The sequence below is a fragment of the Pleurodeles waltl genome, chromosome 11 (assembly GCF_031143425.1).
Source record: "Pleurodeles waltl isolate 20211129_DDA chromosome 11, aPleWal1.hap1.20221129, whole genome shotgun sequence".
Lineage (NCBI taxonomy): Eukaryota > Metazoa > Chordata > Amphibia > Caudata > Salamandridae > Pleurodeles > Pleurodeles waltl.
In genome coordinates this window covers 576,716,472-576,788,560 of record NC_090450.1, presented here as the reverse complement: position 1 = coordinate 576,788,560, position 72,089 = coordinate 576,716,472, and positions in this window count along the sequence as shown.

The window sequence follows — 72,089 nt, the reverse complement described above, 5'->3', positions numbered from 1 at the left end:
AGGGGGCTTTGTGCCCGGAGTGCTTCATTTTGCCAAGGACAGAGGTAGTGGATGCCTTTCTCCACTGGTTCTGGAGGGGGATTTGTGCCCAGAGTGCTTCATCATGCCAAGGACTGAGGTAGTGGATGAGATTCTCCACTGGTTCAGAAGGGGGCTTTGTGCCCAGAGTGCTTCATTCTGCCAAGGACAGAGGTAGTGGATGAGATTCTCCACTGGTTCTGGAGGGGGCTTTGTGCCCAGAGTGCTTCATCCTGCCAAGGACAGAGGTAGTGGATGAGATTCTCCACTGGTTCTGGAGGGGGATTTGTGCCCCGAGTGCTTCATCCTGCCAAGGACAGAGGTAGTGGATGAGATTCTCCACTGGTTCTGGAGGGGGCTTTGTGCCCAGAGGGCTTCATCCTGCCAAGGACTGAGGTAGTGGATGAGATTCTCCACTGGTTCTGGAGTGGGCCTTGTGCCCAGAGTGCTTCATCCTGCTCGTGGCGGCCTCAGTAGCGTCGGAGCTTTCGGCGTTCATTGGCCTGCGGTGCTGGTGGTGGCGGTGTCCTTGGCAGCGGTGCTGGTGGCAGCGGTGTCCTTGGCAGCGGTGCTGGTGGCGGTGGTGTCCTGTGAAGCGGTGCTGGTGGTGGCTGTGTCCTTGGCAGTGGTGCTGGTGGCGGCGGTGTCCTTGGCAGCGGTGCTGGTGGCTGCAGTGTGCTTGCCAGCAGTGCTGGTGGTCGCGGTGTCCTTGGCAGCGGTGCTGGTGGCAGAGGTGTCCTTGTAAAAATGTAAATTTTGCACTTGTATAGCGCACTACTCACCCGTTAGGGTCTCAAGGCGCTGTACTCATACCGCTATGGAACCCCTCCTGGCTTTTCCCTGTGAGGTGCCCACTCCTGGGCACCCCCAGGGTGAAGCCAAGCATCCAAGCGCGGTTGGGGCCGTTGTGGAGATTAAGCAAGCTATTGCCCAGAGTTGCACCCATTAATTAGATTAAGCACCGAGGCGAGAATTATCTGGTCCAAGGGAATTGAGCCCAAGACCTGCCGAAGCAGGACTTGAACCCTGGTCTTGAACCAGATCTCTGCTTCAGGGTCTGCCGCTCTAACCATTGTGCCACACTTCTCCACTTGGCAGCGGTGCTGGTGGTGGCGGTGTCCTGTGAAGCGGTGCTGGTGGCGGCGGTGTAATTGGCAGCGGTGCTGGTGGCGGCGGTGTCCTTGGCAGCGGTGCTGGTGGCGGTCTTGTCCGCCGTGCAGGTTTGCGGCAACTTGCCTTTCTTTCTGTGCCCCTTCCCCACCTTGGATAGTGGCTCAGCTGTCTTACCACTACCAACTGCACTCCTGGGAGAGCCTTTGGTGGCAGGTGTTTTGCCTTTCTCCCTCCGGGCAGTGGCCAAGCTTTTATGGTTCTGAGGTGGGGGACTGTCCGTGGTCTGGCTCCTTGGCACAGTAGCTGCACTGCTGCTTGGCGCACTTCAGAAGCCGGTTACTGCTGGCATCACTGTTCCTGCTGATGTGGTGGCTGAGGTGCTGGGTTGGGACCTGGAAAGGTGGGTCCTAGGGGACTGAAGGGGTGGGGGAGGTGAGGGGAAGAGGTCAAGGTTGGACAGGAAAAGTTTTTTGGACACACTGGGACGGGTAGATGGAGGGGGTTTGGGAGTGGAGGAAGAGGTAGTGGTTGTAGGAGGTGTACGTTTGCTGACTTTGGGTGAATGTGCATGGGCTGGAGGCTGTCGTGAGGTGGATGGCTGTTGGGTGGGTGTGTGGCTGCGTTTGTGTACCTTGGGAGGTGGGCTCACAGACACACTGGGAGAGGACACAGGGGATGTGTGAATGGTAGTGGGGGTGGTGAGTGCACGTGAGCGGTGTGTGGTGATGGGTATGCTGGTGATGGACGTAGTGGATGAAGATGTAGTGCATGCAGGTGTGAGTGGAGACGAGACAGGGAGGGAAGAGGGAGACGAGGAGGAGGGGGACACAGTGGAGGCAGTGGAGGTTGGTATGTGTGCATGGGTATGATGCTTGTGTGAGAGCCTGTGGGATGTGTGGTGCTTATGTGTGCCAGAGCTTCCCTTGTGTGTTGAGGTGTGTGCATGCTGGTCTGAGGGTGTGCTTGGGATAGGCTGAGGTACAGGTGTTTGGGTCTGGGTGGAGGAAGTTGGAGGGGGGAGGCTGGACACAGGGAGAATGGCTACCATCAGTGCTGAGGCCAGAGTCTGAAATGCTCGCTGTTGGGCTGCCTGACCAGAATGAATGCCCTCCAGGTATGCATTGGTCTTTTGCAACTGCCTCTCTACACCCTGGATGGCATTCAGAATGGTAGACTGCCCAACAGTGAGGGATCTGAGGAGGTCAATGGCATCCTCACTGAGGGCAGCAGGGCTGACAGGGGCAAGGGCTGAGGTGCCTTGGGCGAAGGAGATGCCCACCCTCCTGGATGAGCGGCCACGGGCTGGGAGGGCGGTGCTGGTAGGGGGGGTGGCAGCTGTACCTGTAGATGCGGGGGGCACAGAGGGGCCCACCACCGCAAGGGAGCTCCCATCAGAGGAGGAGTCCGTGTCGCTGGTTTCAGCTCCTGTCCCCGCCGTGGAGCTCCCCTCGCCCTCCGTTGCACTGGTGGCTTCAGACTCTGTTGTGTCGCCCTCCAGGGCCATGTGGGATGCAGCTCCCTCCTGCTCCGGTGCCACTGCTCCTCCGCCTGATGATGCTAATGCACACAAGAACAGGGAGACCACAAAAAGGGGGGGAGGAGACAGAAGAAAAACATGTTCAGTGCATGCAATACTGCTACTGTTGGTGGACACTACAGACACAGAAGCCCCCTGCACTACGCTGTGCACTTTGAGTTCCCTAATTAATCACAGGGACATGGGTTACAAGGCCTATGCCCGATTGCTGCACACATGGAAGTCACAGGAGCCTGACTAGGTGGAGTTGGCTCTGAACACAGGTGGGGTGGGGTGCCACATGGCCTGCCTTTTCGAAGGGACCTTGCCTACTAAACTCGCCCAGCCCACCTCCCCCACCCAGACACCTCAAATGAATGCTGAATCAGCTGAATGAGAGTGTACTCAACCCCTTGTGCCCTCAAGCGCCCATCCAACTCCAGATACGCCACCGCCAGGATCCGAAACATCAGGGGGGTCATGGTGCGACGGGCACCCCTTCCACGTTGGGAGGCCATCCCCAGCTGGGCCTCTGCCGTCTTCTTGCTCCAGCGGCGAATGTCTTCCCATCTTTTACGGCAGTGGGTGCTCCATCTTTGGTGGACCCCCAGGGTCCAGACTTCCTTGGCGATGGCACGCCAAATATCCTTCTTCTGGTGGGCGCTGATCCACAGGAATAGTACAGGGGAAAAGGAGAAGATATAACCGTCCGCACCGTCATAGTCATTGGCCCGCATCCCTACCTTTGCCATGACGCACATCCACTCACCGTCGTTTCATGCACGCCTCATTCTCCCCCCCATCTTCCATCCACAACACTCCACACAGGCATTGCCCATACAGCATGCTCACAGTGTACTTACCTGTTTGTCTGGAGGACCGTAGAGTAGCGTGTACTGGGGTAGGACCCCATCCACTAGTTTCTCCAACTCCTCTGTGCTGAAGGCAGGGGCCCTTTCCCCAGACACATGAGCCATTGTCTCTTCCAGACTGAGGTCACAGCAGCACTTGCAGTGTAGGTCCTCTCCTGTCGAAGATCAGGTATCAAGTGAGTGAACAGAGAGAAAATGGCGGTCACGTCATAGGGTCCAATGTTAACCAATGCAGGATTGCGCTGCGGTCTTTGACCGCCTACCGCAACGGTGTACAACACCAGACCAGTTACCTCATATCCCCTTATCCCACATTACAGGTCAGGCAGCCGCCATTTCAGGGGGCCACATGGCATTAATTTTAAATGCGTCACACATATCTAGGCCTTGCATACACACTAAGACAGGCACACAGCAGATTTTTAAAATTGTGGAATAAAGTTGTGTTTTCATACCTCAGTGTTGGCTGACTCTCTGCTCGCCGTTCTCCTCCATAGAGCACGTCTGCTGGGGCAGGTGTGGAGATGGCGGCATCCTCCGGTGTACAGACCGCTGGTGGACCTGTTGACAATGGAAGAGCGACATGCAATTGTCACCTACAGACTGGACCGTACCACAATCCATGAACTGTGTGCCCAGTTGGAGCCAGACCTGATGTCAGCTATCCGCCATCCCACAGGAATCCCACCTCTAGTGCAGGTCCTGTCAGTACTCCATTTCCTGGCAAGTGGGTCTTTTCAGACGACAGTGGCCATAGCATCAGGGATGTCCCAGCCTATGTTCTCCAACGTGTTGTCCAGAGTGTTGCCTGCCCTGCTGAAACACATGCGCAGCTACATCGTTTTCCCTCAGGTGGAGGATTTGCCTACAGTGAAAGGTGACTTCTATGCCCTGGGACATATCCCCAACATAATAGGTGCCATTGATGGGACACATGTGGCCTTGGTACCCCCCCACCGCAGGAGTGAACAGGTGTACAGAAACCAGAAGAGTTACCATTCTATGAATGTGCAGATGGTGTGTTTGGCTGACCAGTACATCTCCCATGTGAATGCCAAGTTTCCTGACTCAGTGCATGACGCTTACATTCTGAGGAATAGAACCCTCCCTTATGTGATGGGGCAACTCCAGAGGCACACTTGTGTGGCTATTAGGTGAGGACATGGACCCTATACAGTGTGAATAGGTGTCTGCGTCTGGGGATGTCCCTAAGAGTTAGTGTGTGTCTAACAGATTTCCCTCGACATTTGCAGGTGACTCTGGTTATCCCAACCTGTCATGGCTACTGACCCCAGTGAGGAATCCCAGGACAAGGGCAGAGGAACGCTACAATGAGGCCCATGGGCAAACTAGGAAAGTTATAGAGAGGACCTTCGGCCTCCTGAAGGCCAGGTTCCGGTGCCTCCATATGACAGGTGTGCCATATCATCGTGGCCTGCTGTATGCTTCACAACTTGGCTTTGCGACGACAGGTGCCTTTTCTGCAGGAGGATGGTCCAGATGGAGGTCTTGTCGCAGCTGTGGAGCCTGTGGACAGTGAAGACGAGGAAGCAGAAGAAGAGGATATCGACAACAGAAACACTGTGATTCATCAATACTTCCAGTGAGACACAAGTAAGAAGACATCACTGCCTGCTACATCTGATACCCTTGTTCTACCTCTCATCTGTCTGTCACTTTCACCCAGTGTATGGACCCTGAGTTGTCACTTTCCCTTTCAATTTCACAGATGTGGGTCCCACTGTGTGACATCTGCTTTGTTTCCTCATGGACTAGAGCTGTGTGACATAGGTATGTTGACAATACAATGGATATAGCATTTTTCCACAGTTATTGCAAATACACATTTTCGAAAGCACAGACTGACTCCATATAGTTTTGTGATTTACGGGTGTTTATTTAAGTGCTAAATAGTGGAGGGTGTTGTAAAATGGACAGGGGTGATGGTGGAGGAATGTCCATGGCAGAGACCAGTTTATTAGTCTCACAGGTGCATTGTCCAAAGGGGCATAGGACGTGGAGCTGGGGCAGTTAATAGATGGACAGGGTGACAAAGTGGGACAAAAGGATGACAATCAGGGTGGCCTCATTACTTGGCGGGGGTCTTGGCATTGTTCTCTGTCTTTGTCCTGGATCTCTGGGACCGTTTGTGGGGTGGTTCTCCATCTGCAGGGGGTGGGGTGCTGGTGTCGTGGTCCTCTGGCGGTGCCTCCTGTCCACTAGCGCCGGCGGAGGTGGTGGGCAGTTCATCGTCCAGGCTAGTGTCAGGGGCCCCTTGTTGTGCCACAGTGTCCCTCCTGGTGTTGACGAGTTCCTTCAGCAACCCTACAATGGTGCCCAGGGTGGTATTGATGGATTTGAGGTCCTCCCTGAACCCCAAATACTGTTCCTCCTGCAGCCGCTGGGTCTCCTGAAACTTGGCCAGTACCGTTGCCATCGTCTACTGGGAATGGTGGTAGGCTCCCATGATGTTGGAGAGGGCCTCGTGGAGAGTGGGTTCCCTGGGCCTGTCCTCCCCCTGTCGCACAGCAGCCCTCCCAGTTCCCCTGTGTTCCTGGTCCTCTGTCCACTGAACTGTGTGCCCACTGCCACTGCCCCAGGTCCCTCGTGTTGTTTGGGTGGTGGGTTAGCCTGGGTTCCCTGTAGTGGTGGACACACTGCTGCTTGACATGTCCTGGGGACAGAGGTATGGGCCCGCTGGGTGGGTGCTGTGCTGGTGTTTCCAGAGGGGGGAGGCTCTGTTGTGGCTTGTGCCAGTGTGAGGGGAACCGACTGTCCCGAGGTCCCAGATGGGCCGGGCTGGTCATCTAGATCCTGTTGGACAGAGCTGCTGTCATCACTGTGGGCCTGTTCTGTGTGTGGAGTGGACATGTCTGGAACCTCCTGTCCGGTGACGTTGGGTAGGGGTCCTGCAGGGGTGTAAAGGCATGATTATTGCATCTGTGTGTGCCATGGTGTGCAATGGGTGGGTGACCCTGTACCCCAGTGCTTGCATTCTTGTGTAGGACCTTGCGTGCTAAATGTTTAGGGGTGTGTGTGTGGGTATGTGCAGTGGTCATGCATTGGTGATGGGTGTCCATGCTTTGTTGTTGCATGTAGGGCTTGGTGTTGGGATGTGTGGTTTGTGATAGTGGGACATCTGTGAGGAGTTGGAGTGATGGGGTTGAGAGCGAGGGTGGGGGTATGTGATAGCATGCAGGTAGGGTGGGGGATGAAGTAGTTAAAGATTTGCCTTACCAGAGTCCATTCCTCCAGCTACTCCTGCGAGGCCCTCAGGATGCAGTATAGCCAAGACCTGCTCCTCCCATGTTGTTAGTTCTGGGGGAGGAGGTGGGGGCCCGCCACCAGTACTCTGAACCGCGATGTGGTGTCTTGAGACCACGGAACGCACCTTCCCCCGTAGGTCGTTCCACCTCTTCCTGATGTCATCCCGTGTTCTTGGGTGTTGTCCCACTACGTTGACCCTGTCCACAATTCAATTTGGAATTGTCCAATGTGGTTGTGTTTTGTAAATGTGTGTGTATTTTGAGCGTGGCGGTGTGTACCGCCAATGGAATACCGCGGTTGAAAGACCGCCGTGTGGATTCGTGGGTCATGATAGTGTGGACGTACTCCTGTTGGCGTGACGGTGGATGTTTTGTTATCGCCAGTTTATCACTGACCTTTGGTGTGGTGGACTTCTGTGGGTGTCTGGATTTTGGCAGTGGGTCGTAATAGCTGTGGCAGAATTCCGCGGCGGTGTGTTGGCGGTCTTCTGCATGGCGGTAAGCAGCATTTACCGCCAATGTTGTAATGACCCCCATAATTTTTACAATTTGTACTGTAATGGTTTAAACAGTATGACACAGTATTAAGTGTCTATATGAAAATCAGAAAAGTTTGAATTCCATTTACTTGTCACTCCAACACCACAAGGCAGACGAGGGAGCATCCTATAAATGTGTCTGTGAACAATATTAGGTATGATATTGTGAAAAAAGAGAGAAGTGGTGAACCCCCAGAAATTATTTGTCATATTTTAAGAGGATCTATAAAGATGAGATGACTAGATACGTATATGGACGCATATGAAGTGCGTCTCAAAAAAGTATCTCTTACATAGAGAAAATAGTCTATGTGTGTTTAGCAATTCTCCCAAGTAAAGTGACAGCGGAAACCAGATATCAATATCATGCATTAGAATGTAAAGAATACCAGAATCAAAGAAGCTTGTTAGAGTTGTGAGCATGGCAGCAATTAGAATACAATATGGTAAATAGTATGTGTAGGACACCAGAGTCAAGGAAGCTGGACAAAGTTATAGGCATGGCTCATATAAGTCAAAATTGACAAATTTTGTATAGCACAATATGATGAAGAGAGACATTGTAACACTTTAGGAAGATGTATATGGCAGTAACATAATAGTTGATAAAATATGTATACAGAACGATGTGTACAAAACCACAAAACAATCCAGTGTATATGTCCTGTATCTCTTATATATGGGAAGACAAAGTGAATAGTCTATGAGCAATATAGCATATCTACAACATTGAATTATAAATAGGCTCAAGATGTTAAGATGTTAAGAATGTGTGTATTGGCCATGCATAGGCAGAGAAAGAGCAATGCCCTTGTATATCATATTGTACAAACATTTTTTTAACAATACCAACACAATGTATTAGTCATGATTACACAACAGCATATACAGATGAAATTACTCCAAAAATACATGTAGTTCTCTATCCGTGTTCAGTCCTTTATCCACAGTCTGTAATTTGATAATCCATCTAGCTTCACATTTCCTAAATTCCTTTCTTCTGTCGCCTCCTCTAGGATGACTGACAATCTGCGTAATACCATGGAACTTGATATTTGAGACCTCTGTATCTTTATGTGTAGATTTGTAGTGTACTGCTATGGGGTAGTTTATATTGTTGTTTCTAATAGCGCTTATGTGCTCTTGCACCCGTTCTTTAAATGGTCAGATAGTGCTGCTGTCGTATATTTTTTCACATGCACAGATGAAACAGTAAACAGTGAATTTGGAATTACAGTTAATGAATTGCTTTATATGGTGAACTTCCTTTGTATTGCATCAAGTGCAAATAGGCAGGTGATGCATCCTCAACATTTAAAAAAAACATGGGTCTAGTAGGCAGCCACATCCTAGGTTTGTCATGTGTGATGGGAGCAACATAACTGGGACAAATTCTCTCTATCAGAGTAGTCCCCCTGCTGTGAGTGATAGAAGGATCCTTCTTGAGTACCCTACTAAGATTGGCATCCAATAGTAGCAGGTGCCAGTGACGTTTAAGAATGTGATATACCGCTGGGCTTGCTGGGCTGAATTTGGTAATCATAGAGAATCATACATCATTGTTTCTGGTTTGTTTTTTAGGAGTCAGAAGAGTCTTACGCTCTTTAGATACAATACGCTTTTTAGCTAGAGAGATTACCTGTTTTGAGTATCCTCTATTTTCGACGTGTTGCTCCAAATGGTCCAATTCCTGAAAAAATATCTTGTCACTACAGTTACGTCTGGTTCTAATTATTTCTCCATATGGGATTGCATTAATTTGCGCACTTGGGTGTGCACTCTGTGCTTGTAGAATAGAGGTGCATGTGGTCGGTTTTCTATACATTTTAGACATTACTTGTTGTCTGTCATGTATAAGATAACATTCAAAAATTCTAACTTGTTAGGGCCCACATGGTGTGTAAATTGAATATTATAGCTGTTTTTGTTCAGATGATGAATAAGAGTGTCCAAGTCTGAGTGTGTATGAGCCCAGATGATTGGTATGTTGTCTATATATCTTCCCCATATAGGATGTGCTGCAAGATGGCTGGTGGGCAGTCTGTCCATAAATGGTGTTTGTCAAAGTGTCCCATGTAAAGGTTGGCAAACGAAGGTAAACATTTCGCCCCCATAGCAACACCTTGTGCTTATCTATACAAACTGCCATCATGTAGAAAAACATTATTCTCCAAAACCAGTCTTGTAAAATCTATCAGCATGTTGGTATGCTCATAAAGGGTTGCATCTCTATAGGAAAGTGTAGCTGTCAGTGCACCTAAACCTTTTTCTAGTGGAATGGATGTGTATAATGAGTTGACATCAAATGTGACAAACTTACAGTCCTCAGTCCAATCTAGGTCCTCTAGTTGACATAGTAGGTTCCTACTGTCTTGAATGTAAGAGGGAAAGTTACGTACCAAAGGTTGTAAAAATGTATCTATATATTCAGAAATGTGTTCGGTGGGTGTACCAATACCAGATATGATAGGTCTCCCTGGAGGGAAAGTAATTGTCTTATGCACCTTAGGGAGTATGAAAATGCAGGGTGCTCGTGGGACAGTAATGTACATATACCTGTATTCCTGGTCTGAAATGAGGCAACGTTCTCTCAAGTAGGAGAGTTTTTTCCTATCAAATGTGTGATCTCTACCAGTGGGTTGCCAGAAAGATGTACATATGCTTCTCCATCCATGAGTTGTTTATTAATTTCTGCAATATAGTCTGATCTATTCATCACAACCACATTGACCCCTTTATCCGCCTCCTGATCACACTACTTTTGTTTGCAGTCAATGTCTTCACTGCTAGCTGTTCACCCTGCTAAGGTTGTCTCTATATATTTTCTTGTAATACTTCTGTTTATCCACCAAGCGGTATAAGTCTGTGGTAACCGCTTTATAAAAGACATCTTTGTGATTGTCAGGAGAGAGAGTTGTAATGAAGGAAGATTTGGGTTTAAGACCACTGTCCATTTCTAAGTTGGGCTGAATATCTAGATGTTCCAAAATGCCCTGTTTAGTGGGTGGGGATGAATTCCCATTGTCAAGAGATAAGACTAGATGAATGTCCTGTACATCCTTGATAGTTCTATTGCATTTTACATCTAAAGAATTGTTGCTGATGTATGGGCCCGGTTTGTCCATACAGTGTTTCTGTAACTTAAGACGACATATACGTTTGAGGAGATCAGTATGTATCCCTGTGTAGTCTCGTCTGGAAGTAGGACAGAAACCTAGGCCCTTGCTTAATACATTTATTTCATCAGTTGAAAGCACAACAGAAGAAAGATTTATCACTTCTTCAGTGTCCGTGTTACTTGTGGAGGTAATATTAGCAATAGGGGATGTCATGGAACTTGCACTCATGTCCTCTGGTTGTGGGAGGCAGATCTTGTGACCATTCCCTCCTTTTTGTTTGTTTCTGCTACTCTCGACTCCCCTCCTAGTTTTGTGGTGTTTCTGTTGGATTTGTTGTAATTTTGCCGTGTCCCTTTTCTGTATCTCTCCAATTCTTCTAAAAATGAGGAGCAGGTACCTCCAGTGCTGTAGTTAAGTTGGAGGATCCTTCATCAGCTAGATCGGTCACCCCACAAGAAATACTAGACACATCTGTCACACTATTAGAAGCAGACGTGTTGACATTATATCTTTTTGAGATTGCAGAATGAGCATTAATTCTAATATCATCAAATTTATGGGAGAAAGTGAAAATATGGCCATTATCATTCCTCCTGAATTTTTTAATTTTTTTTCTTTTATGTAGAGTTGGTGTGCACGGAGTACCTCCTTGAGAATGTTATAATTCTTTTATGTTGCTTCTGGGAGATTTAGGTTTCTAATTTCCTATTCTAAGACAGCAATTTCTGATGGTAATTTATCTCTCTTCCTCTCAGCATGTCCGATGAGAATGTTGATCATGCCGACCGAGGATGATGCAATTAAGTGTTCCCATTCACCCGAAAAATCTGGGTCTAAGTCATCAAATGACGGGAAAATAATTACACGGAGTCCATGAGGAACTTGTTTTAATTCTAAATATCTTTTCAAGGTGGTCTCATTCAACCATCTGGAGAGTTCCTGTTTCTTAAGATGTTCAAGTCTAATACATTTTTGTTTAAGACCCTCCTCTGTGTGTCCAATGTTGCTATCCATAGTCAGTGTAGTCTTTAGAGAAAATAGATCTGCCGCCAGTACATCCCTGTTGTCCTCAAAGGATGCCGTGTCGTGTACAGTTGTAAAGACCAAGTATAGATTCGTAGTACATCTGATGAACCAAAGGACCGGGAGTGCAAGTTCCCGCATCATACAATGCAAACATAAGCAGAAAAAAGGGTAATAATGGTAAATTAACTGCACTACCTATGTGTGTCCAACAGTAATATAAGTAAAGTTTTATTTTGTGGTAAAATCACTATAAATGGTGATCGAATGATGATGGTGAATGGCCTTATCCCTTACTACCCTAAGGCACGAACATGTATTCAACAGGATACATGGCATATAAATACCAAAGTCAAGCCACAACACAAACTTAGGCCCTCATTATGAACGCAGCGATGTTAACCGCTGTGTTCAGGCTGGCGGTCATTTAATTGAACGCCGCCGCCCCTGGGACCCTACCGGCCGCATAAAGAACATTCTGCTGGGCCAGTGGGTGGAAACATTGTTTCTGCCTGCCGGCTCAGCAGAATGCCTGGCCGGGACATTGCTGGTGGCTCCACATGGAGCCGCCGTCAATGCCTCTGTGCAGCGGGTGCACCGCACCGATTTACGGGCAGTGGCCTGCGCAATGGGGCACTGCACAGGGGTCCCTGCACTGCCCATGCTAAGTGCATGGGCAGTGCAGGGGCCCCTAGGGGGGCCCCAGACCACCTCTTCTGCCAGCCTTTCCATGGCGGGGGAACCCGCCAGGGAAAGGCTGGCGGCTGTAGCGATCATTATTCGAGGGGCAGCAGCGCTGCCCTGTCAGATGATGATTCCTTCCACCATCAGGCTGCCTGTCCGAGGCAGCCTGGTGGTGGAGGAGGGCCGTCTGTCGTGGCCCTCCCTGTGTTGATGATATGGTGGTTCAGACCGCCATGCCGGTGGCAGACTTTTCCGCCGTCACCGGCATAGCGGTCTGAACCGCCATCTTTATAATGAGGGCCTTAGTCCCAAAAAGTATTCTTTGTATCCATTCGAAGTTCCAGAAGTTCCAGACCAGTCCTTAATGGAAGATAAGTTCTTCTTTATTGAGCACTTGTAATACCAAGAAATCACTTATGCAAAACAGTCCTTGGTTGACAATTTCCTCCTCAACAGACAACACGTGTTTCATCACTACTGTGACTTTTTCAAGGCTGTGAAGTACAAAGATGGACAAATAATCAAGATGAAATTGTATTGTTTGATTAAGGACATGGCATCAAACCATGACTAAAGCCCTGTGAGAAGAGTAAAGAAAAGTACCTGCACCGTATATGAACAAGTGGAAGAATGATGAACAGTGCCTGTTAAAATCACTTTAGAAAGTGTCTGAGATGCACACCCTGCTTTTGCTGAATAAAAAGGAGAAAGGCATAGAGCCCAATCTTTTGCCAAGACACTAATGCTGGGCTCATCCCTACTCTTGGTTTCTGCTAAGTCTACCCAAGATATCGCAAATCACAGCTAAGATCTCATCCGCTGTGATGGCAGCATCTAGGATGAATCTTTGGGATTGTGTAAGACAAGGAAGAGGGAAATCTGGTAGATGGGGTGAACAACCTCCTGAGGAGGCCCAGGATGCTGGGCATATAATTATTCATAGTACTCTGAGGTGGCCCATTCCCAGGCTGCCTTTGGGTGTTGAAAAAATGAGTGCAAGATCTATGGATAGCCTTAAGGTGCACTGAAAAGAACAGCATATACTGGAGGGATATACCCCAAAGCTTTTGTTTGATGGCATTGAATGATTGAGTAGGTTTAGTGTAATCCAGGAAGATCATTATGTGACCTGATTGGGAATAGAGCTTGCTTTGTGCGTGGGCCTACTTGAAGATAAAATTGCGGTCTCTAAAGTTCAGCACCTTGGCAATAATGGGTCTTAGTGATGCCCCAGGAGGGGGTTTCTGTACGAAGGACCGGTGTGCACGTTCAATCACAAACCATGGTGACAGGGACCACTCTGGAACCCAGGCTCTAATCGAGGATTCGATGAAGGTTTCGAGAGGGGGTAGGGAAGGGTCTCAGCACCCTCTGGAAAGCCCACCAGCCTCAGGTCACTGCATCTAGAGTGATTTTCTGCATCTTCTGCCCAGACCCCCAGATTGCGCACTGTGGATCTTAGTTTACCGACCTTCACTTTAAGGTCTGATGTATCGTCCTTCATGGTGGAAACTCGACCCTCACCTCAGCGACCCTTCCAGCCATGTTGTAGAGATCCTTATGGAGAAGCCTCATATCAGACCCAACTTTACCAATCGCGGACTCAAGATCTTTCCAAGAGGTCTGAATGGCCTGCAGAATTTGGGCCACACACGTGACCACCTGTGATTTTGGGCTTTGGTATCAGTGGCTGGGTGTATGGTTACATCAGTAGAACTAGTAGTAAATTTGTCAATTTGGATTGTGTACCCACATACAGGGTTGTTATTCTGAGAAGGCACAAATCCTGAATTCTGAACATGATTAGCTGAGTTAAGACAATATTCCCTTTTCCAGTGCCCAACTGGTTACAAAAATGACAAGGGGTTGTCTTCTTCAAGCTATTAACATTCATCACTGTACTAGGGTAAATTGGGACTCCCCGACCTCTACACTGAATTGCATTTGGTCCCAGTGGATACACTCCTTGCATAGCACCAACATTCCCTACAAATTGTTGAATCTGACTATTCCTCTGAGCAGCTTTCATCTGAGCAACCATCAGCTTTTCCCTCAATGTCTTCTGCTTCATCTCAAGTTCATCAATGCAATACTTTGCATGCCTCAAGGTCTCATCAACGGATTTATTCTGCCAACACATCAAGTGTTTCTGAATCATCATACTAATCTCAAGTCTCTGTCTTGTCACAAACCTTGACACAAAATGTACCATATCCTTGGGTTCAAGCATCTCCATACCACTATACTGCTTGAATACCTGCAACAAACCTCTTAGTAAGCATGAATTAATTGTTTGGGTTCTTTAAATCAAATCATGTTTATAAAGCACAGCTACTCACCCATAAGGTTCTCAAGGCGCTGAGGAGGTTTATTCTCTGAACTTCAGTTGAAGAGCCAGGTTTTAAGATCCTTCCTGAACTGATGCAGCGATGGTGGCTGCCTGAGGTGCAGGGGCAGGGTGTTTAGCTATTTGCCATGAGGAAAGCAAGGGATCTTCCACAAGCTGAGGTCTTCTATATGCGGGTACAGTGGCTAGTGCTTGTTGAGCGGAACGGAGAGGTCCGGTGAGGTAGTAGAAGGTGATGCCGTGTTGAGGTAGTTTAGTTTAGTTTAGTTTATAGATTTGTAGAGCGCATGGCTACCCGGGGGCATCCCAGCGCTAAAGTACACCATGAATGTCGGAAGAGCCAGGGGAAGCAGATTAACTGGGAAAGAGAATGGTTTTCAACTTCCTCCTAAAGAGAAGTTCAGAGGATTCCTGACGGCATTCAAAGGGCAGGGCATTCCAGAGCCGAGCAGCCCTGATGGAGAACGAATTACCTCCCCATGATCTCTTGACCGAAGGGATGTAAACCTGTCGAGAAGAACAAGATCTAAGAGGTCTAAGGGGCGAGGAAAGAAAGATCCGTTTTCTAAGGGAAAGGGAACTCTTATTGTGTAAGGCTCTGTGAACAAGACACAGAGCTTTAAACTGAATGCGCTGCTTAATCGGGAGCCAATGAAGAGCTGCAAGTGCTGGTTTAAGATGCCTTGGGGTATTCATGAGAAGTCTAGCTGCTGCGTTCTGCGTAACCTGCAGCCTCTTTATTAAATAATCTGGAGAACTAAGATATAGAGAGTTCCCGTAGTCCAGGTGGGAGAGAACTAGGGCTTGTACAATAATTCTTCTGGCAGGGAATGGCAGAAGTTCAGAAGGTAGGCGGGTCCTAGGTCGTAGAGGGCCTTCTGTGCATGTATGAGGAGTTTGAAGGTAATACTTTTCTCGACAGGGAGCCAGTGGAGGTTTCTTAGGTAACTGGAGATGTGTTCATGGCAGGGTATGTCCAGGATGAGTGATCCTATCAATTTTAATCCAATCTATATCTTGGGACTACACCTTTGACTTCAGAAATGTCACGACCATGCTGAGACTTTTTCATCACCAACGGCACTTCGTCACCAGACTTCTTGGTGGTTCTGCTTCAGGCCATTGAACAGATACTTTACATTCCACCCAGAGTATTCAAATTGACCCACAACACCTGCAACATTTTCACACACCTCTCTACTTGTTTGAACCATTCTACTGGATTTTTTCTAAATTTTGGAAAGTCATTAGTGAATGATGCAAGATCACTTCTATTCCAAGGCACATGTACATAACTTCTACCAGGCATTTCTCTTCAAGGGGAAATTTGTTGCACCCACCTCACCTTCTACAGGAGGTCGTTCCCTTGTGGGTTTCTTTGGATCTTTCTTCCTCACCCATCAAGCTTCCCAGTTGTACAACACATTCCATTTCCGAATGTTTTGAATTAAATCTTTAATTTGTGTTTTCATCCCTGCGATTCTTACACGGTTAGATCCTCTCCCTTAAAACATGCACAATAACGCCTCTATAAAGCTTAGGTCTTGTTCAAGTCTACCTCAAACCTCTGAGCTAACTCGTTTGCAATAAACTTGTCCTGCATGTCTGGTAATGTCTTTATACTTAAACACAAACTCATTTTCATGATAAGTTCATTTCAAGATTCCTGCTAATCATCTCTTCTAGTTTTAATTTTAATTTCACCACATCTACTAAATTCTCTCTCGCCGGTGACTGAATTGTTCCCTGACTCAACTCTGTAGTCACACTTTCTCTTGAATGGGTATCAGTATTAAACGTTTTCGCCCACCCATCGATTTTCTTGACACTAAAATTCTGTGTTACTACAGGAATTTTAAACATTTTTTCATCTCCCTGAGCTCCGCTACTAAGATTTAAAAGCAGGACCGATATGGATGTTCCAATAGTTGGCCTTCTTTGATATGTACCTATAGAACTACATCCTGAAATGTTTAAAGGTGAATCTGTACTGGCCACACATGGAGAACTTGTGTGCATCAGAACTAAAGGAACAAACTCTCTAGCATTAGTACTCCCTGCATCTTTATGTGATCCACCTACTGTACCTGGGTCAGCCAAAGTATATAATTTGTCTTTCCTGGGCCTTCAGGTCTGTACGTGGGCATTACATGAGCAATACTAACTGGGACATTAAGAGCATCAGCAGTGTCTGGGGCAAAATCAGCTGGAGCATGAATTCTTGAACCCTCTCCCATTGGTTCATAATTTACGTTCACAGAAGTTACCCCCATAAGATCAGGAGTCACATTTACCAGGGCAGAAGCAAAGGCAACCCTTCCACTACCACCTGTGCCATTTCCACCCTCCTCCGAGCCCCTTTGCATGGGGGTGGACATTCTGACAATAACACATCTAAAAGGCTGTCTTCAGAATCACTGTCACTGACTTCTCTCATATCGCCTGGTTCCTTTCGCTTTCTCTCTTTTTGTTTCTTGTCTCTTTTCTTTTCCTTTGGTCCCTCAAATGTTTCACTCATCAAAGTTGGATACAATCTAACTCCCTCTATCATGTCAGTCCTTCATCTTTTCTGTTCAGCCTCCTATATAGCATCCACATAGGTGTGCAATGCTCTTCAAGCTCTACTTTGATATTTCCCTTTCTGTCTAGCATGAGTAGCACATTCCCAAGCATTACATGTCTCATACTATGCAGGTGTAGGGGGTGGGTTCATCTTGTACAACACTTTCCTCAAGTTTTCAGTAATTCTGAAACTGAATGTTCCATATTGTGGAAACCTCAATGCACCTTTGTTTTCCATGATCGTGTGCCATTGACTAAGGAAAATACATGTATGGAGTCCTACGTTTCTTGCCATGTAATGACCTGGAGTATTTTCAGGAGATGCCTCTTTTCCCTACCTACTTGGTATAAGCATGTCTCCCCTAAACAAGTCTCATACAACCTTAAAGCATTTCACTTTTCCCAATCAAGTATCAATAATCACACTAAAAATATGTTTTGAGTCAGTAAGCAATGCCACATTCACAATCCTTATTCGTAAATAACATCCAACCGCAGCTCAACCCCTTATGATGTCCACTGCCAATAGCAGCAGTGCACCACACCAACTGACCTGTACCGGAGCGGTACACTGTGATGTCAATGTTGCTCATCCCAACAGTTCACCCTCCTTCACAATCTGCATGCATGCATTCTCAACATCATACACATATAGCAAATTACAATAAAATAACCCTTTTGTGCTCCACTAAAGAATCAACAGTTACCAGTCACACAAGAGTGTCAAACACTTCGAATGAAACCTCGACCTGCGGGGTATCATCCAGATTGGTATAGGTTCCGCCTGCACATTAATATCCACTATACCAATCACCTCACATTCAGACAAAAATAAAGTCCCTGTCTCAATTGTGCCATCGACGTCACCTCACGACAAGCACCACCAAATTTAGCAGACAGTCACAACATGGTGTCTTCTACACCTTTTAATACTATACAAGGATCTTAGGTCATGTTGGACCAGGTAACAACTTCATCTTCTGTTTACTAAACACCACACTCACACAACACTAAAAACATATCTGCAAAACACCATCCAAATTCACAAACATTGCAAACTAAACATGAACCACTGCAGTGTGCGACCCTATTGATACTCACTCTTCCACTGCTGATACGACTCTTACCTGAATCTCCAAAACTCTGAAGATCCTCCAAAGTCTGGACATGGGCACTAGGGGCTGGGCTCTGGGGACTAACTGATCTAGAATAAAGGGCTGTAGATCTCCTTACTTTGGGATCCTAACCATTCTACTCTGCTACCATCTAAGAACACATTTGGCCCATTTTCAATATTCTCTCTGGTTCTGATAAATCTTTTTAGGAGTTCTGATAAGGAAGGAGAATCAAATCAGCACTTTTTAATCAATTACGTTTTTGTGACCCATTTGGTCACAAAGTAAATCTCAGAGGCAGAAGTTCAAATTCATAGGTTTATTACAAATTCAAGGCCAGACTTATGTAAATGAGTCTCAGAAACATACTATGTAAGTGCAGAATCAGCAAAGGTGAAGTAAAACGTCTAATCAGATTAAATCATAAAAGCATAAGGCATACAAGTATTTCTGTTGCACGACTACAAAAGATAAGGAACAACACTTGGTGATCAGAATCCATTAAAAAAAAAAAAAAATTTTATTACAATTGTAACAAGTATTAAGTAAATACATACACCATTGCATTTCCACATTTAAGGCTCTGGATATTCATTACAGTATATCGTCGCCAATGTCTTGGTTCCACACCCTCCCGGATCCTCCCACACTCTCATGAGATGTTCATCCCATCTCTAGAAACAGCAGACTCAGTGCTCAACCCAATTGGGGCTGTGCAGGGGGATCCCCGATAAATATTTCATTTGTCCCATACCTCCTCCCTTTTTTCTCGGGCAACTCCGACCTTTGTACACCAGCGTTTCAGCTACCATACACCAAGAAATGTCTCTTTTCCAGTCCTCCAACAGTGGCATTGTCGCCGAAGCCCACTGACCGGCTACGTTGCTCTTAGCAATGATGATTCAGAGAGTCATCCAGCTCTGGTCCACGCGACTCAAATCAGTGCTCTCTCACACATTGAGAAGACACCACTTAGCGGAGCACTGCTGGTCACAACCACATACGGCATTCATACATGTCACCACAGAATCCCAGAAAGTTTGGATCCTAGGACAGTCCATATGACATGGAAAAAAAAATCCTCATTGCCACATTCTCTGCGAAAATTTACATCAGATCTTTTTCCCATTTTAAAAAGCACAGTACAGGAGAAGTATACCCTATGGAGTATCTTTAATTGTAATAGTCTAAATCTTGCCCTAATGGCAACTTCTCCTGGGGAGGCTAGCGCCTCTGGCCACTAGTCATCAGGCATGCCACCCAAGACCGCATCTCAGCGATTACGTAGGCGGAGGAGTGGATCAGGCCGGGTGTTAATTAATTTTTGATGAGTGAGGGATATTGCTTTGCAGTTCATATGCTCATCTAGCAATCTGTCCTCAAGTGGCAACGAGTCAGGGAAGTTTTACACTCAGGGAATCACCAATCGTGAGACATGTCATAATTGTAAGTAGCAGAAAGTCTCTATAGTCAACAGATCATATTTCTTCTGAAACTCAGAAAATTGTATTACTGCTTCCCGGTCCCAGACACCCTCGCCCCTTGAGAGCCTTATGAGGTCCCATGTATCAAAGCCAGTCTGTTTCCCCAGAGTGCCTAACCTTCCGGACTCCATAGCGGTGTTGCTTGGGTGATTTTACCTCTCCAGCCCAAGTGCTGTGTGCCACAGTTGTATTGTTAGTGTAGTGGGTCCACCAAGAGTCTGGTTTTTGTATCAGTGTAGAGGGCTTGTAAGTATGCCCCCGGATGTAGAACATAGCGGTACATACGGTAGGCCGGCTCATCTATTGGGCTATGGACTCATTGATTGATAATTACAAGCTGCGCCACCCAATCGTACAATTGTATATCAGCCCAAGCTATCCTACTATCATACCAATCCCTGGTTAATTTACGCAGAGCTATCTGCAGAAGCCCACCATCCCAAAGTAGCTTCCTAGCTTTGTTCTTAACAGAAACCAGATTTTGATCTTCCTGTCTAATCATTTGAAAACTAATTGAATCTAAATATCCTAATTAAGCCATGTGAAAACTGAAGGATTTCTCTTGAAATACAAGAGATGAATAATAGTAAAAAAAGTGTCAGCATAATAGCGGCCTGAGGAGAAGTTCTGCAAGAGAGATGTGCATAGCATGAAGCCAATCAGCCAAAGTAAGAATAGATAGATCTTTAACCCTTTAATTCTCAAAGGAATCCGCTCTAGTCAAAGGGTAGAAAGGATCTGCCTCACCTAACTAAATGAACACCACTTTAAACCTTGCAGAACCTTCAAGAATCCATTTCATCATCTCCAGTAGTTTTACATCTTCTGTGCACAGTTGGAATTTGCAGCACCCACCAGACTTTCATCCCATGAACCAAACATCATGACGACTTTGGGTACCACCCTGGCTGAGATGCTCACAAAGGAGTACTTCCTTTCTATTTTTAGTGCTCCTTGACCTTGCCAACATATCCTCCTGTACTCCTTTATCTCATGCCTTTCATTAGCTGTACACATATACAGATGTGCCTGCAATAAAGAATAATGCATTGCGAGCAAAACTCCATGTTGAAGGTTAAACAAAGAAAAATGTTTCAGGCCTTCATTACCACAGGCCCAATACATAGATTATAAATGCATACATGGATTATATTTCAGTGGATTAATGTCATTGTAAAAACAGTTATATAATTTTCCTACATTTCTACTGATGAGTGTACCTTGTATCATATGATTTTGATGCACCACGTAACATTAATACATCAGAACACACATTACATATGTCATTGGTTATATTTTAGGTCCCTTCTCCAGCGCATAATGGCACATCCAAGTTATGCTTTCTCATGCCTAGCAGTTCTTATGTAAGAAGAGTGTTGGATGAGTCTTTGCAAGCGGGATCAAACCCAAAAATCTCACTGGCACCCTCTGTAATAATAATCATGATAACAACACAGCCACAAGAAAGGGCAAGAAACATTGAAAACTGGACCTGGGCTCTAGGAAAATCTAGCCCAGAGTCTAAGGACAGGGTCCAGATCAAACTCAAATGTCTGTGGAAATGGTGACACAAAAGTCAAATAAAAGGAAGCTATAAAAAGCAGGAACGGGATGGAGCAAAGTACACATGGTAAGAAACATGAATCCAAGACTAAGAATCCTCATACCAACACGAGCACGACAGGGAGTGTGCAGACAAAATTAGAACCATATAAACTGAGGTGCAGGGAGTCAGCAAGAAAAGGGAACATAAACAGGGAAGGCCAACTAGTAAGGCAGGGAATAGGGAGCAGGAAAACAGAGGGAAACGAAGGTACAAAGAAAATCAAGGAATAAGTTTAGAATCGGAGCAGCTAGACAAACACTGAGATAGGTGGGGCTTCAGCAGAAATAGGTGTTGCAAGCTGCTGCACATTGGCCTTCCAGGGAAGAAATAGCTGGCAAAATGGGAGAAGTGCACAGATGCAGAGAATGAGCTCGACGTAAGTCATCAAAGAGGTGCAGGGAATCAGGAAACCACCCCTCAAAAGATGGCTAAACAGGAACCGGGAGAGGGGTGCACTGTGGAAGCCAACAGGCACTAGGAGGGGAATCAGAGGTGCGGAATGGAGTTGAGTGTGTGACAAGCCAGGGAAGCAGGTTTGAATTAATCAGTGGATCTGTAGAAGTCAGAAATCATAATTCAAGCCTGAGCACCACCAACAAGACATGATAGGCCTGGTAACAGGAAGGACTACACGTCCTACAGTGCACCAGAATCTTAAAGGGAAAGCAGGACTATGATACAATGCAGATCGAGGATTGCTGTGTGTTAGAGAGTGTACTAGTACAGTAAAGTTTAAAAGCAAGACCTCGTAGATCCTACATGAGCCCCAACTAGTTGCCGAATGATGGAATCCTGGCACAAGATTTAGAAATTAAAAATGTGATATACTTGTTTCTGATTTGGATTGGTATAAAGTCTTTAGTCATGTTATATGTTGCTGTCCAGCCTAATTAAACACAAGACATTTTTAGTTCCAGCCTTCTTCTGCTTAAAAATACAGATCTGTAAAGTCACAATTAGTAATAGTCCATGTGACATTTTGCTAAGTGGTTTTGTGAAATGTGTGATCTCTCTGTGAAAACCCATCAACAAAGCACACGATGTAAGCCAGGAGTACATATTTTACCATCTTTCACATGATTAAGTTATAGGAATTCTAAAGTTTTTATAAATTAAGTTAAAAACGTATCACCCACTAATTAAAATTATGTTCAGATTTTAACCAATTTTAAGAGATGCCATATTGTTTTAATTTATCATAATTGTATGTAGCTTTTGCATTTTGAATGGTTTTAATTCTCAATAAACATATTCATTCAGTCTTATCCTAGCAAAAGGATGTTACCAATTGTGATTTACATCAGACCTTTGTCCATAGAGGTCCATATATAAAACCCAATACATACAAATAATTATATAAACACTTATAAACATGCTAAGACCATAATCCCCATCGAACAATATCTAAACACGTAAAAAGCCATCATTATTTCCGCTGTAACCTTAAAACAAATTCCCTTCAGGAACCATCAGTGCACATTACACCAAAGGGAAAATAAATGGTGCATAATAGGTCAGGTGCCCATTACAAAAACGTCTATAACTTCCCCATCTACCATAGCTGTCTAAACACTATGGCCCTCATTCCAACCCTGGCAGCGGAAGCACCGCCAACAGGCTGGCGGTGCTTCCTGGGCTATTCTGACCGCGGCGGTAAAGCCGCGGTCAGAAAAGGGGAACCGGCGGTTTCCCGCCGGTTTTCCCCTGGCCCAGGGAATCCTCCATGGCGGCGCTGCTTGCAGCGCCGCCATGGGGATTCCGACCCCCTTCCCGCCACCCTGTTTCTGGCGGTTTTCACCGCCAGAACCAGGATGGCGGGAATGGGTGTCGTGGGGCCCCTGGGGGCCCCTGCACTGCCCATGCCAGTGGCATTGGCAGTGCAGGGGCCCCCTAACAGGGCCCCATTAGGATTTTCACTGTCTGCTTTGCAGACAGTGAAAATCGCGACGGGTGCTACTGCACCCGTCGCACCCCTGCAACTCCGCCGGCTCCATTCGGAGCCGGCTTCATTGTTGCAGGGTCTTTCCCGCTGGGCCGGCGGGCGCCCTTTTGGCGGTCGCCCGCCGGCCCAGCGGGAAAGTCGAAATGACCCCGCGGTCTTTAGACCACGGAGCGGTCTTTCGACGGGGGAACTTGCGGCCCGTCAAAGTTGGAATGACCCCCTATGGGCCTGATTACAACTTTGGAGGAGGTGTTAATCCGTCCCAAATGTGGCGGATATACCACCAGCCGTATTACGAGTTCCATAGGATATAATGGACTCGTAATACGGCTGGTAGTATATCCGTCACTTTACTGTCACTTTTAGGACGGATTAACACCTCCTCCAAAGTTGTAATCAGGCCCTATATGTAGACAAACCACTAAAATTACATTAATATAATTTTTAAAAGCCCATAAAAAAGAAAAAACATTTGTAACACAACATTTCATTGCGGGGAGAGTAAAGTGACTTCAAAAAATCAGAAGAGGAGGAATGAGACGATTGTTTACAAATCGGCCTCAACTTGATCCTTCGATGCTGCCAGAGTGCTGGACAAACAAATAAAACATGCTTAAACCCCTGAAGACCATTATTGCATAAACTACATACTAGGGAAGTACCATACCATTTCGCCAAGAGAGGATTCAAAGGGACCATGCCATTCTTTAGAGAAAAACAAAAACGACATACCCCGTGAGGCAAATTCCAGAAAATGTAGGGCTGTGCTATCCTAATTGTGCAGGAAAGAACAGCCACTTCGAAATTCTTCTTTAAAGAGGAAACCTCCCTATCAGCGCAAAACTCAACGCCCAAGTCGTTTGTCTTAGGCAAACTTTCAATTCTTGGATAGATAGGAATGAATCAGAGAGGGTTCTATTTGCAGCAATTCTACAGCAACAGTGAAATTTCTAAAGCGAGTTAATTTCTCTTTTAAGCCTTCAGAGATTTCCTTCCATAACCAATGCCTTAATGTACTATACTCCCCCTTTGCCAAACACGCAATCCAGCACACTATCCCAGGAAGACCCAGCACATATGCACTTCTTAGCCCAAATTCTAGTCTTAAGGCAGGCACTGAAAATGCTGAATTAACAGAAGCCAAACTTTGAAGGGCTTTACCCTCTATCCTATTTATGAAGTCCCAGTTAGAGGTTGCAATCAGTTCAATGCCATACAAAAGAGAAGCAGGTATCCTGTCTCGAAAAAACCTCCAATAAAATATGGCAAAATGCCTCCTCCCTGTAGCCTTATAGAGGGAACCCAGGCCATTAGCCTGAAATATGGCTTTGGACATATTATTTTTTATATGGACATTATTGCTAAGGTTGCCACAAACGATCTTCCCCAAAAAGTATATTGATTTACAATTTCTAATTTATGACCCCCCAAAAACCAAGCATAATTTCCATGTGCTGCTTTTTTCTTTCAGTGTACACACATTACTTTGCTTTTAGATTCATTAATCCTCCAAAAATGGGATTCGACCAAGGGTTGTAGGGCCTGCAAACTACTACTTTGACCTTTCGTTATAAGGTCAAAAATGACTATATTGTCAGCATACAACAAACAAGCAACAGGTTTACCTCCCAACAATGGAGCAATACCCTTTCCCCGGGATAAACAATCCAGGAGATCGGAAATATATAGGGAAAAGAGGAGGGGAGCAAGGAGACAGCCTTGTTTTAGCCCACTAGGGTTTGAATATATTGAGAGAGACCCCTATAATGCCCCAAAAGGATTCTACATCAAGTGTCAGTATGCAGATCACGGACCAGCTCTAGCAGGGTGCCCAGCATTCCTAACCTATCAAGGTTATTCCACAACATGATACGATCTACCTTATCAAATGCTGTGGGAAAATCTATAAATGCCATATATACCAACCCACCCCACCCCCTGAACCTTAAAATGCTTTTCATTTATTAGTTGGAGGGCAGTCATATTATCAATTGTACCATGTTTTCGCCTACAGCCCGTTTGTTCCATAGGGGTAACTTTATGCTCTTCCACCCAGTAATTAATTTGAGAAAGCAGACATTTTGCAAAGACTTTCCCCACAGCATTCAAGAGGGCGATCTGGCAATAATTTTCTGGAAGCTGCTTATTGCCGTTCTTGAAAAGTGGAACTATAATACTCCCCTTCCACAAGGGTTTTTGTTTTAGATCTCAAAACATCTTCTGACTACTGGGCAAAGGATTTTACCCCAGGACTATTGGACTTTAAAACAGTGACAGGGATGTCATCTGGACCCATAGCTGCCGAGTTGCGCACTCCCTTAATTACTAATTCGATCTCATTCTGAGTTGGGGGGTCCACAGCATAATACCCTCTCCTATTCTACAATTATTGACAACTCCCTCATTTATCGCATAACGTCCCTGAATAAAGGAGACCCATCTGGATTCATCAATAGCAACGGGAAATGATCTATCTCTTGTACCACACCCTTCTGCAACAATTGCCCAAAGGGACCTCATCGGTCCTTTGAATACTGTCCCTCTAAGCTTTATCCAGAATCTATCTTTTTCCTCTCTTTTTAGGTGCACCCTCAACCAATTCCTCCTCCTTTTTAAAAGCTGTATTTTAATACACCTCTCAGTGAAAGGAGACCCATATTGCTTTCTCACCAGGAAATGTATTTCCTTGTTCAAACAGAGGAGGGGTCTGGGAATCCCTTTCAGTCTCACAACAGACATAGGCGGTCATTCCAACCGCGGCGGTAGCCGCCCACCTGGCGGGAACCGCCGAATGACCGCACCGCGGTCAAAAGACCGCGGAGGTCATTCTGGCTTTCTCGCTGGGCCGGCGGGCGACCGCCAAAAGGTCGCCCGCCGGCCCAGCGGGAAAGACCCAGCAACGATGAAGCCGGCTCAGAATGGAGCCGGCGGAGTTGCTGGGGTGCGACGGGTGCAGTGGCACCCGTCGCGATTTTCAGTGTCTGCAAATCTTTGTGGGGCCCTGTTAGGGGGCCCCTGCACTGCCCATGCCATTGGCATGGGCAGTGCAGGGGCCCCCAGGGGCCCCAGGACACCCGTTCCCGCCATCCTGTTCCTGGCGGTAAAAACCGCCAGGACCAGGATGGCGGGATGGGGGTCGGAATCCCCATGGCGGCGCTGCAAGTAGCGCCGCCATGGAGGATTCCCTGGGCCAGGGGAAAACCGGCGGGAAACCGCCGGTTCCCCTTTTCTGACCGCGGCTTTACCGCCGCGGTCAGAATGGCCCAGGAAGCACCGCCAGCCTGTTGGCGGTGCTTCCGCAGTCATTGGCCCTGGCGGTCGGTGACCGCCAGGGTCAGAATGACCCCCATACTCTTGGCAACTTTAGTTAACAACTGCATGATTGAAGCAAAATACTCTAATTCTATTCCCTCTCAGTCAGGGAGTTTATCAAGGGTAGCCTCTTAATGGGCTTTCAGGCCTACCATTGCTTTAGGGCCCCAAAACATCCTTCTTTTTTTCGTAGAAAACCTCGACGCATCCCTGTCAAACCTCCAACCACCAACAGATGGCTTACAGAAGTTTACCAGGAGAGGGGGATTGTGGTCACCGAGAGATGTTTCCACAACCTTTAGATCACTTAACAAAGAAAAAGAGGCAAAACTCACCACTACCTAATCCAAAATAGATGCCCCCCGGATGCTATGAGGCAGGGGAATAAGAAGGACGCCTCCCATTCACTATTAGACATTCCCCCTCTTTCAACAAAGTAAAAAAAAAATTCTCTTTCTCATTTGTTTTTATAATTGAGGGAAATATAGCTGGGGAAATTTGCAAAACATCCCCTTTTTCTAGGACCCTCAACTGCTCCAACACAAAATTAGAGACCTTGCAGTTCAAATCCCCCACAAGAATTATAGGAGGAGGAAGATCCCTATCCATCTCTTTCCCAAAATAAGCAAAAACCCTCACTAAAACAACATCAAAAGAGGCCTCCGGTCGTATATAGGCATTGATAAACAGTAGTGGGGGAGTATTCCGATTACCATCATCCCTAAACAAAGAAATGACCATAAAAAAATTACTAGGGTCTTTATAATGATACGCAAAATTCCACTGGACCTTAGTAGACAAAAGACATGCCATTCTTCCCTTCACATGGCCCCTCTTTGCTCTTTACAGTCTCAAACCATGAAGTCCTCTCAGACCAAATCCTCAGTACACCATGGTGGTCATTACAACCCTGGCGGACGGTGTTAAAGCTGCGGAAATACTGCAAACAGGCCGGCGGACAAAAAAAGGGAATTACGACCCTGGCGGAAACCGCCAACAAAGACAGCCACTTTAACACTTCACCCGCCACAGCGGTACAGACAAGCAGCGCGGCGGTTACCGCCAACAGATAGGCGGGAGACAATGTACCGCCCACACTATTACAACCCACCAATCCGCCACCTTTTCAGGGGCGGATTCCCCGTGGATAAAAACACGGCGGAAACAGCTTTTGCTATGGGAAAACGCTCACCTGAACACATCCCACGAGGAAGGAGGCCACCATGGAGCCGGAATTACAAATACTTCCTGCCCTTGTCTTTCTGCTCCTCTACGACCAACAGCTACGTAGGTGCCGAAGACACTGGTGAGTACTGCACCTACGACACGGGGAGGCAAAAGTTAGGGGGACACCCACCAAACACCCCCACCCCCACCCTCGCATATTACAACATACACACCAATGCATTCACAAAAAATCACAGTAACAACCCACAATCCCCCCGGAAGAATGCAAAGACAATGCGAAATTCGGTCAAACATTATAATGTGCCAATATTCATGTCATACAAAAATATACAGATATATATTTCAAAATCACTCATAATTATATATACAATACGAGAAGTAGTGCAGATATGTACACAACAATGTCCGTGCACCAACAGTCCAAAAATGCATGGGCGAGGCCCACAAACGATACCTGACCACTATGAGAGAAAACTGCGGGGGCATCAGATTGAAATACTACAGGCACCTCAGGGGGAAGGGAAGGGGGGGCACCTCAGCCAGATGAATGCGAAGCTAGATCCACGACGGGGCTCCATGCCCATTGATGTATCCTGGGGAGTGCAAAGCCACAGTCTCAAAAGTCTCTACAGTGGCTGGGTTGCCCACTGTGCCATCCTGGGGAGTGCAAAGCCACAGTCTCACAAGTCTCTACAGTGGGTGGGTTGCCCACTGTTCCATCCTGGGGAGTGCAAAGCCACAGTCTCACAAGTCTCTACAGTGGGTGGGTTGCCCACTGTTCCATCCTGGGGAGTGCAAAGCCACAGTCTCACAAGTCTCTACAGTGGGTGGGTTGCCCACTGTGCCATCCGGGGAGTGCAAAGCCACAGTCTCTCAAGTAGATGCAGTTCTCTACTGGTACTGGGTGGGACTGGTGCCCAGACTGGATGAGTCTCCCCGTAAAAGTTCATGTCCTGTCACTGTCCCAGCTGCACATGGGATAAGGATGCCTGATGTGGCGGCCTTTTCATTCCTACACGGTGCTTGCCCTGTTCAGCGGTCTTCACCATGGCGGTCCTTGCCCTGTTCAGCGGTCTTCACCATGGTGGTCTTTGCCCTGTTCAGCGGTGCTATGCCATGGCGGTCTTTGCCCTGTTCAGCGGTCTTTGCCTTGTTCAGCGGTGCTTTGCCATGGCGGTCTTTGCCCTGTTCAGCGGTCTTTGCCCTGTTCAGCGGTGCTTTGCCATGGCGTTCTTTGCCCTGTTCAGCGGTCTTTGTCCTGTTCAGCAGTGCTTTGCCATGGCGGTCTTTGCCCTGTTCAGCGGTCTTTGCCCTGTTCAGCGGTGCTTTGCCATGGCGGTCTTTGCCCTGTTCAGCGGTGCTTTGCCATGGCGGTTCTGATACGGACATTGGTGTGTGGCATGACGATCTCTACACTGGGCATTGGTGTGTGGCATGACGTTCTCTACACTGGGCATTGGTGTGTGGCATGACGTTCTCTACACTGGGCATTGGTGTGTGGCATGACGTTCCATCATTGCCCTGCGGGGCTGTGACTCCGGCGGTGGTCTCCTGACCAGTGACGATACTTGTGCCCTCCTGGGCTGTGACTCTGGCAGTGGTCTCTGGACCAGTGACGATACTTGTGCCCTCCTGGGGTGTGACTCCGGCGGTGGTCTCCTGACCAGTGACGATACTTGTGCCCTCCTGGGCTGTGACTCTGGCGGTGGTGTCCTGACCAGTGACGACGGTGCTGGCGGTTGTGTCTGGACCGCCGGAAATGATGGCGCACTTCTCCGCCGTGACACTCACAACAGGCTGGGCAGACTTCCTCTGGACCATCCCCACCTTTGTTGGAGTCACAGCTGACTCACCAATCCCCTTCGAGCCCATGTCAGTTGTTGTCCCAGCAGGAGTCTTAACACGGTCCCGTCGTCCACTCTCCAATTTTAGAGCCTTTACAGGTGGTGGTCTGCCAGTGCCTTGGCTCCAGGTCCTACTGCCTGCCCTAGTGGCCGGTGCACTCCAGAAGCCTTGAACAGCCACCACTGGTATTGGGGGCTTTTTGGCTGAGGCGCTACGACAGGACTGATGAATTGGGGGAGGGGGCAAAAAGGTCAATTTTACACAGGGACAGTTTCTGACGAACACTGGGATGGGTAGCTGGAGGGGGTCTGGGAGTGGAGGAAGAGGAGGTGGTTGTAGGAGGTGTCACTTTAGCTGTTTTGGGTGCAGGTGCAGGTACTGGAGGCTGTCGTGAGGTGGATGGATGTTGGGTGAGTGATTGCCGGCGTTTGTGTACTTTGGGAGGGGGCGTCACAGACACACTGGGAGAGGACACAGGGGACGTGTACATGGCAGTGGAGGTGGTGAGTGCAGGTGAGCGGCATGGGGTGCTGGGTCTCCTTGTGCGACTCATGGTGCCTGTAGATGTGGTGCATGCTGGTGTGTGTGTAGACGAGACTGGGAGGGAGGAGGGAGAAGAGGAGGAGGGGGACACAGTGGAGACAGTGGATGTTGCTGTGTCTGTATGGGTGTGATGCTTGTGTGAGTGTCTGTGGGATGTGTGGTGCCTATGTTTGCTTGAGCTACTTTTGGGTGTTGACTTGTGTGCATGCTGGTCTGTAGGTGTGCTTGGGATGGGCTGGGGTACAGGGGATTGGGTCTGGGTGGAGGAAGTTGGAGGGGGGAGGCTAGACACAGGGACAATGGCTGCCATCAGTGCTGAGGCCAGAGATTGCAGGGTTCGCTGAAGGACAGCCTGACCAGAATGAATGCCCTCCAAGAATGCATTACCGTGTTGCAACTCTCGTTCTACACCCTGGATGGCATTCACAATGGTAGACTGCCCAACAGTGAGTGACCTGAGGAGGTCAATGGCCTCCTCACTGAGGGCAGCAGGGGTGACTAGTGCAGGGCCTGAGGTGCCTGGGGCGAAGGTGATGCCCACCCTCCTGGGTGATCGGGCACGGGGCGAACGCTGAGGGGCTGCTGGGAGGGCGGTGCTGGTAGGGGAGGTGGCGGCTGTACCTGTTGAAGTGGGGGGCCCGGATGTTGCCGCCACCGCTAGGGAGCTCCCTTCCGAGGACGTGTCGGTGTCGCTGGTGTCACCACGGGTCCCCGTTGTGGTGCTCCCCTCGCCCTCCGGATCACTGGTGACCTCGGTGTCTGTACCATGTCCCACCGGGGCCTTGTGAGTTGCAGCTCCCTCGTGCTCCGATGCCAATTCTCCTCCGCCTGATGATGCTAATGCACACATGCACAAGAAGACAAAGAAAAAGGGTGGGGGGAGAAATAAAAACAGGTTGAGTGCATGCATTGTCAACACCGTTGGCGGAGAGGACAGACACAGGAGCCTCATGCACTACGCTGCGCAATCGGGGTACAATACTCAGTACTTGTGACTAGGCCAACAGGTCTATGGACAACATATGCGCACATGGGTGATGCTGGACCATGGATTGCTGTACTTGGCACCCTACAGAGGTGGGGGGCGGGGGCACAGGGCCATGCCTAAAGGAGGGGACTACACTACAGAAAGCGCCCTCGCCTAATGTCACCCACAGCCCTCCTCCCCCACCCAGATGCCTCCACTGCGTGTAAAGATAGCAGAATGTGCTGGTACTCACCCCCTTGTGTCTGCTGTGATGTCCTCACGCGCCCATCCAATTCGGGGTAGGCCACCGCCAGGATCCGGGACATCAGGGGGGTCAAGGTACGACTGGCACCCCTCCTACGTTGGGAAGCCATCCCCAGCAGTGACTCGGCGGTCTTCCTGGTCCCGCGGCGGATGTCCTCCCACCTCTTTCGGCAGTGGGTGCCCCGTCTTGTGTGGACCCCCAGGGCCCGGACTTCCTTGGCGATGGCACGCCAAATGTCGACTTTCTGATGGGCGCTGACCTATTTGACATGGTGGGAAAGGAAATTTCAACATTTTCCTGCATGTTAGATGTGATTGCCCCCCCCTTCCCAACCCTGCCATGTGGCACATGCTCTCATCTGTCGTGCCTTGCACTCCTCATTCGCTCCCCACCCCCCTCCTCCCTCCCTGTGACGTCTCCACTCACACCTGCATGCACACCACCATCAGCCAGTACTTCCATCACCAGCACACCCTCCAGTACAGTCCGCACATGTGCAGTCACCACCCCCACTGCCATTTACACGTCCCCTGTGTCCTCTCCCACTGTGTCTGTCACCCCCTCTTCCAAGACACACAAACGCAGGCAGCCACCCACCCAACAGCCAACCACCTCACGACAGCCTACGTCACAAGCACCTGCACCCAAAGACAGCACACCTGACTCTCCTACAACCACATCCTCTTCCTCCACTCCCATACCCACTACACCTACCCTTTACATTGGTCCTAAAAAACTTTACCTCTCCAAACTTAACCTCTTTGCCCCACCTGACCCACCCCCTCCATCTGCTAAGAGTCCCAAGAGCACCTCAGCCACCACCAGCCCTGCTTCAAGTGTCACCATTGTGCACGGGTTTTGGAGTCCACCCTTTCCCAGCACAGATACATCGGCCAGCAGCAAGGGAACAGCCAGCGCCCCCCCTGGGAAGAGGACCCGTAAAATCAGGGGCCGCCGCGAGAAGACTGACACAGCTGCCCCCAAGGAGCAAAGTCCTGGGCCGTCACCTGCCACAACATCCAGGGGAGGCAACGGCCAGAGAGCCTCATCGAAGGAGGGCAAGGGCAGCAGGGCGGAGAAGTCAGCCAGCAGGGGCGCGGACCAGGAGGGCCCCACAAGCCCCATCCCGGGTGTGAGGGAGGACACCCACGAGCCCAGGACTCCGTCACAGAAGGGTCCAGCAACTGCACGGTCGGAGGGCGACTAAGCAGGGAGTCCTGGCCAGGTCTGGCTCCCTTGGACGACTGGACAGGCACCGCTGAAGAGGGCCCCGCCGTGCAGAAAGGCACCGCTGAAGAGGGCCCCGCCGTGCAGAAAGACACCGCTGAAGAGGGCCCAGCCGTGCAGAAAGGCACCGCTGAAGAGGGCCCCGCCGTGCAGAAAGGCACCGCTGAAGTGGGCCCCGTTGTGCAGAAAGGCACCGCTGAAGAGGGCCCCGCCGTGCAGAAAGACACCGCTGAAGAGGGCCCCGCCGTGCAGAAAGACACCGCTGAAGAGGGCCCCGCCGTGCAGAAAGGCACCGCTGAAGAGGGCCCCGCCGTGCAGAAAGACACCGCTGAAGAGGGCCCCGCCGTGCAGAAAGGCACCGCTGAAGAGGGCCCCGCCGTGCAGAAAGACACCGCTGAAGAGGGCCCCGCCGTGCAGAAAGACACCGCTGAAGAGGGCCCCGCCGTGCAGAAAGGCACCGCTGAAGAGGGCCCCGCCGTGCAGAAAGACACCGCTGAAGAGGGCCCCGCCGTGCAGAAAGGCACCGCTCTGCTGGGCCCCGCCGTCTCAAGCACCGCTCCGCTGGGCCCCGCCGTCTCAAGCACCGCTCCGCTGGGCCCTTCCTGTCAAGCACCGCTCCGCTGGGCCCCGCCGTCTCAAGCACCGCTCCGCTGGGCCCCTTCCTGTCAAGCACCGCTCCGCTGGGCCCCTTCCTGTCAAGCACCGCTCCGCTGGGCCCTTCCTGTCAGGCACCGCTCCGCTGGGCCCCGCCGTCTCAAGCACCGCTCCGCTGGGCCCTTCCTGTCAAGCACCGCTCCGCTGGGCCCCGCCGTCTCAAGCACCGCTCCGCTGGGCCCCTTCCTGTCAAGCACCGCTCCGCTGGGCCCTTCCTGTCAGGCACCACTCCGCTGGGCCCCGCCGTCTCAAGCACCGCTCCGCTGGGCCCTTCCTGTCAAGCACCGCTCCGCTGGGCCCCGCCGTCTCAAGCACCGCTCCGCTGGGCCCCTTCCTGTCAAGCACCGCTCCGCTGGGCCCTTCCTGTCAGGCACCGCTCCGCTGGGCCCCGCTGTCTCAAGCACCGCTCCGCTGGGCCCTTCCTGTCAAGCACCGCTCCGCTGGGCCCTTCCTGTCAGGCACCGCTCCGCTGGGCCCCGCTGTCTCAAGCACCACTCCGCTGGGCCCCGCCGTCTCAAGCACCGCTCCGCTAGGCCCTTCCTGTCAAGCACCGCTCCGCTGGGCCCCGCCGTCTCAAGCACCGCTCCGCTGGGCCCCTTCCTGTCAAGCCCCGCTCCGCTGGGCCCTTCCTGTCAGGCACCGCTCCGCTGGGCCCCGCCGTCTCAAGCACCGCTCCGCTGGGCCCCTTCCTGTCAAGCACCGCTCCGCTGGGCCCTTCCTGTCAGGCACCGCTCCGCTGGGCCCCGCCGCCTCAAGCACCGCTCCGCTGGGCCCTTCCTGTCAAGCACCGCTCCGCTGGGCCCCGCCGTCTCAAGCACCGCTCCGCTGGGCCCCTTCCTGTCAAGCACCGCTCCGCTGGGCCCTTCCTGTCAGGCACCGCTCCGCTGGGCCCCGCCGTCTCAAGCACCGCTCCGCTGGGCCCTTCCTGTCAAGCACCGCTCCGCTGGGCCCCGCCGTCTCAAGCACCGCTCCGCTGGGCCCCGCCGTCTCAAGCAGCGCTCCCCTGGTCCCCTTCCTGTCAAGCACCGCTGGGCCCTTCCTGTCAGGCACCGCTCCGCTGGGCCCCGCCGTCTCAAGCACCGCTCCGCTGGGCCCTTCCTGTCAAGCACCGCTCCGCTGGGCCCCGCCGTCTCAAGCACCGCTCCGCTGGGCCCCTTCCTGTCAAGCACCGCTCCGCTGGGCCCTTCCTGTCAGGCACCGCTCCGCTGGGCCCCGCCGTCTCAAGCACCGCTCCGCTGGGCCCTTCCTGTCAAGCACCACTCCGCTGGGCCCCGCCGTCTCAAGCACCTCTCCGCTGGGCCCCTTCATGTCAAGCACCGCTCCGCTGGGCCCTTCCTGTCAGGCACCGCTCCGCTGGGCCCCGCCGTCTCAAGCACTGCTCCGCTGGGCCCTTCCTGTCAAGCACCGCTCCGCTGGGCCCTTCCTGTCAGGCACCGCTCCGCTGGGCCCCGCCGTCTCAAGCACCGCTCCGCTGGGCCCCTTCCTGTCAAGCACCGCTCCGCTGGGCCCTTCCTGTCAGGCACCGCTCCGCTGGGCCCCACCGTCTCAAGCACCGCTCCGCTGGGCCCCGCCGTCTCAAGCACCGCTCCGGTGGGCCCCTTCCTGTCAAGCACCGCTCCGCTGGGCCCCGCCGTCTCAAGCACCGCTCCGCTGGGCCCCTTCCTGTCAAGCACCGCTCCGCTGGGCCCCGCCGTCTCAAGCACCGCTCCGCTGGGCCCCTTCCTGTCAAGCACCGCTCCGCTGGGCCCCGCCGTCTCAAGCACCGCTCCGCTGGGCCCTTCCTGTCACGCAGCGCTGGCCCATTGGCAGTCCCGGTTCTGTGTCGGGCAGGCCTTCACGACGCACTCTGCCCACCATGCCTCCTCCATGACCAGTGGTCTCTGTAATCCACCTGATGGACTGTGGCTTTGCACTCCCCAGGATGGCACAGTGGGCAACCCACCCACTGTAGAGACTTGTGAGACTGTGGCTTTGCACTCCCCAGGATGGCACAGTGGGCAACCCACCCACTGTAGAGACTTGTGAGACTGTGGCTTTGCACTCCCCAGGATGGCACAGTGTCCATGGTGGACCCTTTGTGGATCTGGCGTCGTGGACTCATGTGGCTGAGGTGCCCCCCCTTCCCTTCCCCCTGAGGTGCCTGTAGTTTTGTCATCTGAAGCCCCAGCAGTGTTCTCTCCAACGGACTCAGGTCTCCTGTGTGGGCTTTGCCCATGTGTTGATACACTTTGGCCCACGGACAGTGGAAATTTAGGTGATTGTGCAGGACTTATTGCCTATGTTTATCGGTTTCGCAATGTTCTTACTTGTTTTTTACAATTCATATTGCTATTTTACCATGACTTCAAAGAACCTCTTATATACATAAATGTTGTTTTTCACTTTAATTATGTCTTTGCATTATTCCGGGGGGTTTGGGTGGTGTCACTGTGACTTGGTGCTCTGCATTGGTGTGTAGATAGTTGGGGGGGGGTCGCATATGTGTGTGCCCGTACGCTTTCCTCCTCCCCCCTCCCCTGTGTCGTAGGTGCAGTACTCACCGTTGTCGTCTGCGCCGGCGTTCGTACTCGTGGTAGATGAGCAGGTAGACAATAGCCGGTAGGATGTGTAATTCGGGCTCCATGCTGTCCTCCTTCCTCGTGGAGTGTGTATAGGTGAGCGTTTTCCCGTTCGTAGTCTGTTTCCGCCGTGTTTTTATCGGCGGGGCTCCCGCCCCGGAAAAGGTGGCGGATTGGTGAGTTGTGATAGGGTGGGCGGTACATTGTCTGCCGCCTGGCTGTTGGCGGTGACCGCCGAGTTGTTTGTCTGTCCCGCCGTGGCGGTCGGAGTGTTAAAGTGGCGGGCTGTGCTGGCAGTTCCCGTCAGAATACCTTTTTTTTTACTGCCAGCCTGTTGGCGGGTTGTCCGCCGCTTTAACACTGACCGCCAGGGTCAGAATGAGGGCCTTAGGCCCTCATTACAACCCTGGTGTTAAAGGCCCCTGACCGCCCTGCTGACGGCCGCCAACATACCATGGCCGCGATGGAAATCCGCTGCAGGTATTATGACCCACACTTAGAAATCCTCCACAATACAGACACCCACACAAGACCGCCACACCAAAGGTCAGTGATAAACTGGCGATAGCATAACCCACACCGTTACGCCAACAGGAATACGCCCACACTATCATGACCCACGAATCAACGCGGCGGTCTTTCAACCGCGGTAATCCATTGGCAGTACACACTGCCGTGCTCAAAATACACACACGCTTACAAAACACAACCACATTGGACGATTCAAAATACACACACCTGACACACATACACACACCACACCCACACACTCACACCAAAACACACACCCACATTAGCCACAACCCTTTCAACAACATTTTTGGAAGAAGCAGAGAGAGAGAATAGCAAAGACAACACCAGCATCCAGAGGCACACAACACCATCACTCATACACCATCCACGCACCTCAAAGAACACACCCCAATACATCACATCACACATCACATCAACCATCACCTCACACATCACCCACACCACATCATGGCACCTCAAAGACACCCCAGGTTTTCTGAGGAGGAGCTCATGGTCATGGTGGAGGAAATCATCCGGGTAGAGCCACAGCTATTCAGATCACAGGTGCAGAAGGCATCCACTGCAAGGAAGATGGAGCCATGGTGGAGTATTGTCGACAGGGTCAACGCAGTGGGACAGCATCCAAGAACATGGGATGACATCAGGAAGAGGTGGAACGACCTACGGGGGAAGGTGCGTTCCGTTGTATCCAGACACCAGGTAGCCGTACAGAGGACTGGCGATGGACCCCCACCTCCTCCCCCACAATTAACAACATGGGAGGGGCAAGGCTTGGTGATCATGCATCCTGAGGGCCTTGCAGGAGTAGCAGGAGGACTGGACTCTGGTAAGTCAAATCTTTAGTATTATATCCCCCACCCTACCTGCATGCCATCACAAACACCTACCCCTACCCCTACCCTCACACCCATCACCCCAACACCTCACAGATACCCCACTATCACAACCCACACATTCCAATACCAAGCCCTGCATGTGACAACAATGCATGGACACCCATCACAGACCTGCATGGACACCCATCACCAAAGCATGTCCAGTAGAGACACTCAGCCAGGGCACACAATCACCACTCACACAAAGGCCAAGGCAATAATGCAAGCACAGGAGTAGAGGTTAACTCACCCATTGCAGAAGATGGCACACACAGATACAATAACTATGCATTTACACCCCAAAAGGACCCCTACCCAATGTCACCGGACAGGAGGTGCCAGCCATATCCAGTCCCCCCACAGAAGAGGCCTACAGTGACGACAGCAGCTCTGCACGCCTGGATCAAGATGACCAGCCCGGCCCTTCAGGGACCTCTGGACAGTCGGTTCCCCTGCCACAGTCCCAAACCACCACTGAACCTCCGCCCTCAGGAAACACCACCACAGCACCCACCCAGCGGGGCCATGCCACTGTCCCCAGGTCACGTCAATCAGCTTTGTGTCCACCACTACAGGGACCCCAGGCAAACCCACGACGATCAGGGACCTGGGGTCAGTGGCAGTGGGCACACGGTTCAGGGGACAGAGGCACAGGACCACAGGGAAGCTGGGGGGACTGCTGTGTGACAGGGGGAGGACAGGCCCAGGGAACCCACTCTCCACAAGCACTCTCCAACATCATGGGAGCATACCACCATTCCCAGGAGATCATGGGCACGGTACTGGCCAAGTTTCAGGAGACCCAGCGGCTGCAGGAGGAACAGTACCTGGGGATCAGGGAGAACTTGAAGTCCATTAACACCACCCTGGTCACCATAGCAGGGGTGCTGGCAGACATGGCCAACACCATGAGGGAGACTGTGGCATACCACCTGGCCACGGACACCAGCCTGAACGATGAACAGCCCTCCACGTCCGCCAGTGCTTGTGGACAGGAGGTCCCGCCACAGGAACAACAGGCCACCAGCACCCCACCCCCTGCAGAAGGAGAACCACCCTGATTGTCACCCTTCTGTCCCACTATGTCACCCTGACCACCTTAAACTGCCATTGCTCCACTTCCTATGCCCCCTTGGACAATGCACCTGTGATACAAAGAGACTGGACTCTACCATGGATATTCCTCCACCATCACCCCAGCCCATTGCACACCCCCCTCCACTTATTAGCACTTAACTAAACACCCTTGAATCACAAAACAATCTGGAGTCAGTCTGTACTTTCACAAATGTGTTATTACAACCTCCTTAACAAATATCAATGTTAATGTTCATTTGCAAATACCAAAGTATGACAGTTCTTGGGCAGCAGTGAACGTACCAGAAGGCAGAATGTGGTATCCAAATCTGTGAAAAGGAAAGGTAAAGTGAACTGTCAGGGTCCATACACAGAGGTAAAAAGGCAGACTTATACAATGTCCCATAGTAGTCTGATATGAGATGAGCACTGCCAGTCTCTTACCTGTGTGTCACTGGAAGTACTGCATGATGATGTTGTTTCGGTTGTCAATATCTTCTTCTTCTGCCTCCTCTTCCTCACTGTCCACAGGCTCCACAGCTGCCACAAGACCAACAGCAGGCCTATCCTCCTGCAGAAAAGGCACCTGGCGCCGTAAAGCCAGGTTGTGCAATATACAGCATGCCACGATTATCTGGCACACCTTCTTCGGTGAGTAGTATAGGGAGACACCTGTTAAATGGAGGCACCGGAATCTGGCCTTCGGGAGGCCGAAAGTCAGCTCTATAATCCTCCTAGTTTGCCCATGTGCCTCATTGTAGCGTTCCTGTGCCCTTGTCCTGAGATTCCTCACTGGGGTCAGTAGCCATGGCAGGTTGGGGTAACCAGAGTCGCCTGCAAATGTCGAGGGATATGTGTTAGACATACACCAACCCTTAAAGACTACCCCATACCCAGACACCTATTCATACTGTGTGGGGACCTTGGGCTCACCTATTAGCCACCCATGGTGCCTCTGGAGTTGCCTCATCACATAAGGGATGCTGCTATTCCTCAAAATGTAAGCGTCATGCACAGAGCCAGGATACTTTGCATTCACATGAGAGATGTACTGGTCTGCCAAACACACCATCTGCACATTCATTGAATGGTAGCTTTTACGATTTCAGTACACCTGTTCGTTCCTGCAGGGGGGAACAAATACCACATGTGTACCATCAATGGCACCAATGATGTTGGGGATATGTCCCAGGGCATAGAAGTCACCTTTCACTGTGGGCAAATCCTCCACCTGGGGGAAAACGTGTAGCTGCGCATGTGTTGCAGCAGGACAGACAACACTCTGGTCAACACGTTAGAGAACATTGGCTATGACATCCCTAATGCCATCGCCACTGTTGTTTGAAAGGAACCACTGGCCAGGAAATGGAGCACTGACAGGACCTGCACTAGAGGGGGGATACCTGTGGGATGGCGGATAGCTGACATCAGGTCAGGCTCCAATTAGGCACACAGTTCTTGGATTATGGCACAATCAAGTCTGTAGGTGATAATGATGTGTCTGTCTTCCATTGTCGACAGGTCCACCAGGGGTCTGTACACCGGAAGATGACACCATCTCATCATCTGCCCCAGCGGATGTGCCCTATGGAGGAGAATGGTGAGCAGAGGATCACGTACCACATAGGTTGCACAAGGGTGTTTTGCACTAATGTGATTTAATCGGTGTGTGGCGCTGTCTGTCCGTAATCCTGCCCAAATGTGCTATGACGCAGTTAGGTGCCCTGCCATGTGCCCCCTGAAATGGCGGCTGCCTGACCTGTAAGGAGGGACAAGGGGAAATGAAGTAACTGTGCTGGCGTTGTGCAGCGTCGCGGTAGGCGGTCAAAGACCGCCGTACAATTCAGCATTGGTTATCATTGGGCCCTATGGGTTCCAGGAGCCAATGACGATGTACGCCGGCGGTGACAGCACTCACCGCTGCGGACATGACCGCCATTTTCTATCTGTTCACTCACTTGATACCTGACCTTCAACAGGAGAGGACCTACACTGCAAGTGCTGCTGTGACCTCAGTCTGGAAGCGACAGTGGCTACAGTGTCTGGGGAAAGGGCCCCTGCCTTCACTTAGGAGGAGTTGGAGAGACTAGTGGGTGGGGTCCTTCCCCAGTACACGCTACTGTACGGTCCTCCAGACAAACAGGTGAGTACACTCTGAGCATGATGCATGGGACATGAATGTATGGAGTGGTCTGGTTGGAAGATACATGTTGTGGGGGGGCTGTGGCCTGCATGTGAGGATGGTCAGTGTATGTCTTTCAGGGCATGGGTGGGAACTGGTGGCCAATGAGTAAGAAGAACCGGACGGGGGAGTTAGTTCCATTCTTACTTTACCTTTCCTCTTGGTCAGCGCCCACCAGAAGAAGGGTATTTGGCGTGCCATCGCCAAGGAAGTGTGGTCCCTGGGGGTCTATCATAGACGGAGCACCCACTGCCGCATGAGATGGGAGGACCTGCGCCGCTGGAGCAAGAAGACGGCGGAGGCCCAGCTGGGGATGGCCTCCTAACATGGAAGGGGTGCCCGTCGCACCATGAACCCCCTGATGTTCCGGATCCTGGCGGTGGCATATCAGGAGTTGGATGGGCTCTTGAGGGCATCACAGCAGCCACAAGGGGGTGACCACAGTCTCATTCAGCTGACTCTGCGCTGTTTACGAGGTGCTGCCCTCAGTGAGGAGGCTATTGACCTCCTGAGATCCCTCACTGTTGGGCAGTCAACCATTTTGAATGCCACCCAGGGTGTCGAGACGCATTTGCAGCAAACAAATGCATACCTGGAGGGCATTCATTCTGGCGTGGCGGCCCAACAAAGACCATTTCAGGCTCTGGCCTCAGCACTGATGGCAGCCATTGTCCCTGTGTTCAGCCTCCCCCTCCAACCTCAGCTACCCAGACCCAAGCCCCTCTACCTCAGCCTATCCCAAGCACACCATCAGACCAGCATGCACACACATCAACACACAAAAGTGGCTCAGGCAAACATAAGCACCACACATCTCACAGGCACTCACACAAGCACCCTACCCATACAGACACACCAACATCCACTGCCTCCACTGTGTCTCCCTCCTCCACATCCTCCACCTCCCTCCCAGTCTCGTCTCTACTCACACCCGCATGCATTACATCCTCAGCCACTAACTCCATCACCAGCATGCCCATCACCACACACCGCTCACGTGCAATCACCACCCCCACTACCATTAACACGTCCCCTGTGTCCTCTCCCAGTGTGTCTGTGGGCCCTCCTCCCAAAGTACACAAATGCTGGCACACACCCACTCAACAGCCATCCACCTCACAACAGCCTCCAACCCATGACCCTTCACCCAAACTCGGCAGACGTACACCTCCTACAACCACTACCTCTTCCTCCACTCCCAAACCCCCTCCATCTTCCCGTCCCAGTGTGTCTAAGAAACTTTTCCTAGCTACCGTTGACCTCTTCCCTACACCTTCCCCCGTCCTTCCCCTAGGGCCAGGTTGTCTAGAGCCCTGACCAGCACCTCAGCCACCAAATCCTTGTCCAGTGTGTTCCCTGCAAGTCCGGGAACATCGAAGGGGGCACCCATCAGGGCTGCCAGTGTGCCACCTAGTGAAGCCAAGGACCACCCTATTCTGCCACCTGCCAAGGTAAAGAAGGGGCCAGCATGCAGAAGAGAAAAGCCACACCACCCACCCAGCAAGGCCTCTTCCAGAAGCAAAGAGGACAGTGCCAAGGTCCCACCAGCGACTTCCAAGGTGGGGAAGGGACACAAGAGCAAAGGGAAGTCAGCTCAGGGCATGGAGCCTCCGGGTGAGGGACTGGTGTCCCCCGTTTTGCAAGACAGCACAGGATCCTGTACCGCGGTGGGCACAGCCGCAACGACCGCCACATGCACCGCCATCTGCACCACCACCTGCACGGCAGCTGCCTCAACTACAGTCACCAGCATCATCCCCAGTGGGCAGCCTTCCGAGGCTGCAGGAGACGGCTTGGTGTCTCCCTCCACAAGTGCAGACACCTGCACCCCGGCAGCATCTCCCCCGCAGCCACCGCCACCTGTCCCGCGACATGCCCAGCCAGTGCCACTACAGTGGACATCAGCAGCATCCCCAGTGGGCAGGCATCCGAGGCTGTAGGAGACGTCATGGACCCTGCACACACTACATGAGGCACCAGCACTGGCACTACCAGCAGTTTGCAGCCTTAGTCGTCGCAAGGAGGAGTGTGGCTCTACCTCCATGGAGTATTGTGCTACCTGTTACCGGTAAATCTCGTGGCTCAGACACCCACGTGAGGGAATGGGAACTGCCACACCACTGGTGCAGCATCACTGGGCACCATGCCCTCTCCAGAACCAGTGGAGAACAGCATCCACTACCCCAGTCCTTGGCAGGATGAAGCACTTTGGGCACCATGCCCCCTCCAGAACCAGTGGAGAACAGCATCCACTACCCCAGTCCTTGGCAGGATGAAGCACTCTGGGCACCAGGCCCCCTCCAGAACCAGTGGAGAACAGCATCTGCCAGAGAGACTGTGGCTTTGCACTCCCCAGGACCAAGCAGTGGGCAACCCACCCACTTGAGAGACTGTGGCCTTGCACTCCCCAGGACCAGGCAGTGGGCAACCCACCCACTTGAGAGACTGTGGCTTTGCACTCCCCAAGACCAGGCCGTGGGCCACCCACCCACTTGAGGGACTATAGCCTTGCACTCCCCAGGACCAAGCAGTGGGCAACCCACCCACTTGAGAGACTGTGGCTTTGCACTCCCCAGGACCAAGCAGTGGGCAGTGAACCCACTTGAGAGACTTGTGAGACTGTGGCTTTGCATTCCCCAGGACCAGGCAGTGGGCATGGAGCCCCCTCGAGGAGCAGTGGCGTCGTCCCATCATCCGGCTGAGGTGCCCCCCTCCCCTTCGCCCTGAGGTGCCTATGTTTTTTTCGACCTGATGCCCCTGCAGTGTTCTCTCAGTTTTGAGGCAGGTGTCATGTGTGGGCTTCGCCCATGCTTTTTGGGACCACTGGTCCACGGACATCTAATGGGACAGTGTACTGACTTGTGTACATGTTGTAAATATTTGTATATACTGATGGTTTAAAGTTATCTTGGGCTACCTGATTGTTTGATTATTACACTCGTTAAACTCATTTCATTTGGTCCTTGTGTTCTTCCAGGGGGTGACGGGGTGTGTCTGTGATGTTATTGGATGTGTATGGGTGTATGTTGTTGTGGGTGGGGGTGTTGCGTGTTGCGTGTGTGTGTCACTCTTTTTTTCCTCCCCTGTGTACTAGGTGCAGTACTCACCGTCGTTGTCGCCGCCGTCTTTGATGTTCCTGGTAGATGAGGAGGTAAACCAACATGGGCAGGACCTGTAACTCGGGCTCCATGGTGTCCTGGATCCTTGTTGGGTGTCCAGAGGTAAGTGGTTTCCCTTCTGTGTACTGTTTCCGTCGTGCTTTTGATGGCGTTGGTACAGCCCCGGAAAAGCTGGCGGATTGGTGCCTTGTAATAGGGTGGGGGGTACATTGTCTGTCTGTTGGCGGTGACCGCCACGGTGTTTGTTTCTACCGCCGTGGCGGTCGGAGTGTTAAAATGGCTGTCTGTGTTTGCGGTTTCCGCCATGGTCGTGATTCCATTTTTTTACCGCCGGCCTGTTGGCAGTATTACTGCAGCTTTATCACGGACTGTCAGGGTTGTAATGAGGGCCTTAGTGTTTCACTGAGTGCTTGCACAAAGCATATTGTGGCACTTTCTGTCTGTGTTTCAACCAGGTCCTCTCTAAAACAGATCTTCCTGCATCCCTTTTTGGAAAATCTATGGAGGGGTCCTTTCTTCTTCCCTCTCCGATTTAGCTTCCTATTTCACTCCTCCACGTGTGGAACAAGCAACTTACCCTTACACAACCGGTCTGGGCCTAGTTTTAAAAATCGGGAACACATTCTGATCAACTCCTTGGCCTTCCCTAACCAGATTCTTCCTAGAGGAGGAGGGTTGGAGGATAAATCTAATAGACTCCACAAGACTCTTCGTATTGGATTCACTTCCTACAATATGGGTTACCAGACTGTGAGGAAAAATCCCTTAGATTAACACCGCCTTTCTGAATGTGTTCCAAACTTAACCCAGCATACCCATGAACCCCATCAATTTCCCTCACAGCCTCTCTACTCATAACCTTGGCCGATTTACGGCTTGCAAGCTCCTCTAATATTTTTTTAACCGTGTTTTAAACACAATCGGAGCCTCTAACAAATGTTTCTAATAGCTTTAAAATAGAAGACAAAAGTCTTTCTAAATATAATAAAGCAGCTGAAACTTTCAACTCATCCTCAGGTGGGTGAGGTAATTGATAGCCCCTTGCTTTCAGATCTGGTGTTACAGATAAATGAGATTTCAAAGGAGAGGACCCTGAGACAGTGCTACTAATGACCTGTAATCCCATAGGGGCTGTCGCAATTGAGGGACTCACCATCTCGGCCTCCACCCTCCCATCCTGTTGAGTATATCTCCCATGTAACATTACAAACTAGAGGCCAGCCCAAAGAAAAGCCACAGGATGGACAGGGACAGAAGGAAAATGTTCCTTATTAGAAAAACACTCACCCACCAGGGTTATCCCTTGGTGGCATGCTTACCCCTATGCTCCTCTTCAGGACCAGAGTTGACTCCCTAATGCCACTCCTAGTATGACTACCACTATTAAGAGCATGCTATATAGAGTTGTATAATACACCTAACTGAGGTGATGTGACTATAGATGATACCTATTAATTGCAATGTCCATCTATAGTACTCAGTAGTAGCAGACTCTCATGTCATAGATCTGCCAGAAGTATATCTCCTACACAGTTCCAGGTCAGGAAGAGTAAAATCATCTCAGACAAAAGACTCGGCTGGGAGGTGGGAGGAGGTTTCAGAATTCACAAATTCCTCCTCTGTAACAGTTAAGGACAGATTTAGTGTTGGGGGAAATAACTGTAGCACCTCAGCGCTATGCATGGTTTCCTTCTGGGCTTTAGATGTTTTTTTCCCTATCACAACCTGATTCAACATTCACAGCAGGATACAAAATCACATTCGCATTTACACTTCACCCCTATTTTGGGACATAATCGCCTCTTCCTGTGACAGTTTATCTTTTTCCCACAAATGAATTAACTGTTTTTTTGTTCGTTTCGACATCAACAGGGAGGCTTCTTTATTGCCTGGAGGATTTGATTCAGTCTTTACACAAGCCGTCCCCTGCAACAACCTGCCCGATCTCACTTTTCGTATAGTCATTCTTAATTAAGCCTTATGACTTTAAATGTCCACAGTCAGAAGATTCCACCTTTTTTTCTGCCTTATGACTTTAAAGTTCCACAGTCAGAAGATTTCGCCTTTTTAGGAATCCCACGTCCTAAATATCATCCCTAGGGCCGAGAAAACTAACAGAGCTGTAGCCTAACTCCCTTTTTCAGACAACAGATTTCTTCCGAGCGAGCCCATAGGGAAAGGCAAGGTCCCTTAAACATCAACAGGAAGTGTAGTTGTCCCACTTTCTTCCTTAAATAGAGATTAAATATACACTGGAGATCCATTATAAGATAATTTGAGCAGCAATGGAGGGCAAAGGGCGTAATTGTCCAACTTCCTTCCAGGTGAAAATGTGCAATGGAGAACTCAATGGCAAGAGGGGAGTTTGCCCAGTAAAACTTCCAAATACAGAGGGACAGGAGACAAGGATGCAAACTGCAGCACATTCCACTTTAACTGGCAAGAAGCAGGGCAGGGGGTCTAGCCTGAGCAAGCCGCACTAGCCTCCTGCCAGTCGCCTCCATGCGAGGCAGACAACCTGAAGCCTAAGGCTTCCTGCACACCACAAAAAGAACTTGGACCATGCCTTGTAGTATCAGTGAACCCCAAGGTACAGGATGATATAGTAATATAAAGTAGCTTGCCCACTGGGTCATTTCGCAATTTAGCTCCTGTGGCAGGCACCAGGTAGCGGGGCAGTATAACTAAACGTCAAATGTCTATAACCGCAACACAGCACTGAAAAACTCTCCTGCGATGTGGTGGTCCAACAATGTAACAGTGTGGCGGACTGACAGCATTGCGGTGTAACGGTGAGATGATATTCTAGCAGTACGGCATAAAGTATAGCGGCGAGATGGGAAATACGGTGATGCAGTATGGCGCAGAGGTATGATGGCGAGATGGGAATACATTAAAGCAATCAATATCAGTCTATAGTGAGGTTAGCATGCACCCTCATCTCGCTTCCACTCCCAAAGCATGCCTCCCTTTCTCACCTCCTCAACTTCCCCTACCACTGCCTCTGCTCCAGTTCTCCGTTTCTCTAGGCGTCACTACTCCACAGCTCTGTGGCTTCTCTGCCTCCTTCTCCAACCTTATTCTTAATGCGTGAACATGCTGAAGGCACCTCCTATCCATGCCAAAACCGCTCACCGGACTTGCCCACTGACCTGGCCCGACGGGGGAGGCCGCGGGGAATCCGGGGGAAAGGTGAGCTGCTTGGCGCATTATTTATTTTATTTATTTATTTAATGCGTTTTTATATAGCGCGGACTTTACCCGAAGGTGTCAGAGCGCTTCACAATAGGCAAAGTAAAGATACAAGAGGAGAAGAATTACAAGTGAGCCTGTTACAAAACAAACGTTACATTACATGAGGCAATAGTGATAATTGTGCAAGTATCAGGAGCAAAAAATACACGAGGTAGCAAACGATACGTTACGAAAGGAAAAAGTGACGTGTGCAGGATACAAGAGCAAATAAAGTACGAGTAGAGGTAAAAAAATTGCAATAAATGGTAGATACTCAAAACACTAAAACAATAGTTACGTTACATGAGGCAGTGGTGGCTGTTGTGCATGTATCAAAAGCAAACAAGATATAAGAGGTAGCAAATGATACGTTGTAGAAGGAAAGGTGCCGTGTACATGTTACAGAAGAGTACAAAATACAGGTAGAGGTATAATACTGCACTAAATGGCAGACACTCAGAACACAAAAAACACCCAGGGAAGGCACTTCTATAGGCATGGGGAACAGATTTTCCTATAATGAAAGGACTTCCTTCAGAAAACAGAGGGCTTGAATTAAATTTGGAAGTGTCTTTGAAGGAGGAGAGCTTTGAGGTCAGTTTTGAAGGCCTGGGAAGAGGTGGTGGTCCGAAGCTGAGGCGGAAGTGAGTTCCAGATTCTCACTGCGTTGCCTGAGAAGGATTGGACCATCGATCTTTCCTTCTTGAAAATGGGAGGTTCAAGCAATAACTTTTCTGCATTACGTGATGGTCTGGAGCCCCCAGAGAGTTTCAGTTTATTCACCAGGTAGCGAGGGGAGGAGGAGTGCAAGGCTTTGTGAGTGATACATGCAGTTTTGTAGATAGATCTTGCCTCTATGGGAAGCCAACGGAGGGTGGATAAAATGGGTGTGATGTGGTCGCTTCTTTTGGCCCCATATATGAAACGAGCTGCTGAATGGAGAATAGACTTCAGGGGGGAAAGGTGGGATTTGGGAAGGCCAGTAAGAAGAGAGTTGCAGTAGTCCAATCTGGAGAGAACCAGCGATTGGACCAGGGTTTTAAGGTCGTGCTCCGGGAAGAAGCGACGAATTCCCCAAAGAAGGCGCAGTTGGTGTCGAGCAGACTTTGCAATGGAGTCGATGTGGGAGAGTAGATTGAGTTTTTTGTCAAGAATGACACCAAGGGATTTTGCGCTCTCGACAATGATGGGCTTACGCATCTGTCCTCAGCGCTGTCCTAGCCCTATAGGCTGCACGGAGCCTGACGCGCCGCACGGCTAACAATCACGGCAGGCTCGGCCTCCTGGCTCCTGATCTCCGGGCTCTGGCTCCAGGCTTCAGAGGCCCGGGGGAGGCCTGAGGGAAAGAGGGAAATAAACAAAACGACAGGAAGGGACCACAGCTGCAGCCGCTCCGCCACTGAAGCCTCATGTGACAGGCTGCAACTCGCAGTCAACTCAGTATCAAATAAAAAATTTATTGTTTTAAACTAAATGTGAGCAACACAATGAGTTTGAAATCAAGTAGTTCAAACTATACAAAGAGCTAAATATATTTCTGATACATAAAAAGGATGCCCAACATCTTCTGCTGTTGCTATTGAAGTGCCTGGTAGGGTGATTAACTACTGCACCTTCCAGGATGCAGGAGAAGGCATCCATGTTTTTACCACTGTGCGGATGCCCACAAACTGGCGAGGTTTCCATTGAAGCATCTCTAAGGGTGATTAAAAACTACACCTCACAAGCTGCACTTCCTTGTTGGGTCCAGGATGGGCTGAGCGGTACATATCGCATTTGCCCCTTCTGTTGCGTGGGACGCCCACGAGCTGCTGCTGTTGTCACTGAAGTACTTGGGAGAGTGATTAACAACTACCCCTCCCAGGCTGCATTTCTTTTTGATTGGAGAAAAAGGAGAAGCTGAGAAAGAAGAACAAATATTATATTAGAATTAGGGCATGAGAGTGTTTGGAGAAAGCGTGCAGAATAAAACATGCTTCCATGTTCTGGAGAGTGGTAAATTCACACCATTTTAATGGGGGTAATGTTCCCTCTTTGGCAATACATATTTCTACTGATCAGTGGGTTTGTCACTTTAAATAAGATTTATCGTTATGATGAATGTGGTCTTCTTGTATTTAGCTCTGTATGTCTTGAATTGATATGTTTGGCATTTTCTGTTGATTAAGTGGTGTCTGCTATTTGTGACAGTCCTTCCAGCAAAGCTCTAGGTCATAATGGTGTGCTCATAGTCATTTGTAAGTCGAGTAAGAATTTTTGACCTCCTTTAGTGACCAATGTATTCTTAGCCTTTCACTTACTGTTTCCCAGTTCTTGGTCTACCCCTATAATTGTGCCTGTGTTCAAGAAGGGTAATCAGTGTGATCCTAGATGTTAAATATCCTTGATTTGTGAACTCTGTACTAAAAGCCCTGGAAAAACTAAATGATCAAAGCCAAGACTGAAAGTACACATTTTTACCATCTTTCATGTGATTATGGTATACTATTACTAAAAATTATATAAATTGATTGAAAAATGCATCACCCAATATTTAAAATTATGTTCAGATTTTAACTAATTTTAAGATATGCCCCTATAGTCACTGTATGGTCTTGAATGGCTCTATGGTCAAGGTTGCTGGAAGGATATTAATAAACGGAATATTAAGCTGTATAGAAGAAAATAACATATTAGTTGGTTTCTAGCATGGTTTCATAGCGAGGCTAGGAACTGTGGAGCAAAGCCTTTACTTGTACCTAATCATAAGCAAGTACATAGTGGCTAAAGAGAGCTCTATTCATCTGGCCTTTATAGGCATCAGTTGACTGGGTCAGTAGTTCCAAACTATTGCAATGTTTAATCCAGGTGGCCTTGATGCGCCACTTGTAGACTTTGTGTGTATGTTGCACACTGACTTGTCAGTCATTGTTAGGTTATTTGACCACTTGTGATGCCCTGACAAATTCCTGCTCTGCTTTTTGCTGATGGCACAATTTTATTATCCTGCACTTCTAATGGCCAAAAGAGACTTGTTGATGCATTTGTCATTATAAAGGATCTTAACTTAGACAATAACATTAAAAAAAAACATGTTATGTATGGCTCATGGGCCTTGGTCAACAAAATCCAGAACTTTGAAAAATAAGGTAATTGAGAAAGTTTATCATTTTCCTTACTATGAGTTATTTTTGACTCTGCTTGCTCTTGGTTGCCCCCTGTTTCAGCTTTAGATACCAAAAATGTGATCAGTCGGTGGCATCTCTATTTGTTACAGTTCAGGCATCTGGGGTTATTACCCTACAAGAAATCTTCAATATGAAGAATATTGTTTCTGCCATAGACTTGTTGGTCTTCCACTAAGTAATATGTTGAGGCTCATATTGAATTTGCCTCTTTGTCACTCTGGGTTTCGGTTTGCACTAATCCTAAAGCCTCATTAAATACATTAATCATTAGGAATTGTCTTATCTTCTTTAAAGGCTTGAAAATTCCTTGACTTTTACGTGAGTTAAGTAAGCCTTCTTTATTCTCTAACCCTGAATGTGTTTTAAAAAAGGACAAATCCTGGGTTAAGTAGACTTTTTATGAATGCAGGAAAAGACTATTAGATGGGCTTGAAACATTGTTTGCTTATTGTTAATCAGCCATGGGGGCAAACTCTCTGCAGGTTTAGACTGGGCTTTATTTGAGATTATCTTTCCTTTCCTCAGGGCCTCTTCTGCTCTGATTTGATATGCTGCTGCATATCATGAATATGTATGTATGTACTGGTGTTTATATAGCGCAAACCAACTAGGAAGCAAAAGAGCACTATACATTACTTAGCGGGATGGGAGCCAATTGACAAGCTTGTGTACATCAAGTGGGAATTAAACAATTACATCTCATACACTGCATTTGCAGGCACTGAGAGATTACGTAATTTGCCTAAAATCACACAAGATGTAGTCAAGCACTGTGGCCAGGATTCAGATCTGGGTCATCAGGCTCCAGACACGGCAGCTATAACCACTAGTCCATATCTCCTCTCTATGAGTATTCTTCTCAGACCTTTACTTTTTTCTGTACATATTATTGTTTTTTTATCTATCAGATATTAAATCCTTTTTCAAGAAACACAGTTTTAATAGATGCAGACCTGTGCGGAATCATTTACAAATGCTGTCAGATAGCGATGTATGTTTTGCTTTATGGTCTTTTTTTAAATTTGCTTTACGATTTCATAATACCGCGCACTTTTAGCAGTTACAAAGCAATTGCTTGTTATATGCCTGCTTTACATGATGCTGATAATGATGATGATATGGGTTTATGCTTTTGTAAATGTGATGATGACATGTTTTGTGGCATGCTTTTAAAAATTGTCTCTTTTTATTTATCTGTGTAGAAACTGATTAACTGTTTGTGATTTTGTGCTTTTATTGTCATATTTTATAAACAAATAAAGAGTTTATTGATTTGTTGGGGTAAAAATATGGCGAGGAACATGTTTACATGCATTTTCGCCGAAATATTCTTGAGATGAGTTACAGTTTTATTAATGTAGTGGGTGAATATTGTTGGGAAAAGGTTTGCTTAATTGTTTTCAGACTGGGATCTTTTTTTAGTAAGTAACTGAAAGTCACATTTTAGTACATAATAATTAGTTTCGAGCAAAGGTGTGTTTAATTTACTTTAATGAAAATGTCCTAGATGCATTGTTTCAAAACATTCATACCACAGAAATGGGAAAAACATTAGCTTTAAATGTATTAAAGTATTAAATGGCTGCACCACCAGTTTATGTATATGCCCCGTGAAGATAATATTCAGGATTTACACAACCAATGGCTTACTGAGTAATAGGCACTTTAAGCATAAATGAGAAGACCCCGCAAAGAACCCATACTGGTTACTTCAAGGTAGAACACCGGTGTTGCACGGCCAAGTTTAATAGATTCTTAAGCTGGGGGTGCCTCGTAACTGCAGAGATGCAAGCCCCTACAAGGGAAGCACTCCAAGGATCAGTGGTGTAACAAAGGCCCCCGCAGCGCCCCTATGGGAGGGGGGCGCATTCCAGGGAGCCCCCTTAGCACGGTAAATTGTGTAAAGGCAGCAGGCCCCTAACTGGGTCCAGGGGAGGCCCCCCCCAAAGGTACTTTGCAGGGGGGCCCCCTTAAGTTTTATTACTGCCAAGGATGTCTGCTTTATAATCAAAATATTGATGGCTGGCACAGAAGTGCCCACCTGGCTTGGCTGTAATAGAAATGCATTGTCACTGCAATTGGTGATTTAAATACTACAACAGTGCTTAATTTGAGTGGTGGTTTCTGGTGCTCAGCACCGGCACTTAATTGTCGGCACTTGTGACAGTCTGCCATAAGGTGGCGCTCTCTGTCTAATTTAGAGATGATTACAACAGTTGTGTAGTAATTCAGTATACAATAAATGACTAATACCTGCTACAGAAGCCATTCTAATAGCTTTTGGGGCTTGGAATAGTCTGTTTTGTTACACTCGGTAGAAGTGTGATGGTTAGTGTTTGTGTTGGTACTATCATTGGCAGCAAAGGCAGGACAATGTGTGATGCAAGTTACAGTGGCCTTCTGGCGATGGCTCTGGCGCCTCTTTACTTTTTTTTTACAAATTAGGCTCTACAAGGAGACCAATTAATATTACTTTTTGCAGGGTGTTTTATAGTGGTACTATCTGACATGCTGCGAATAGGGTTGGATTGGGTTTTGTGTTGAGACACAAGGCAAGCAGTTCTGGAGGATTCCGAACGTATGGAGAAAACATCTACAGCGCCTCCAACTCAGCAGGGCAGGCAGAGCACAGCCGGGTAGGCAGAAAACAAGCAGAGCATACACAGTGAAACCACACATCGACGGCCTACAGAGTACAGACCACAGCTGGTACAAGATGCACACTAAGTAGGGTAGTGTAAAACAGCTAGGTTGAACACAATTTACATTTTCACTTCGTGGGACATTTTGTGCCTCTGAAGATACTTTCGCCCGTGGAGACACGTGGCGTAGATATTTATTGCGGGAGGGGGCATTGAGTCGCTACACTAATTTATTGGGTTATATTCCCTTTTAAAGATAGAAATCTGACTCGACCTTGAGTTTATTGAGTTGTATTTCCTTTACCACCTCCTGAATATAGCCGTGACTGCTAGCCATCGCTACCCTTGCGGACCCCAGGTGCTCACATGTCTTCCTTTTAACATATACAAAGATACCAATGTTGTTTCCCGTTTATAAGCACTCTGCACATCGCTAGGTTACCACGGCCAGACCTCTCCTTTCCCCCATCCGCTGATTCATGAGCCACTGTGAGCTCAACATGTCCCTCATATGGTCCCCCAGGTGTAGCGAAAACGGAGATATACTTTTTTAGCGCCGCATTTGCGCCGCTTTTTGACGCAAAAACGGCGCAAACTTACAAAATACAATTGTATTTTGTAAGTTTGCGCCGTTTTTGCGTCAAAAAGTGGCGCAAATGCGGCGCTAAAAAAGTATGTATTTTGTAAGTTTGCGCCGTTTTTGCGTCAAAAAGTGGCGCAAATGCGGCGCTAAAAAAGTACAAATATTGGTGTCTAGCACCAGCTCTTTGGGAAAGACACAAGCGATGTATTCTGTAAAGTTCTTCACAGCCAGCTACTCAAGAAACATCATACAATAGGAATGTGAATGGAAAGGACTCACAGTCCATTGTGAAACGATATTATAAAATCAACTCAGAATATATTTCTTTTTATATTTTACCGAAGCGCTTTTCTTTAAGATTAGATACTTTGAGAATGTAAGGGGCGGGAGGACCAGAACTAGCCAAGTACTATAATTGCAACTTCTTGTTCATAAGGTAGCGTTATTCTTTGGTCAGTTGCTTTGCAAGGAGGGCCGGACTGGCCCTTCGCCTGCAGGTGGGCTTCGGACGAGAGTTCTGCTTCCAGAGCTGAATGGGCTGACATAATCTAACAATGAAAGTCACTGCAGCCCCGTTCGAGTCCTGGCTTTCTGTATTGTGGGGCTGGTTTAAACATTTTTGTCAGAACACACTTGAACCATTCTGGAACTGCTGGCAAGCGAAACAAGATGGGCCTGGCACTGCGGGCCAGCCTCCTCACCATAACCCCCTCTTCAGTTTAAGTGTTGCTGTGTTGGCTCACTAATGCAAAGCCAATTAAGTCCCACATATTTCCATACAGAAGGCGGTATAAGAGGTCAACATTTCCCCCAATGGATTCCACTGAAAGCAGCGTCTTCACCCCCTGGGCATATGAGCGGTTGACATATAGGAAGGAGCTGCTGAGAAAACGGGAGAGACCGGAAATGTGAGAGATGGAAATCCATGGCTGAATTGGTAGCACCTGGTGCACAGACCCACCTTGATCCTGCGGTATGCACAGAAGGTAAAGCAGATTCAAACCAACAGAGACACAAGCAAGTGTTGCCCTAGGGACCCTGCATCATGATGGCTGGAAGGTCCCGGGGACCGTGAAACAAACAGGAAGTGACCTTCTGCACTTGTTAAAACTGTCTGTGAACTGCAAGTACTCTTGGCCTCTTCCAATCAGTTTCAAGGTTACCATTACAGTGCAAAGCGACCTTGGACTCTCTGGCTCTGCTCCGTGTCCATCTTACTTTAGCAAATTGAAGGGGGTGAGAAGGTTTATTCTGGACAAATTATATGCGTGCCATAGAGGTAGCTACTTTCAGAGGGAGCAAAGCCCTCAGAGGACAAAGAGAAAATAGCTGTTAGGGCATTCCTTAAGGCATTACTGAAGAAAACAAATGTATTACAGTAGGTTGACAACTTGGCCCAGAAAAGAGGTAGATTGAAAGTTTAAACATAGCTTCAGTGGTGTAAATTTGTATAGTTTGGGTATACTAGCAAGAGTTCAAGCATATGAAAAGAAACATTCACTGGTGATCAAAATAAAATGACCCCTCAAATTCCCCAAAAGATGGGCAGATTCCAGGAAGGGAATGGGGAGGAACAACAATAATGACTTTTAAGGAAGTCAGGGTGAGTGAGAGTCTGTTCTGAAAGATTGCCAAGAGAAAGTGGCACTCATGCAGTGAAAATAAATTATGTTTTTTCACAACCACTGAGATGCAGCAAAGTAAAAAAAAAATGAGTTGCAGGACGTTGAGGTTTGAAGTAACAGTTTGAAATGTTTACTGTACACAGAAAGATACGTATATATAATCCATATGCGGAGTAACAACACAATAATTAATACATTGAAACCCTACACAGCAAACATGAATGATAATTTAACCAAGCAGATTGCTTACTCTTGGGACCCTACATGTCACACATTTAACTATAGACTGATTGGGTAGACTATACCCCGGGCGTAAGGAAGTGAATCAATACTAGCTGTGTAGTAAGGGTGTTCCTGTACCAAACCAATTAAAGGCCCCACACCTGCATCACAGCTCATGGCAAGATATCTACACTCAGCCCCCAACCAAACTCCTAAGAATCTATTGATACCAACATTTGAGGATGCAGTTTGGGGACGGGGCTACCGTTTAGCTGTTTAAAACATCTCTCCATCCTTGAGGAGTCTGAGACTCTGTTGTAGTTGCATTAGCTTGGTCTAATGCTCTGAAACCTCACTGTTGAGCTGTGCTCAGTAGAGATAAATGGTGTGCTGCCTTAACCTCACACGTGAAATCAGGTCTTCATAAGAGGCTTTCATTGTAGCTCAAAAAGAAGGTAACCCACTGCCTCCAGTATTTAAGCGATTCGGTCTGAGGAAGAAAATCTATCACCTTAATGGTGTCCAGAATGAACCCAATCAAGTGAAACCAGTGCTTAATTTCTAAAAGAATAAGTCTTGGGCCCCATCATTTTGCACAAAATGCCATAGCAAGTGTTTTACGCAATGTCAGGGTGCCAAATACCTAGGCTGCCTAGTCTTGATTCCACGTCATGCCTCTTTCATTCACCATTCTGATCCTTTACCTCACTCATGCCAGTTCCTTTTCATCCCTGCTTTCTATCTGAGACAATGGCCCTCATTACAACCCTGGCGGTCGGTGTTAAAGTGGCGGTAATACCGCCAACAGGCCGGCAAAAAAAAAATGGAATAACGACCTTGGCGGAAACCGCCAACAGAGACAGCCACTTTAACACTCCGACTGCTACGGCGGTAGAAACAAACACGGCAGCAGTCACCGCCAACAGACAGGCGGAGGACAAAGTACAGCCACTGTATTCCAACACGCCTATCCGCCACCTTTTCCGGGGCGGAACCAACGCTATCAAAAGCACAGCGGAAACAGTACACAGAAGGGAAACCACTCACCTCTCGACACCGAACGAGGAACCAGGACGCCATGGAGCCCAAGTTACACGTCCTGCCCATGCTGGTCTTCCTCCTGCTGTATCAGGAGCAGGACAGACGCCGTCGACGACCACAGTTAGTACGCAGGGGAGGCAAAAGAGAGTGACACACACATGCAACACGCAATATCCCCACCCTCAACCACAACACCATACACACAAATACATGCAGCAACATTACATATACACCCCCTCACCCTCTGGAAGAACGCAAGGACAAAATTAAACGATTGTAACGAGTGTAATCATGAGAAATCAGATTATGAAAGTTCAAAAATCAGTATATACAAATATGTACACCAACTACACAAGTCCGGATAGTGTACCAATCATTGTCCGTGGACCAGTGGTCCCAAAATGCATGGGCGAACCCTACACAAGATACCTGACTTGAAACAGAGAGAACATTGCTGGGGCATCAGATCAAAAATAAACAGGCACCTCAGGGGGAAGGGGAGGGGGGGCACCTCAGCCGGATGAACGCACAACGCCACTGCTGCACGAGGGGGCTCCGTGCCCATTGCTGTATCCTGGGGAGTGCAATGCCACAGTCTCGCAAGTCCTTCCAGTGGGTGGTTTGCCCACTGCAGTATCCTGGGGAGTGCAAAGCCACAGTCTCTCAAGTCTTTCCAGTGGGTGGTTTGCCCACTGCTTTATCCTGGCGAGTGCAAAGCCACAGTCTCTCAAGTCTTTCTAGTGGGCGGTTTGCCCACTGCTTTATCCTGGGGAGTGCAAAGCCACAGTCTCTCAAGTGGATAACAGTCTCCACTGGTTCTGGAGGGGGCTTTGTGCAGAGAGTGCTTCATCTTGCCAAGGACAGAGGTAGTGGATGTGATTCTCCACTGGTTATGGAGGGGGCGGAGGTGGTGGATGTGATTCTCCACTGGTTCTGGAGGGGGCTTTGTGCCCAGAGTGCTTCATCCTGCCAAGGACATAGGTAGTGGGTGTGAATCTCCACTGGTTCTGAAGGGGGCTTTGTGCCCAGAGTGCTTCCTCTTGCCAAGGACAGAGGTAGTGGATGTGATTCTCCACTGGTTCTGGAGGGGGCTTGGTGCCCAGAGTGCTCCACATGCAGTGTGGCTGGTCCCATTACCTCACATGGGTGTGTGTGCCACGAGATTGACTAGGAACAGGTAGCATGATACGCCATGGAGGCAGAGACATACCCTACCCTGCTGCGGCTTCGCCTTCCACCTGCAGGTGCAAACAGTGATGAGAGTCATGCCTCATGGAAGCTGGGCAGGGTCCAGAAAGTCTCCTCCAGCCTCGGACAGCTGCCCACTGGGGATGGTAGCCATGTCAGATGTGGTGCCACTGTCAGAGCATGTCGCGGGCTGGTGGCAGTGCTTGCGGCGGTGTCTGTGGCGGAGGTGCTGGTGGTGATGCATGTGTCAGCACCTGTTGAGGGACACAGCAGGACATCTCCTGCAGCCTCGGACGGCTGCCAACTGGGGAAGATGCTGGGGACTGTTGCTGAGGCTGCAGACGTGCAGGTGGTGGTGCAGGTGGCTGTGCAGGTGGCGGTGCTGGTGGCGGTGCTGGTGGCAGTGCACGTGGCGGTGTTCGCCGCCATACAGGTTGGTGTAGTGGTTGACAGAAGGGGTGACTCTAGTCCCTCAGTCGGAGCCACCGAACCCTTTCCTGACCTGCTCTTTGGCTTGTGTCCCTTCCCCACCTTTGATGGTGCCGCAGGTGTCCTGCCACTGTCCCCTTTTGTTTTGGAGGAGCCCTTTGTGGCTGGTAGGTGCGGCTTCTCCCTCAGGGATGTGGGTACCTTCTTCAACTTGGCAGGTGGCGGAATGTCCTTGGCCTCGCTATGTGGCACACTGGCAGCCTTGATGGGTGGCACACTTGATGACCCCGCAGTTGATGGCACCACTGTGCCTGGGGATTTGGTGGCAGAGGTGCTGGGCTGGGACCTGGAAAGCCTGGCCCTAGGGGTAAGATGGGGGGGGTGTAGGGAAGAGGCCAATATTAGCCAGGAAAAGCTTCTTAGACACACTGGGATGGGAAGATGGAGGGGGTTTAGGAGTGGAGGAAGAGGTAGTGGTTGTAGGAGGTGTAGTTTTGCTGAATTTGGGTGAAGGTGCATGGGCCGGAGCCTGCTGTGAGGTGGATGGCTGTTGTGTGGGTGTGTGCCTGCGTTTATGTACTTTGGGAGGAGGGCTCACAGACACACTGGGAGAGGACACTGGGGATGTGTGAATGGCAGTGGGGGTGGTGATTGCACGTGAGCGGTGTGTGGTGATGGGCGTGCTGGTGATGGAGGTAGTAGCTGGGGATGTAGTGCATGCAGGTGTGAGTGGAGACAAGACAGGGAGGGAGGAGGAGGAGGTGGAGGAGGGGGACACAGTGGAGGCAGTGGATGTTGCTGTGACTGCACGGGGATGGTGCTTGTGTGAGTGCTTGCGGGATGTGTGGTGCTTATGTTTGCCATGTCCACTCTTGTGTGTTGATGAGTGTGCATGCTGGTCTGATGGTGTGCTTGGGATAGGCTGAGGTACAGGGGATTGGGTCGGGGTGGAGGAAGTTGGAGGTGGGAAGCTGGACACAGGGACAATGGCTGCCATCAGTGCTGAGGCCACAGCCTGAAATGCTCTCTGTTGGGCCGCCTGCCCAGAATGAATGCCTTCCAGGTATGCATTTGTTTGTTGCAAATGCCTCTCAACACCCTGGATGGCATTCAAAATGGTAGATTGCCCAACAGTGAGTGATCTCAGGTGGTCAATAGCCTCCTCACTGGGGGCAGCAAGGCTGACTGGGGCAGGGCCTGAGGTGCCAGGGGCGAAGGAGATGCCCACCCTCCTGGGTGAGCGGGCATGGGACACACGCTGAGGGGCTGCTGGGAGGGTGGTGCTGGTAGGGGGGGTGGCAGCTGTACCTGTTGATGCAGTGGGCAGAGAGGTGCCCGCCACCGCAAGGGAGCTCCCATCAGAGGAGGAGTCGCTGGTGTATGCTCTTGTCCCCGTTGTGGAGCTCCCCTCGCCCTCCGTCATACTTGTGGCTTCAGACTCCGTTGCTTCACCCTCCAGGGCCATGTCGGTTGCAGCTCCCTCCTGCTTCGGTGCCAATGCTCCTCCACCAGATGATGCTAATGCACGCAAGAACAGGGAGACAAAACAAAAAGGGGGAGAAAGGCTGAAGAAACACATGTTCAGTGCATGCAACACCACTACCGTTGGCAGACACAACACACAGGGAGCAGCCCTATACACTAACCCATGCACTAACAGTTCCTAGCAAATTCACATGCCCATGGGGGAACGAGGCCTAAGCCCAATAGCTGCACACCTGGAAGTCACAGGAGCCTGACTAGGTGTAGATGGCTATTACCTGTAGTGGGCTTGGGGTGCCACAGAGCCTGCCTAACAAGGGACCTAGCCTACCAAGTTCGCCCTGGCCTAGGGGAACCCACAGCCCACTTTGACCACCCAGACACCTCGTAAAGCGCGCAGAGTCAGCTGAATGAGAGTGTACTCACCCCCTTGTGGCTGCTGTGATGCCCTCAAGTGTCCATCCAACTCCGGATAGGCCACAGCCAGGATCCGGTACATCAGGGGGGTCATGGTGCGACGGGCATCCCTTCCACGTTGGGAGGCCATCCCCAGCTGGGCCTCCGCCGTCTTCTTGCTCCAGCGGCGCAGGTCCTCCCATCTTTTCCGGCAGTGGGTGCTCCGTCTATGGTAGACCCCCAGGGTCCGGACGTCCTTGGCGATGGCACGCCAAATACCCTTCTTCTGGTGGGCGCTGACCTAGAGGAAAAGTGAAGTAAAAATGGATGTTTCTATCCCGTACATTTCATCTCACGCATTGCCAAACACCTCCCACCCTGGCCCAGACATACATACACACACAATCCTGACATGCTGGCCTGTCCCCCTCCCCATCCTCTTCCATCCACAACACTCCATACACTCATGTGCCATTCACCATGCTCACAGTGTACTCACCTGTTTGTCTGGAGGACCGTACACTTGCGTGTACTGGGGGAGGACCCCATCCACCAGTTTCTCCAACTCCTCCGAAGTGAAGGCAGGGGCCCTTTCCCCAGACACTGTAGCCATCGTCGCTTCCAGACACAGGTCACAGCAGCACTTGCAGTGTAGGTCCTTTCCTGTTGAAGGTCAGGTATCAAGTGAGGGAACAGTAAGAAAATGGCGGCCACGTCCGTGGCGGTGCGTACAGTCACCGCCGGCGTAGATCGTCATTGGCTCCAGGAACCCATAGGGCCCAATGTTAACCAATACTGAATTGCGCGACGGTGTACAACGCCAGCACAGTTACCTCATTTCCCCTTGTCCCACCTTACAGATCAGGCAGCCGCCATTTCAGGGGGCCACATGGCATGGAAAAAGACTGCGTCACTCCTATTTAGGCCTCCTCCATAAGGCACGTCTGCTGGGGCAGGTGATGAGATGGCGGCATCCTCCGGTGTACAGACCCCTGGTGGACCTGTCGACAATGGAAGAGAGACACATCATTATCACATACACACTTGATCATGCAACAATCCTGGAACTGTGTGCCCAGTTGGAGGCAGACCTGATTTCAATAATCCACCATCCCACAGGAATCCCCCCTCTAGTGCTGGTTCTGTCTGTACTCCATTTCCTGGCCAGTGGGTGTTTTCAAACAACAGTGGCCATGGCATCAGGGATGTCCCAGCCAATGTTCTCTAACGTATTGTCCAGAGTGTTATCTGCCCTGCTGAAACACATGCACAACTACATCGTTTTCCCTCAGGTGGAGGATTTGCCCACAGTGAAAGGTGACTTTTATGCCCTGGTACATATCCCCAACATCATTGGTGCCATTGATTGTACACATGTGGCATTTGTTCTCCCCCCGCAGGAATGAACAGGTGTGCAGAAACCGGAAAAGCTACCATTCACTGAATGTGCAGATGCTGTGTTTGGCAGACCAGTACATCTCCCAGGTGAATGATTAGTATCCTGGCTCTGTGCATGACGCTTACATTTTGAGGAATAGCAGCATCCTTTATGTGATGGGGCAACTCCAGAGGCACCGGGTGTGGCTAATAGGTGAGCCCAAGGTCCAAACACAGTTGATATAGGTGTCTGGGTATGGGATTGTCCCTAAGGGTCAGTGTCTGTCTAACAGTTGCCCCTCGACATTTGCAGGTGACTCTGGTTACCCCAACCTGTCATGGCTACTGACCCCAGTGAGGAATCCCAGGACAAGGGCAGAGGAACGCTACAATGAGGCACATGGGCGAACTAGGAGGGTTATAGAACGCACCTTCGGCCTCCTGAAGGCCAGATTCCGGTGCCTCCATCATACAGGTGGCTCCCTGTACTACTCACCTAAGAAGGTGTGCCAGATCATCATGGCCTGTTGTATGTTGCACAACCTGGTTTTGCAAGGCCAGGTGCCTTTTCTGCAGAAGGATGGGCCAGATGGTGGTCTTGTGGCAGCTGTATGTGAACAAGTACATTGACATTGCTATGTTCCAGAGATTTTGCAATTACACATTTGTGAAAGCACAGACTGACTCCAGATTGTTTTGTGATTCAAGGGTGTTTATTTCTGTGCAAATAAGTGGAGGGGGGTGTGAAATGGGGGGGGGGGTGATGGTGGAGGAATGTCTATGGCAGAGTCCAGTCTATTTGTTTCACCGGTGCATTGTCCAATGGGGCATAGGAAGTGGAGCATTGGCAGTTTAAGGTGGGCAGGATGTCAAAGTGGGATAGAAGGGTGACATTCAGGGGGGTCTTATTTCCTGGCGGGGGTCTTGGTAATGTTCTCTGTCTTGTTCCTGGATCTCAGGGACCGTTTGCGGGATGGTTCTCCTTCTGCAGGGGGTATGGTGCTGGTGGCCTGTTGTTCCTGTGGCGGTGCCTCCTGTCCACTAGCGCCGGCGGAGGTGGAGGGCTGTTCATTGTCCAGGCTACTGTCAGGGGCCCGTTGGTGTGCCACTGTGTCCCTCCTGGTGTTGACAAGGTCTGCCAGCACCCCTGCAATGGTGACCAGGATGGTGTTGATGGACTTTAAGCCCTCCCTGATCCCCAGGTAGTGTTCCTCCTGCAGCCGCTGGGTCTCCTGAAACTTGTCCAGTACCGTGCCCATGGTCTCCTGGGAATGGTGGTAAGCTTCATGATATTGGAGAGGGCCTCGTGGAGAGTGGGTTCCCTGGGCCTGTCCTCCCCCTGTCGCACAGCAGTCCTCCCAGCTTCCCTGTTATCCTGTGCCTCTGTCCCCTGAACCATGTGCCCACTGGCCCCAGGTCCCTGATCATCCTGTGTTAGTGGGTTTGCCTGGGTTCCGTGTAGTGGTGGACACACTGCTGATTGACGTGTCCTGGGGACAGAGGGATGGGCCTACTGGGTGGGTGCTGTGGCGGTGTTTCCTGAGGGGGGAGGTTCAGTGGTGGTTTGTGACTGTGTCAGGGGAACCGACTGTCCTGAGGTCCCTGATGGGCCGGGCTGGTCATCTTGATCAAGACGTGCAGAGCTGCTGTCGTCACTGTGGGCCTCTTCTGTGGGGGGACTGGATATGTCTGGCACCTCCTGTTCGGTGACGTTGGGTATGGGTCCTGTTGGGGTGTGAATACATAATCTTAGTATCTGTGTGTGCCATCTTGTGTAATGGGTGAGTTAACCTCTACTCCTGTGCTTGCATTATTGCCATGGCCCTTGTGTGATTGGTGATTTTGGGGCATGAGTGAGTCTCTCTACTGGACATACTTTGGTGATGGGTGTCCAGGCATTGGTGTTACATGCAGGGCTTGATTTTGGGATGTGTGGGTTGTGGTAGTGGGGTTTCTGTGGGGTGTTGGGGTGATGGGTGTGAGGGTGGGAGTATGTGATGGCATGCAGGTGGGGTGGGGGGATAAAGTAGTTAAGATTTGACTTACCAGAGTCCGGTCCTCCTGCTACTCCTGCGAGGCCCTTAGGATGCATGATCACCAAGACTTGCTCCTCCCATGTTGTTAGTTGTGGGGGAGGAGGTGGGGGTCCACCGCCAGTCCTCTGTACAGCTATCTAGTGTCTAGATACCACGGAACGTACCTTCCCCCGTAGGTCGTTCCACCTCTTTCTGATGTCATCCCGTGTTCTTGGATGCTGTCCCATTGCGTTGAGCCTGTCAACGATTCTCTGCCATAGCTTTATCTTCCAAGCAATGGATGTCTGCTGCACCTGTGACCCGAATAGCTGTGGCTCTACCCGGATGATTTCCTCCACCATGACCCTGAGCTCCTCCTCAGAAAGCCTGGGGTGTCTTTGAGGTGCCATGATGTGGTGTGGGTGATGTGTGAGGTGCTGTCTGTTGTGATGTGTGAGGGGATGTGTTGGTCGAGGTGCGTGGATGTTGTATAAGTGATGGTGTTGTGTGTCTGTGGATGCTGTTGTTGTGTTAGCTAATCTCTCTCTCTCTGGCCTTTCAAACTTTTGGTTGTAAGGGTTTGTGGGTGATGTGGGTGTGTGCTTTATAATGGAATGGGTGCGTGGGTGTGGTGTGTATATGTGTATCAGGTGTGTGTATTTTGAATTGTCCAATGTGGTTGTGTTTTGTAAATGTGTGTGTATTTTGAGCACCGCGGTGTGTACCGCCAATGGATTACCGTGGTTGAAAGACCGCTGCGTTGATTCGTGGGTCTTGATACTGTGGGCGTATTCCTGTTGGCGTGACGGTGTGGGTTTTGGTATCGCCAGTTTATCACTGACCTTTGGTGTGGCGGACTTGTGTGGGTGTCTGTATTGTGGCGGAGTCCAAGCTGCGAGTCGCAATACCTGTAGCGGAATTCCACAGCCGCAACAATATGTTGGCGGTCTTCTGCACGGCGGAAAGCGGGATTTACCACCAGGGTTGTAAAGAGGGCCAATGTTTTTCTGTCTTTCTCTTCCTCCTTCTTTCCCCCTTTTGTGTTTTTCTCTCTTTTGCGTTGGGTCAGTATCTGATCGGAAGAAGTGCAGGTGCCTAAAATGAGTGCCGGTGGGCCATAGCTTTAAGTGATGTGAACAGGAACAAAAGCAGACCTTTAAATAGGACTTGGAGGACCAGAACAATGCTTAACGAAGCCAGGCCTTACTAAGCAATCATCCGATTATGGGTTGCAATTGGTCCTCTGAAGACAAAGGAAATTTTACCCTTGAGGCTGCCACAAATCAAACTGTTGTTGGTGGTGTTAGCTGACTGGGGCATTAAAGCAGGCACAGCCAGTGTATTTTCTAATTTGATTCCGGGACCTGAGCTAGTGTACTGAATATTTAGAAGAACTAATACAGATCCTACTCTTGAGTGGCTCACTTGTGTAATGTATTCGTATAGTCTCTTTAAGCAGTGAGAGACATCCTGAGCCTACTGAAGCATTCCAAATTCCGAGAATCATCATCTGGAATGTTGAACCGCAAGATCGTGATTGTTTTTCCAGTTACTTTAACCTGGGTGAGACAAAGCATGTCTACTTGTACGTTGTGGCTTTTCTTGCTCTCTATTATTGATTATAATCTATAATTGTAAATTCAAGTGTGCCCCGTGCTGTTACATTTTTATAACATTGGTAACAACCAAATACAGCACTTGAACAATGACACCTAGGAACATTATTACGAGGTGGCATGGTCAGTTGTCTACAGTATGTTCAGAAGTGGATTGGTTATCACCCACTTGCATTTGAAAAACAGCCTAGCGGTATCACTGCATATAAAAAACGTAGTCCCTCATTATGAACATGGCGGTAAACACCGTTGGCCGCCGTGGCGACGGTGAACAGAAGACCGCCATTGGCGGTGAACAGAAACCCACCATATAATGATGACAAAAACTGAAACCGCCAAAAATATTGCTACCTCCAGCCACCGCCAGGGCCCTTGTTGGCAGAAAGGCTGCACACCCCACCCCGCCACCGCCAAGCAGACAAGTCCCCCCAAATAATGATGCACAAATCACCGCAGCGGTTAGTGGATGTCGAACGGCCGTTGGCGGTACAGACCGCCACGGCCAGCACTGGGACCCACCAGCAAGAAATGCACACATTGGCAAGTTTGAAACCCACACACCTGACACACATCCACAACACTATAACACACTCACAGACACACCCCACAATCCTTTGCATTGTCAATAGGACAACTGAGACTGACAACACAACACGCAGATACTGAACGCAACATCACACAAGTCACACATCCAACCACACAACAGCACCCTCACCAATATCCACTCAACACACCACTCACAAAACACACCGTGGCACCCCCTAAGCACCCACGCTTCACAGATAGGGAGCTAAGAACAATGGTGGACGAAATACTCAAGGTCGAGCCACAAATCTTCGGGGCACAGATCCAGCACACACCCATCGCCCGGAAGATGGAGTTACGGCAGACAATAGTGAACAAGGTCAACGCAGTAGGAGACAATCCACGCATGAGGGACGACATCCGCAAGAGATGGAATGACCTGCGCGGCAAGGTGAGGTCCATGGCATGCAGGCACAACATCGCCGTACAGAAGACAGGGGGAGGGCCCCCACCTACACCCACCCAACTACACCGACTCGGAGGAAAAGGTACTGGCCATCCTGCACCCTGAGGGCCTCAGTGGACTCACTGGAGGAATGGACTCGGATAAGTCATCTACAATTACCCCCTATCCACCACACCTGTAATGCATGCACCACCACCCCCTCCAACCACCATCAGGACCACTACCCCACCTGGGCCACAATCACTACATCCACTCACCCTGCTTGCCCACAAACCCACTAACAGGCCCACATCCCTCCCCCTGTGCACAGCCACCCACCCATGCAAGGAATCACAATGGCACTACACCACCCACAATGCAACCCACATCCCATGCAAAATGCAATGGCAACCCCACTATAAGTCCCTGCATGGCCCAACAGAGGAAGAAACTGCACAAAATAGGGCGGAGCTGTGCATCCTCATCTGATTTAGGAAATGTAACATACATGTCCATTCCCCCCTACAGGCACCACCACTCATGCCACCCTGACGGAAAGGCCAAGGAGTGTCAGGGCCCCACATGGAGACAGAGGCCCCACTCAGGAAACTGTAGAGGGAAGTGTGGACAGTGAGGAATACCCTGGCCCATCACACAGTCCTGGACTGTCACCCTCCAGCAGCCCCACCCAGGATACCACTGACACCCCTACCACCCAGCCACCATCATCAGCTCTGGCCAAATGACCCCACACCAGTGGATCCAGATCACAAACTGGTGGAACACAAATACAGAGGCCAGAGTCTCCACCTACTAACAGGCAGGATGACGATGGCCCCAGTACAAGTGGTACTTCCAGACCTGTGCAGAGGACACAGGCACAGAGGGCTAGGCCTAGTGGGAGGGCATCAGTGGCCCAGGGGGAGGCCAAAGGATGGATGCTGCAGCCGAGGAGGTGATCTCTAAGGTCCTGGGAGCATACCACCATACCCAGGACAGGATGGGCCAGATCCTGGCCTCCCTCAAACAGTGTCAAAGGCTACAGATAGCCCAACATCAAGAGACCATGAAGCAGTGGAAACAGCTCAGTGCCACCATGGCCATCATAGCAGGGGTGCTGCAGCACCACCACCTAACCCAGCCTGAGACCCCCACAAACCAGGAAGCCACTGCCACTGACCAGGACATCGACCAGCCATCTACATCAGCAGCAGCAACTGGACTGGTGGCACTGGCAAAGGACACGCAGGAGACCAGCATCTCTACCCCTGCAGCCCAGCACCAGACCCTCTAACGGTCCCACAGACCCAGATATGGCACAGGAACACCTGCCAAGACCAAGGCCCCTGCCAAGAAGTGACTCTGACATGGTCTGTCTCCCAAGTGTGCCAGTGTGCCACTGTGCCACCATCCTCACCCGCCAATAGCAATATAACAACTTGCAAGGGACAGATGGACCTGTACCCACCAATCGCTGAGCCCATGTACCTAGTATGGACATCCACTATCAGCCCACTCTCTATCTCTGTAAAGCGCACCAATGCATTTACGGACACCAAATAAAGCACATGTACTCCAAATCTTATGTCCCCTGTCATACGATGAATCAATTGTAAATGTGAATGCATTTTCAAGTCAATTCCATAATCAGACCTTTATTGCAGGAATGGCACTCCACACACAACATTGTGTGGAGTAAACAGAAATGTACACCATGTTTGTCTCAATGGCACATGCCACCTCTATATTCAGGTAACACTGTCAATGACTACAGAACCCATATCCCAATAGTTAACAAGTCAGACAGTTCTTATACATTGCAGACAACATCATCAGTGAACAGTACCTCATAGGCACTGGAAGTATAGTTGGATCAGCTGGTTCCTGGAGTGGACATCTTCCCCCTCTTCATCCTCACCATCACTCTCATCCCTTCTCACATGATGCAGGTCTAGATATACAGCATCCTCCTCCTCCATTAGGGGGATAGCATTCTTCACAGCCACGTTGTGCAGCATGCAGCAGGCCACCACTATTCTACACACCTTCTCAGGGCCATAGCACAGGAAACCCCCAGAGAGATGGAGGTAATGGAATCTAGCCTTCAGGAGCCCTATAGTGCGCTCTATCACCCTCCTAGTACGTCCATGGACCTCATTGTAATTCCTCTGTGCATCTGTCCTAGGATTTCTCACAGGTGTCAGGAGCCAAGGCGTGTTGGGATAGCCAGAATCACCTGCAAAAGTATTTTGAAACAGGACTGTAACTGACTGCCGTTACTTGCAGACAGCCTGGCTGTCAGCTATGTACAGAACCAGTGTCATACACACTCACCTATGAGCCATCCTCTGTCTGTCCCCTTGTAGTTGATCCATCATGTGTAGTACACTGCTGTTCCTCAGGACAAATGAATCACGGACTGATCCTGGAAACATGGTTTCACATGTGATATGTACTGGTCTGCAGTACACACCAATTGTATGTTCATTGAGTGGAAGTTTTTCCTGTTCCTGCACACCTGTTCATTTACTCTTTAGGGGATGAGAGCTATGTGGGTGTCATCTATGGCACCTATCACATGGGTATGTTAGCAAAGGCATAACATTCAGACTTGATGGCTGGGAGATCAGCCCTTTGGGGAAACTTCACATATGTCTACAGGTGTAGTACAAAAGCATCCTGGAATTTGGATAGGATGATGCTAAACATTGGCTGTGAGAACCCTGCACCCATGCTCACTGTCACCTGAAATGAGCCTGTGGCCAGAAAATGGAGTACAGAGAGCACTTGCACTTCAGCAGGGATGGCATGCTGATTCTGATTTTCAGGTCTCAGTACTGGATCCAGTAATGCACATAGCTTATGGATTGTAGGACGATTGAGTCTGTAGTTGATAATGATGTGATGTTCCACCATGGTCTCCAAATCAACAGGAGGTCTGTACATAGATGGGGCCCTCCCTCGCCACATGGGTCTGTACGTAGGGGAAGTGGAGAACACATGTGAGGGACACATATACATATGCATAACATGTGTATGAATAACTGCTGTACAATATGTAGGTTACACACAAGCGATGTACAACTGTAGGGACATGTATGAGGTGTAAAGTCTGGACTGTTATGGGGAGGAAAGAGTCATGTGTGCATGCAACTGAGGAATGGGGTCCATACGGCCTACATGGGGCCCATGACAATTAAATATCTGCGTTGTGCTAGCAAAATGGCAGCCCCCTGCCATCCAGATATGTAGCAGTGGAAGCAATCTCATTCTGCTGGTGGTTGTTGAAATGGCGTGAGGCGGTGTTCACCCCTGTGCACCAATTCAATGGTTAACATGGTTGTCAATGGGGTATCTAGGCCTATCATGATAGCCGCTGGCGGTGACGGTGCACACCGCTGCGGAGCGTACGCCATGTCGTCACCCCAGGTTCACTTGACTCCTGTATCCCGTGCATGGAAGTACACCACTGAGTGTGCTGCTGGGTCCTGACTCTGGTTACTCAAATGGTATGAGTCACAGGGGAAAGGGCCCCAGCCTTCACCACAGAGGAGCTAGAGAAGCCGGTGGACGAGGTCCTACTCCTGTATGTCAAGTTATATGGGCGACCAGAGGTGCAGGTGAGTAGGCGGTTGACGTGCATGGACATGTGTGATGGTGGCGAATGACTGTATGCATGTGTGGTCGATATGTACCTGCACAGGCATAGAATGTGTGGCGAGTACCGTGAGTGAGGTGGTGAAATGATCTTGTGAAGTGTCCATCCCATATAGGACATATAGCCAGCGGTATCACAAAGCCAATTTCTGAACTCTGTGTTTCCATTCTGTGTGTCCCCTACAGGTCAGCGCCTATCAGAAAAGGGCATTCTGGCAGACCATCGCCAGGGAGGTGCAGACCCTGGGGGTCTACAACCGGCAGAGCACCCACTGCAGGAAGCGGTGGGAGGACCTTCGGGGCTGGGCCAGGATGACCTGCAAGGCCCAGCTAGGGAAGTCCTCCCAACGAGGAAGGGGTGCCCGTCAGGCCCTGACCTCCCTAATGCGCCGCATTCTGGCGGTGGCATATCCAGACTTGAATGGGCGCTTGAAGGCTGCACAGCAGCCACAAGGGGGTGAGTACCAACACCATGGCATGCCTCTTTGATGGATGTCTGAGGCTGCTGGCGGATGTATGCTGTCTGGTGCTAGGTACTCTGACAGGTGTCTTACAGCAATCCAGGCTCCATGTGCATGGAAATGTTTAGGGGCAGGTCTGCAGTTCATGAGGTCCTTGTGTCATGTGGGAGAAGAGTTGTATTCTAGGGTTGTGGCCACTAGTCAGCGGCATAGGCATTACTGTAGCTGTGGGTGCTGCGTGTTGGTGTATAAGCTGGGTGGGAGTATGACTGAACCACAAATGTACATCCATTGAGGTATTTACATATATCTCTCATGTTTTGTCTCCCCACCCCTGTATGCTTGTGTTGTCTGTGTACATCAGCATAATCTGGCGAGGGAGCAGTGGCACTGGCGAGTGGGGATGCAGCAGCCCACGGTTCCAAGGAGGCAGAGTACCGATGCAGAGGGGACCAGTGGGTTGTAGGTCGAGGGGAGTACCACAGGGGAGGCTACTACCACTGGCGGTAGTGATTCTGATACCTCCTCCGATGGGAGCTCCCTGGTGGTGGCGGACCCTAGTGGGCCCACCCATTCTGTATCATTTTCCGCCACCCCCATACCATCACCACCCTCCCAGTTACTCCCCACCCAGTTGCCTGTGCCCGCTCACCCAGAAGGGTGGGCATCTCCTTCGCCCCAGGCACCTCATACCCTGCCCCAGTCAGCCCAGCTGCCTCACAGAGGAGGCTATTGACCTCCTGAAGACCATCTCTGTGGGGCAGACAACCATCGTGAATGCCATCCAGGGGTTAGCATCCCAGATGCAGTAATGCAATGCATACCTGGAAGGCATTCATGGTGCCATGTCTGGCCTACAGATATTTTTTCAGGCTATGGCCTCCTCTTTGACGGCAGCCAGAGTCCCTAGCCTTTCCACCCCCCTCCAACTACCTCTGCCCCTTCCAGCACCCGAATCCCTTCACCTATCCCAAGCACACGTTCAGACAGCCATGTACACACCTCAACACACAAAAAACATACACAGAAAGACAAGCGCCACACTTCCCACCACAGGCACACACACAGCCAACATACAAAGGCACACACAACAACATCCACTTCCCCCAGTGTGTCCACCTCTCCTGCAGCCCTGTCTGTCACCTCTACATGCACACCCACAAGCACTGCACCATCATTCACTGTTGCAGACCCCATTCTTGCAGACACCACATCAGACATCCAGTCATGCACCCCATACACCACACCTGGACTCACCACAACAACATTGACTGACATATGCAGCACACTCACCAGACCTGCAGACACCCACACAACATTCATGTACACTGGCAGCCTGTCTTGTCCCACTGTGTCAACCCCCCCTCCCAAAACACTCAAAGGTTCTCAGACACCCACCCAACACACATCCACCACACCTCAGCATACTGTACAGGCACCAGCATCCACATCCAGCACACCTAAACCTGTTACAAACATTCCCTCTACCTCCACTCTCACACCTTCCTCCATGTCCACCCCAAGTGCCCCTAAAAAACTTTTCCTGTCCCGTGTTGACCTTTTCGAACCCACTGCCCCACCCCGTCTCGTCCCTAAACGTGCCCACCTCCTTGCCCTGTCCACTCCTTCCACTTCTAAGTCTGCCCCAGTCCGCCCTTCACATTCTCGTGCCCCTCCCCCAGTGAGCAAGAAGCCCCGTGCTGGGCCTGGTCCATCTGCCATCCCCGGTCGAAGCCCGCTCTACCCACCTTCCAAGGCTAAACCCAAACCCCCTCCACCTCCCAAACATAAGCCCCCCTCCCAGACATAAGTCTCCACCCCGCCACCTCCTGCCCCGTTCCCTGAGTTGCCTTGCTGCCCCATTGATGTCCCTTTATGGTGGAGTACCATGTGCACAAGTGGGAGTCAAGTTCACCCAATTTGGACCTTTCAGCCTTTTTATGTTGGACTGGCCAATGGCCTTATTTGAACATTGAATTTTCACAATTTATTAAAGTTTGTGTGCCCAGTGTTGCTGTTGGCACACTCTGGAGACATGGTTCATCGTTTCATTGTGGGGGTGTGGTGTGCACATGTGTGTACTTTGGCAAGGTTGTATTGGCCTTGTGTCAGGTAAGTACCTCTTGTTCTGGTGTTTATGGCTTGTGATGGTGTGAGGGGTTGGGAGTGCTTTGCAGGGTGGGTGGGGTGGGTGTGTAACTGTGCCCTTTCTTCCCTTGTTTAGTAGGTTGCAGTACTTACAGTTGTCGACTTCGTCAGCGGTCACGTTTGTGGAGGTATATGGCAAGGAGCAGCACTGGAATGATCTCCATTTCTCTCTCCATGTCTGCTTCGGTGTTATGTGTGTGCCTCCGGTGAGTGTTTCCTTTTATTTGCTTTGTTTCTGCCAGGCTTTGCATGACAGTGGTTCCCGCCCCGGAACTGACGGCGGT